General features: G+C 33.1%; 8 protein-coding genes across 10 annotated transcripts in view; 2 read left to right on the top strand and 6 right to left on the bottom strand.

Annotated features, from left to right (window-relative positions):
* The window catches only part of LOC105176014 (LEAF RUST 10 DISEASE-RESISTANCE LOCUS RECEPTOR-LIKE PROTEIN KINASE-like 1.2), a 3232-nt gene extending 1207 nt beyond the window's left edge, over window positions 1-2025 (bottom strand). The window contains exons 1-3 of the mRNA XM_011098683.3: window positions 710-2025; window positions 236-271; window positions 1-134 (exon numbers count right to left, since the gene is read on the bottom strand). The exon at window positions 1-134 is cut by the window's left edge and continues 1207 nt beyond it. Coding sequence (XP_011096985.1) covers window positions 1-134; window positions 236-271; window positions 710-1400 — 861 coding nt within the window. The 5' untranslated portion in view covers window positions 1401-2025. The remainder of the gene's footprint in view (window positions 135-235; window positions 272-709) is intronic.
* A 6389-nt stretch (window positions 2026-8414) lies between these two features.
* Window positions 8415-9248, bottom strand: LOC148784525 (LEAF RUST 10 DISEASE-RESISTANCE LOCUS RECEPTOR-LIKE PROTEIN KINASE-like 1.3). The gene has a single exon (XM_088876864.1). The coding sequence runs from the start codon at window positions 9246-9248 to the stop codon at window positions 8415-8417; it is 834 nt and encodes a 277-aa protein (XP_088732990.1).
* DELTA-ADR (delta-adaptin) lies at window positions 9217-14719 on the bottom strand. 2 transcript variants are annotated; one of them, XM_088877062.1, is made up of 2 exons: window positions 11517-14719; window positions 9217-9352 (listed from the first exon to the last, which is right to left on the bottom strand). In XM_088877062.1, the coding sequence occupies exon 1, from the start codon at window positions 14397-14399 to the stop codon at window positions 11586-11588; it is 2814 nt and encodes a 937-aa protein (XP_088733188.1). In that variant the 5' UTR covers window positions 14400-14719; the 3' UTR covers window positions 9217-9352; window positions 11517-11585. The 2 variants fall into 2 exon arrangements, with proteins under 2 accessions (XP_088733188.1, XP_011096987.1); XM_011098685.3 differs by lacking the exon at window positions 9217-9352 and having other exon boundaries at window positions 11120-13932; window positions 14019-14352.
* A 3195-nt stretch (window positions 14720-17914) lies between these two features.
* Window positions 17915-18860, top strand: LOC148784524 (zinc finger BED domain-containing protein RICESLEEPER 1-like). Its single transcript, XM_088876863.1, has 3 exons — window positions 17915-18274; window positions 18386-18527; window positions 18649-18860. The coding sequence occupies exons 1-3, from the start codon at window positions 17915-17917 to the stop codon at window positions 18858-18860; spliced, it is 714 nt and encodes a 237-aa protein (XP_088732989.1).
* A 6415-nt stretch (window positions 18861-25275) lies between these two features.
* Window positions 25276-36535, bottom strand: AMSH1 (associated molecule with the SH3 domain of STAM 1). 2 transcript variants are annotated; one of them, XM_088877172.1, is made up of 15 exons: window positions 36274-36535; window positions 35660-35758; window positions 33556-33620; window positions 33354-33429; window positions 33038-33229; window positions 32753-32841; window positions 31523-31625; window positions 31396-31442; window positions 30849-31176; window positions 30623-30712; window positions 30433-30495; window positions 30272-30346; window positions 26283-26345; window positions 25956-26008; window positions 25276-25624 (listed from the first exon to the last, which is right to left on the bottom strand). In XM_088877172.1, exons 1-15 carry the CDS (start codon window positions 36394-36396, stop codon window positions 25453-25455), a joined length of 1638 nt encoding a protein of 545 aa, XP_088733298.1. In that variant the 5' UTR covers window positions 36397-36535; the 3' UTR covers window positions 25276-25452. The 2 variants fall into 2 exon arrangements, with proteins under 2 accessions (XP_088733298.1, XP_011096984.1); XM_011098682.3 differs by lacking the exon at window positions 35660-35758 and having other exon boundaries at window positions 36274-36533.
* A 9523-nt stretch (window positions 36536-46058) lies between these two features.
* Window positions 46059-51948, top strand: LOC105176012 (reticulon-like protein B9). Its single transcript, XM_011098681.3, has 5 exons — window positions 46059-46217; window positions 49322-49502; window positions 50083-50224; window positions 50666-50735; window positions 51268-51948. Exons 1-5 carry the CDS (start codon window positions 46121-46123, stop codon window positions 51432-51434), a joined length of 657 nt encoding a protein of 218 aa, XP_011096983.1. The 5' UTR covers window positions 46059-46120; the 3' UTR covers window positions 51435-51948.
* Window positions 51949-52116: 168 nt separating this feature from the next.
* Window positions 52117-57721, bottom strand: LOC105176011 (putative serine/threonine-protein kinase PIX13). Its single transcript, XM_088877019.1, has 6 exons — window positions 57280-57721; window positions 56575-56906; window positions 55782-55917; window positions 55562-55704; window positions 54940-55063; window positions 52117-52764 (listed from the first exon to the last, which is right to left on the bottom strand). The coding sequence occupies exons 1-6, from the start codon at window positions 57365-57367 to the stop codon at window positions 52331-52333; spliced, it is 1257 nt and encodes a 418-aa protein (XP_088733145.1). The 5' UTR covers window positions 57368-57721; the 3' UTR covers window positions 52117-52330.
* A 10101-nt stretch (window positions 57722-67822) lies between these two features.
* LOC105176010 (RNA-binding (RRM/RBD/RNP motifs) family protein) lies at window positions 67823-70662 on the bottom strand. Its single transcript, XM_011098677.3, has 2 exons — window positions 70510-70662; window positions 67823-68838 (listed from the first exon to the last, which is right to left on the bottom strand). The coding sequence occupies exons 1-2, from the start codon at window positions 70524-70526 to the stop codon at window positions 68064-68066; spliced, it is 792 nt and encodes a 263-aa protein (XP_011096979.1). The 5' UTR covers window positions 70527-70662; the 3' UTR covers window positions 67823-68063.
* Window positions 70663-71740: the final 1078 nt, after the last annotated feature.

Raw genomic sequence — 71740 nt, 5'->3', positions numbered from 1 at the left:
ATTTGTCAAAGAAGGATACGAAGATGATCCACGAGATACGAACGATGAATTGCCATAACGTCTTTTGTAGCGACGATGATAGATGAAGAAAATTATGCACATCATCAAGGCACCAACTGCAGCTGCTCCCACACCTGCAAAACATTTTTAACATTCATGTCATCTTTGCTTTGAATTTAATACTTAAGAAGCAAAATTGAAAGAAAATTGACATTGTTCTTTGGGGCCATAGTACCTATGCCAATCTTGAGTCCCAAATTCAATCCACTCCCTGGAAAACAACCATAACAAATAAGAAAGGTTTCAGTAGAACCAAAAATAGTAATACTATCAAGGACTTGTATATCAATTTTAGCTGGAAATGACTATGATAAGATACTATTCATCCTAATACGTTAATTTGCGTTTCCCCCACGTAAAACACTAATAAGCATAAAACTCCCTTGAAAAAAGAAAATTTAGCAGCAGAATCCCGGAACTTTTAGAAAAAAGCCCCCCCGCCTCGAGCTTCAGGGTGGCGTTGCCGTTTTCTTACATTCAAGGGGTTTTTGTTGCATTTAGCCCTCATGACGACTATCAGCATAAAACAGAGATATCACGGAAGAAAGCTCTAATCTCATTGAATTTGCAGCTACTGTTTGTTAAGGAATGAAGTTGACTACTGCAAAAGCAAAGAAAAACACTCAAAATTATGAAGCAGAAAGCCCACCACTCCCATGACAGCTACCACAGTCGCTTCCTTCCCACTGTAGAACAAAACCTTTCTTAAGTACATCAGTATAGTTCATTTTCAACAGTTTGTCGAGACCTTCTCCCTCTACCGGTGCATTAACCGGAGCCTGGCACGACCCGATAGAATAGTTCCAGTGCCCCAAAAGTTCAACATGGAAAACAGCAAAAGAGTAACGGCCAGCACTTGTAGCGCAATCTACAGCGTACGTCTCCCTGTCGTAAGGAGCCGTGCAGTTGTAGAAGAAGAAGAGATCGGTTGTGGCAGGACCGTAGCTAAACGGAGTCTCATCAACACTAAAATTATGATGAGGAACCGGACACTTGGTATCAGCATCAAACACGTTCCAGTTAGCTAACAACAACGTGCCGTTTTCATAAACTATGTCTCTAATCATGAAACTGTCACCATTGATCTTGATCATCGGCTTGTTGTCATGACAAGTGACATTGAATCCGGCCCGGCCACATTGGGTTTCTTGCAGGCCAGGAATCCAGAAGGGGTGTTTGATACTCAATCCATTACAGGTCTGAGGAGGGCAAGGTGAGGATGAAAGGTAGCCCTCTAGCAAACCAGTGGAGAGTAGGATGGTGATTGGAAGATAGAATGATTTGTTGTAGATGAATAGGCTAAGATGATGAAGAACCATTTTTGGTATAAAAAAACTCATGAGAAATGGAGGCAAGAGGAGATCAAAGAATTGGTTTTTGAGGCAATTATAGGAAAGGTTAAATGCAACAGGCTACCATAGAAACACCTTTTACAGAGAAAGGATTAATTGCTTTTTATGCTAGCACTAGTAAGCACAAAAATCCTCTCAACGGAAAAGAAAAAGAAACAAGTGCAATTCCATCCTCAACTTTTAGAAAAAGGGTAAATTATAGTGACATCCTCTGACGTTAGGTCAAATTACACAAATATTTTCTGTATTTTACAAAATTATAATTGCGCACTCTGAAGGGGTACGTGTTAGTGAAATATTTTTAAAAGGGTATTTGTGTAAGATTTGCATTTGAATAAGAAGTATAGTTGTAATTACAATTATAATCTCAGGGGTGTAGCAGTAATTTTGAAAAAAGTAGGAAGTGTAGCTATAATTTTACAAAAAAATAGAAAGTATTGTGTATTTTAAACCTAATTTCAAAAAGTGTCAATGTATACCCTTTAAGAAAATAGCTTCCTGACTCGTAAGACAGAGGTCACTTGGCCCTTTATTTCTAGTTCGGACGGTCGTATTGTTTCCTTATTTTTTTCTTTTTTGTTTTCAGGACATACGACTTTTTGTTTATTAGTATTTTATAAGAGGGTCTCTTGGATTAATCCAAAAAATAAAACCCTTTAAATATAAAATAGAGATGATTTTTCGTATTATTTTCCTTTAATAAAAAAAATATGTACATATTAATATTTTTACAAGGGATAGAATATAAGTAATTCTTGATTTTGGATGCAATCATAGTGATGGAAAAGAGAAAGGATTTGAATATACTTCACATTTTGTTTTCTTTAGAGTAATGATTGGGACTTTGACAATTTTGGGAGTGTACATTCAAACTTGAAAGCAAAGATAAAGAGGGGTTTCTTTCCTTGCCCAACAATAACTTGTATTAGTTGGCATCACTTTTGACTTCTTTCCAAATTCATTCTCGGAGTTGGATTTTTAGAAGCAACAAATACACCAAATTCCAAATCTTGTCCTCATTGCTCATGCCCTAAAACTCTAAATCTATATATAATTTTTTATACGATAAATTACAATGGATTTCTGAAATTTATCATAAATACAAATATTTTTTCATTATTTAAAAAATTATAAATACCTCTTTAAAATTACAAATATCCTAACAAATACCTCCTTGTAATAACTCATTGTAGGAGGGTATTTGTAATTTTTCAAACAACGAATGAGTATTTGTGCGTAAAGCAAACCTCAAGAGAGCCCCTTGTGATTTACCCTTTATATATATATATATATATATATATATATATGAAAGAATGAATGTGCTTAATTTTTCTTTTATTTTTTGATCCGACTAAATTAATCCTATAATATTATTATTTCTAATTCCTAAAGATAAAAATATAAAATAATATACTTTAAATTTTTATTCATTTTATTCCCATATTATATTTATTTTACTAATATTTTAATATTACATTGTATTTGTTGCTACAAAATTAATGGACAAATTTTGAAGAAACATGATTTTAACGTAGAAAAGCTTTATTGAATGCCTCGACATAATTTCAATAATTAAATTTTATTGAACTTTTTACATTTGGATAGATATATTCTTTTCCGCTCAATAGGTTAGTTCCCCATTCAACAGAAGTGATAAATTTATTTATTTTTTATTGTTGTTTTTAAATAATTAAACTCTTTTTATATTATAGTTATTTATTAATTAATATTATAATATTATATTCATAATATAATATACTTATTAAATAAAAAATACCCTTATATATATATATATGATGACAAAAATAGAGTGTGAATATTGAGATTATTGATGGTGGTTAGATTGGAGTGCAAGTCTGAATTGTTGGGTTGGTAGCACCCAAAAGTCTTGTGAATTTTACAAGTGGAGACACCTTTCTGTGATTTGTGCAATAATTAATACGTACTCAAATAGACTTTCACGTTCATTTTTGACTTTTCAAAATCATCCCTATTATTATAATTAATTTCAAATTAGTCCTTTCGATGATTTTTCGACATTAATTTACGGCTAAATTATATGATTTTTTTCCCTAAAACTTTTACCTTAAATTAAATCATTTTGGCGCCTTATATTTTTATTTCAATTATAATTTAATCCACGCACACACAAATCTGCATGTAAAAATAATATTTTTATCAGATGTTGGTAAATATACGTTGTTTCTTTTTTAATTTTAAGTTAATAAATTTTTTAAATTATTAGGGGAAAAGTATTATTTTAGTCCGCTAAGTATGCTTAATTTTAATTTTAGTCCGATAACTATGTCCATTTTTATTTAGGTTCAGTAACTTACGAACTTGCTTACTTTTAGTCCTTTGGCAGATTTTCGAACATTTTACCCCTATGCAACTTTTGAAAGGTAGTTTTAGTCCATATGCACTCATAGGGGTAAAATTGTCCAAAAATCTGACAGAGGACTAAAACTAAGCAATTTCGTGAGTTACTGGACCTAAACAAAAATGGACATAGTTATCGGATTAAAATTAAAATTAGATGTACTTAGCGGACTAAAATAATACTTTTCGCAATTATTAGGCATATATGTTTATGTTGCACTATTCGCAAGTCCTCAAGTTCAAAAAATATATTTTGTGCTTATTTAATTTTAAATTGATTTTAATTTATTTAGTATGTTTACATGCCATTCTATATATAAGAGCTCTTATTCACCAAAAAAGCAATAAGAAATATGTATTTATTTAATTTTTTAGTTAATAAATCATTTCAATTATTAACTATTTTTATATAACATTACGTGGGATTTCTCATTTGCGACAATTCAATTTGTACATCAAATATTTTTTGATAAAAATTAATCTTAAAAAAAATACATTACAACTTATTGCTTTTGAAATGTGATTAAAAATAAATATTTTTTCATTAAGTTTAATTTCGAATAGAATGAGTTATGAAAAAATTATATAAACATATTACAAGACCAAATTATCCTACAAATAATAAAGATATTATAAAAACTAAATATATATTTTGAGAAAATTATTAATCTTTTTTCTTTATAAAAGTATATTTTTGATGAACATAATTTCTTAAATGTAAAAGTATTTTGACAAACATATTAATTTTTTAATGAAATAATTTTTTCATTGCAAAGTATTAAATTCTTTTAATGCAAAACTAATTTGATAAAAATATTAAGTTTTTTTTCTGTACAAATTTATATGCAAGGAAGTAATTGCATTACAAATTAAATTTAAGGGACCATTATATCAAATAAGGTAAAATTTCGGGTAGTTTTGAAAAATCATATAATTCAGCTCAAAATTATTGAAAGGACTAATTTAAAATTAATCAAAAGAATAGACATGATTTTGAAGTTGATTTAAAAAATCAGGGATGAAAATGAAATTTTACCCTTAAAAACACCAATAGATAATTTCTTTTAAAAAAACAAAAATTAGTACAACAGAGTGAGAGGAAATGAGTTGTCTTTTTTGTAAAAAAATAAAAAATAGTAAAAGTAGGGATCCCATATTTTTTTTTAATGTTTAGTATTTTAAAAATAAATTCATGAATTATTTGTATAAAATAAGATTATAGAGCTTATAAATATTAGTAATGATAAATTTATAATCAATTTGAAAGAATTTATTACATAAGTTAACCACCCCATACTTTTTTTAGAGCCTATACGCTCTTTTCCTGAAAAATTAATCAAATACTTTGTAACATCTTACAATATATTTTAAGGTAAATTACAACGATCTTCCCTGAAATATGACATAATTACAAATACTCCTCGTTGTTTGAAAAATTACCAATACTCCCCCTCCTTCCGATTTTAAAGGTTATCTAACAAGTAATCCATTCTGTTAGTGCCCGTTAGGTTTTCTTCTATTTTTTGTGGCGAGTTGACCAGAATACTATTGTGGACAAAAATTATAATTTTTTTTTTTAAATTTTTTATTGACTAAGTGCATAATTTTTTTATAATTTCTCTATTTCTTTCATCCACACCGCCAGATTGTTTTTACAAATATTTATTTAAAAAAAAAAAGAAAAAATTACAGTAAGGGCATAGTTGACAAATTCATACCTCCATCCAAGGATTACATAATTTTATGAAACATCAAGACGATATTATAATTTTTCAAGCAACACGGGATATTCGTAATTATACCAAATATCAGGAACGATCGATGCAATTTACTCTATATTTTATTAAAAAAACTTATGAGCTCACATCTATCTCATCTGTGCCTGAAATATATTGTGACTAAGTCAAAAATAAACAGCCACATGTTGCTCTCTTTGGACAATAAATTATTTGTGTGTAGGTATTTAATCACTTTCGTCCCACGCGGCTTTGTATTTTCAAAGTATTCATTTTATTTTGTTAATAATATGTAAGAATAATTATACTTTTTTTCCCTAAATTTTGTTATAATTACATATAAATCTTTTATTATTGAAAAATTACATTTAGTACCCCTAAGGTTCGCTTCTATAAGTGTAATCAGAAAAAAATTATTTAATTTGCTATAAGTCAGTAATAAGTCAATCGATGGTAAATATCAATTTTCATTTAGTTCTTTTTGTTAATATTAGCAAATTTATCAATTTTGACTAATGGATGGACTTATTTATTAGACGAAAACAAATCTCATGAGTGTTAGATATAATTTCTCAAATCGAAAAGGATTTACATGTAATTATATCAAATTTTTTAAAAAAAAGAGTGTAATAATTCATAATATATATATATATATATAGAGAGAGAGAGAGAGAGAGATTGAGAGAGATTTAAAGTTGAAAGGTCATAATAAGCTTGTCTTTGATTTTTGAGTTGGTCAAATTTTAGGAGGATATTATGAATTGTAATTAGTTGTTGACTGATTCTTTTCACATATTCTTATGATTAATATGTATTAATTTATATTGTAATAACTGCCATGACACGTTATTTTTATGTACATATTTTATACTTTTAAATATATTATAAATAAGAATAAAACATAAATTAATATATTAATTTAAACGAAAAAAAAATAATTTATCAATTGACGTAAAATTTCAAATTTAAATAAGTTAGTTATTGTCAGTTGAAGGGCATTTTTAATTTTATAAAAGATTAGTATAATGATATCATTGATCGTCATTTGTGAGTGTGTGGTGCACATTTCTTTTTTATATTAATATAGATATATTCAGTAGTACCATAATCGATTTAACGAACACATATAAAAATAAATATTATTTTATACAAAATGACAGTACTTTGCATGCGTTCATGAGCTGATCCCATTTGTTATCAAAGCCGTAAATATTTTATTCACATTAATATTTTTATATAATTATTTAGCTTCTTTTTTCTGTGGATTTTCCAATTTTTTTATTTTCAGTATATATTTTAAATTTCGAAATTTCCTATATTTTGATAGCTAATATTACGTTTTCTTGACTTTGGTCTAAATATAGATATTTATTTTGACTAAATTTTGAAATTAACAATTCCATACAAATGAAAATGATAATTTTAAGTTAATACATTTTCAAATATATATATATATATATATATACTATTTATTAAGAGCGAATATTTTAGAATAACCAATTTATTGGTTGGTAATATTCGTCGTTGACAAAAATATCCTTAAATGTTTTATTTTTGTAGAAAATATCCACCTCATTAATCACTTCACATATTAATAATTCTATTAATATATTTTTAAAGTTACGAATTTAAAAGAAAAAATGGAATATGAAAATGTAAAGAATAGGGCTTGATTGAATTACAAAGAGCTCTAATGAGATTTTGCATGATTACGAATACTGCCTTTTTGTTTGAAAAATTATAAATACCTCTTGATATTTGATAAAATTGTGTAATTCTTGGATGAAGGTCTGAATTTTTAGCTTTGCCCTTGTTGTAATTTTCATTCTTTATAAAATAAAAATTGGAAATTGTAACAAGAATTGGATAAGGTGGATGCAAAAGTTTGAAAAATTACTAAAAAAAGTTATCCACTTAGTTTAAAAAAATCAAAAAATTTTCAGAACAAGTAAAATTATAATTTGCAGTCCACAAGGGTATTTTGGTCAATTCATTATAAAAATGGATGAAAATTGAACTAAAACTAATAAATTGGATTAATTGTTGAGTATTAATGATTTTTCAAATAATGTGAAAGTATCTGTAATTATGCCAAATTTCAGAAGAATTAAGTCTGTATGAGAACTTTTTTGGGGTTAAATACAAAAAGCTTTTTATATTATAAATGATTGAGGTTTAAAGATAATAGTAATATTATCTACCACCATATCACAAAATCAATCCAAAACTTTATGTACTGACAATGAATAACCAACATTCACTGCAGTTTTATCTATACTCAAAATATTTGTCATGATTTTTAGTTATGGCTAATATTTCGACCTCTCCTGTAGAACCGACGACTTATCATTATTGTATAATCATAATTAATGAATATTTACTGTAATTTTTTTACTTTTAACTATGATAATTACCTATAACAAAAAGGTCATACTTTAATAATTTATGTTACTTTAGACAAGATATGATCAGACCTAAACAAGGAAAAATTATAGTTTAGACAGGGTACGATCAGATCTAAATAATCACACGGCAAGGACAGGATGACTCTTATGTTGAGGTAGTGGGCTTCTATCTTAAGGAACAGGTTTGATCGAACCAGAACAGGTTTGATCTAAATAATCACTCTTAGTTCTAACCAGAACAGGTTTGATCTAAATAATCACTCTTAGTTCTAACCAGAACAGGTTTGATCTAAATAATCACTCTTATTTCTAACCAGAACAGGTTTGATCTAAATAATCACTCTTATTTCTAACCAGAACAGGTTTGATCGAACCAAACTAATCAATACTTTTTTTAAATTGTACAATTAAATTCGATTTGAATTAAAAATTTTCAGATTTTAAAGGTTCAAAGTCCTTTTCTGTTTTCATTTAAAAAGGTTTCATACATGTATTACTATTTGAGAAGAGAAATTTGCAATAGTATGGAGTAAAGCAGAAGACATACCTGTATCAGGGCATACAAACGGATGAGGCCCATCACGGCAAAGGCAAGTAGGCTGGTCTGAAGAATTAGTTCTCGACCAACACAGTCCGCCGGACATCTCACACGCTGCACAAGCCGCCCCATTCATCTCTAACTCCACGTCAAACCCCTCATTCACCACATCCGCTAACGTCGTCCGTGTTGCGTTTCTTCTGAACTCCTTCAACACGCTTCCAAGCACCGGAATAGTAACGTTCAATTCACAGCCCGGTGTCCCAACCCATGGCTGCGACTCGTCCACCACGTACCCTAATCCATCTGTCCCACTAACGTTACACGTAAAATTGCTCCAGCTCCCCGGTACGTTGAGAGGGGGACGACAAGCGTAGAACAAAGTCAAATGTTTGACGTCTGGAGCGTAACTCATGACGTTCTCATCCAGCCACACCTCTTGATCATATCTATCCGGACAAAAATCATCCAACAAATCGACTTGCACTAATTTCATGAAATTGGTCAGGTTGTTGATTCCGAGGACGAGAAAGGGTCTGCCAGCAATGTCTATGGTAGTATAGTTGTCATGCGGGCACCGGAGCTCCAAGCCGGATAGGCCACATTCTTGAGGGCGATCGCGGCCCCAAAAGGGATAGCCCACGTTATGAATGGTTGGACCGCAGGAGAATCGGCGAGTGCAGTTAAGAAATTGAGCATCTTCACGAGCAAGAAATTTGTGACAAGTGATGAAAATGAGTAAGAGAATGGTGGAGAGGGGTTGGAATTGGAGTTGCATCAGAGAAAAAGGGTTGGGAAGATGGAAAGAGAATGTGTTAATTTGTGTTAAATATTTGATGTGAGGATGATATGGTATAGATGTTGAATTCAGAGGTTGCAGCCCTGTCATAGTTGAATGCAAATAAGTTGACTAGACCAGTTGGTTTGACAAGTATAATGCAATGCTGTCATCAGATTTGAAAGATACATTTATGGTACATACTACAGTTGCTTATCAAAAGTTTCAACAATTTGACCTCCTCTGTAGTATATGAAATGAACAAAAATTTCATATAAAGAAAGAATTAGCAAAAATAAAGTAAATTAGATAAGGGTGTAATTTACTTTATTTTTCAAACTCGGGGATATTTTTCATTTATTGTTTTAATAGGAGTTCATTTCTCATATTATAGGAGAAAAATTGCATTTTCCTCCTTATCGTAGAATATTTTAGTAGTGCTTTTGATAAGTTATTAATTTATTTCCTTGTCTCTCTCCTACATTATGTTTTGTTTTGTCTCGCTCTCCCTCCTTTATTATTCAAAATTGTTTTCAATATAAAATTAATAAGAAAAATTTGAAATTTTATATGAAATAAAATCTAAGACACACATCCAATATATCAACGTTACTGGTTCATAAAAATATATCAAAGTAAGTTGAGTACCCTCATTCTTTCTTCTTTTTGTTTTTATTTTTAAACGAATTTTGTTCAAATGGCTTCTTTGCCCCCCCTCAGAAAACCCCCATTGTTTCTGTCCACACACGCCTGGAGGGCATTTTGGAAATTCGACGCTTTTGATTCTTTAATTAACCTCTTTGATCTTCACCTTTAATCATGAGCATATGCTCCGTATGAGATTTGGTGTTAACATCTGATAATCCCCACTGAATGTCGCGGGCCGTAGGCCTTTTGTGTATGCTTTTTTTTTTTTTTTCACTTGGTCCTATTTGTTGCTTCTTTGAGAGAGAGAAATAGATAATTTGCAAATATCGGTTATACGTTTGTGGATATTTGCCTACAAGAGGCCTGCATGTGATTTTTATTTTTTTTAAATCGAGGGGTGTGTTTGTAAAATAACAAAACCTCAAGGATTTTCATGTAATTATTTCTAGGGATAATTACATCTACTTCCCTAACCAATAGTTTATTTTCACAAACCACTCATGTTTTTTTAAAATTACACATTCACCCATCCTAAACATCATCATTTACACCGACCACCTCTATTTTTTGAAGAATCACACACATACCCCAAAAAATGGCAACATAATTACACAAATTACCTGTGTTTTTTAGCTATTAGGTGTAGCTTCTATAATTATGCAAAAAAAACAAAAAAAAAAAAAAATGTACATATATACCATAAATCAAGGGTGTAGATGTAATTATTCCTTATTTCTAAGGGATTTATTGTAACATTCAGTTGCTCCAAGACAAGTGAGATTGCATTATCTTTAATCACCTTACTTCCACTCTTGGGAAGCTAAGGCTGTGGTGCTTGTGAGACCTATTCGCTGTGGTGCTTGTGAGACCTATTCCATCTCACTCTATCCGACCAATTTTCTTTTTTCCCTCCATCTCACCAAATTTAAGTAGTGTTTGGTCTTTAATAAGATGAGACCAGATGAAACACAAGCAATCATAGCTTAATGAACTATGATCTGCAAACCAGGCTAAGCAATGGAAAACCCTTGTCAGATGAAAACACAAGCAATCAAAACTATGATCTCCAAACCAGGCTAAGCAATGGAAAACTCTTGTCCACTGAATGTAAATTGTTTGGATAGAAAATTTCAACTGGGGAAATCAACACTTTTTTTCTCGAGGATCAAAAGCACCAAATGACAGTCACTACTCTCAGCATAAGGGTACTATACCAAGGCAGATTGTTTCGATGTTCTGTAACCTTATTTCTTCATAGTGTCAATTGCATTTTACCACATGTAAAAGTACTAATAGGTACAAAATTTCCCTAAACACAACGAAAAGGAAAAACAGTCCATCTTCAAACTAAACAAACTCTCTCAATGTATTGATGTGGTTTTTGCCACCCTCCCCTAGAATTTCCACTAGTAATGAGCTCCAGATTTTAAGAAGGGAGACTCATCTTATTAATAGGAAATAGCTATGGATAAATCAAAACACTTAACGTTCGTAACAAAGAGAAAAGTACCTTAAATTCTACTATCGCTATTTCCCATTTGTGATGCAAAGTAAAAGAATTATACCACAAACAAATTCAGGCAAGGGGCAGGCAAATATCAAATTTACAGCAAAACTTACCTTAAAAGAAAGAAGTAAAACAGTGCAGCATTCCTGGAGGCCTTGAGATTTGTTTTCATTGTTACCATGCTATAGAAGAAAATCTGGTATTACTGGTGATTGTACTGGTATATTCATTGCCCCATCTGCTCTTTGTCGTGACTTGTGCTTATGGTGACGGCTATCTCTCTTCTGCTTGCCTTTGTGATCATGTTGTTCTTTCTCCTTTCCAGAAGAAAGATGAGTCTGGTGTTTCCTTCTTCCTGAACCGACATTACTGCGTTCAGATATAGCAGTGTTGACTATATCATTTCCAGATTCAGGTATTCTATCCACCTCCCTTCTCTTACTTGATTTGTTTGATGATTTGCTTCTCGATGATGAAGTTGTGGCTTCATTGCCTAAAAGCACTTCTCGCACCGCACCAGAGATTAAATCAGTCTTGACTTTAGATTTCTCTACCGCCACATTTAACCCTTCTCCATCATCCAGTTTCACCACCACTGGTCTAGGCTTTACTTGGTTTTGCTTTTTCTTAATGATAAGTGATTCCTCTGTTAGCTTCGCAAGGTCTTCAGCCTCATCAATTGTCTTATCTTTAGGCTCATGAGCGGGTGGGAAGTCGTTAAATGTAGTCCCTTTATTCTCTGAAGGAAGGTAGTATAGGCCATGTCGCTTCCGATGCTCCGCAAGCAGAGATGTTGATTCAGTAGATGGTCCAGATTCTTCCTTACATTCAGGAGAGCTAGCAGTATCCTTCTCCATGATTTGAGAATGTACGAGGGAAAATGAAGTTGATAATGGAAACTTAACATCACTGCATATAGCTTCCAAATCACTAAGATTTTCTTTGAGCACCAAACCATCAGGTAGGGGTACCTTCTCTTGGGCACTAAGTGAAACTGGACCAAGCTCCTCTGAGAACACATCAAACATCAGCTTTACCACTTCAGAAGCTTCTAGTTTTCCCTTCATTCCATTTCCTTCCGTATGGCCCAAATGACCATATAATTCTGGTTTCATCAACTCAATAAAACCGAGTACATTACTCGCCCTCTCCTGTATTTCTACTTCATCACTCCCAGCTAAGGGTCCCAAATTGGTTCCAACAAGATTTACTAGGCCCTCGAGAGATTCTTTTGTCAAATGATATTTTCTTGAAGAAGCTGATGACATTTGTCCACCAGCAATAACCATATTTGCATTATCTACTTCGGTATCAGATAATGATTCACATGCCACAGTTTCAGAATTTCCCTCCAAATGGCATTTGGCGACTAACTCAGTCAATGCAGATGGATCTGAGGCATCATCTCCATTTAACTTGCCATATGACCATATACAGAATATCAGTGCTTTAAAGGCAGACTGAATATACACCGATCTTACTGATGGAGTGAGGAGACTAGTTCGTGGTTGCAATAGTGCCTCCACGAGCTCAAAGGGGTTTCTTGAAAGAGCAACATACTCTCCCGAAACCCATGCGGCGGCAGCCAAAACCCCATGTACAAATGGATTACCAAGTAGTGCAGGATCAATCACTAGAGAACGAGCAACATCAACAAGCTCAAGTCTAGCATCCTTAACCCTCATACCAATATCAATAAGCTGGGTCTCAATCTCCTTCCCCTTCTGACAATGTGGAATTCTTGCCATTTCCCCCAAGAATGCCACGTACCAATCAAAATCACAAATTACCTCATAGAAGTTTCTTGAACAAGTAAACAAGATGTAACCCAAAATCTCGTTGCAGAACTCTGGGTCAGACTTCTGTGCATGACTGATCAAAATCCTACAAATTTCCATTACGTTATCCTCAGAGACCATTGACATCACAAGCCTCAAGGCCTCAAGTTTAATATTTACATCAACATCACTCAAAGCCTTAACTACCAACTCCTTATTCTCCAAAACAGCCCACATATGCTTCTGTGCAACCATGGTTAGTGCTTGCAACCCAAGATACTTGAGATTTGGATCATCATCCAACAAAAACTCCCTCACCTTCCCAACTGCAAGCTTCACTGCAGACTCATACTCACTCATACTACTTACGATTGTCATCATGCACTCAAATGCCAATGATTTAGCCCCCGTTCTCCCCATATGCTCACAAATCGGCTCTACCACTCTCTTTCCCAACCTTGGCTCTAATGGGGCCAACTTAGCAAAAATCTTCAAGACCTTGATCAGGATCCAGTTATTCCTACAGTCCACCAAAATCTTATAAAACTCAGGAGCCAAGGGTAAATAAGATCTAGGTTCTTTTACAGCAAGCTCACAAAACAACCCCACAACTGCAGACAAAATTCCCACGTCAGTGGTCTCCAGATTTTCCACAACTCGTTTAAAACAAACGCGAACGGCATCAGGGTACTGCTCAAAAACTCTCAATATCGCCGCGATGGCTTTCTTTCTTACAAAAGGTTTACCACTACTAAGCAAAGTAAACAACTCGGGCGTCAAATCCCGCGACAAATCGGGGTTACAAATGGAAGAAAGGGTAGAGAGAGCGAGACTCACGTCATGAACACTGGAAGAGGAAAGATCCTTGCGCAGCTGGTGAGTGAGGAGTAGGATGACGTCCGTGGTGGAAGGGTTGAAGGAGAGGGAGGCGGCGAGGTAGGCGATGCGTTTGTGCGAGTGGGCGGAAGAGGAGGAAAGCTCCACGCACTGGAAGGCGGCCCAGGACATGTCAACGCCATGGAGGGAGTGGAGATAGGTCAGTTTCTGAAGCGCGATGGCTTTCGTTTGGCGGTCTGTGGATTTAACCTCGCGGCGGATCTCGTCAAGGGATTTGGCGATGAAGGTGGGCTCGGTGCCTGGCGGGCATAGGCGAACGCCTTTGATTATGTCGTCTAGCGAGCGTTGGAACAAGGAATCCATCAGTGAAGGACCCGCCATCAGAAATCCACTCTGTCTAGCCCTAATTCCAAATAATTCCTATCCTTGCATCTGAGATCCTCTGATCGAGCCACAGTGTGCGACTGGATGCAGTATTCGCTGTGTATATACCGCAGCCCCGGTGGTATTACTGCGAGTGGGAGAGAAAAATAGGCCAATTTGCGATGAATGTGAGGGTGGTTTCCGTCTTGTGCTTCTGCACTGCTGGAAAGGCAGGCGAAATAGATAGTTTTTAAACAATCTTCGGAAAATCCGACTCCAAATCGAACCGAAAATTTTCCGGATTAACTGTATCCATTGTCATATCTTCACCCCTAAATTATCAAGTCTAAAATTTTTACCTCCCAAGAACTAAATATTTGAACAAATTTACTCTTATTACTCGTCTTAGGTATATTAATAAAACACTCAAGTTTCATATCATTATATATAGAGTTTTTATAGATTTGAAAAACAACATCTAGTATCAATGATATTATTTTTATCTAATAAATAGATTTTTCGTTCGTAAAAAATGTATTAAATTTGTTGATATCAGCAAAAAAATGAATGAAAATTTATATATATTCATAATTGACTTATTAATGACTTATTATAAAAAAATTACATCATAAACAACTTTAATGATAGTTAAAATAAGAGTTTAACAAAATAGAAAAATGAAAAACTATTATTTAAAGGACCACTCCTAAAGATGTCCTCCTGCAGAGCATCCTATAATAAGTTTTTATGAAGGACCTCTCCTAAAGATGTCTTCCCGCAGGGCATCCTACAACAAGTTCTCCTAAAGGACTCTTTCTAAAACTGTTATCCTGTAGGCATCCTCCCATAGGCTCTCCAGAAGGGACATCTCCCATAAGAACTCCCTTTACTAAGTCTACTTCTATCGACGCCCTTCTTGAAAAAAAAGGTATGATGCATTACATTTGTCAAAATGAGGCATAAAGCTTGTCTAGGAGTAAGTCCTGCCAAAATTCTGCAAGCTTCCATCACTGAAGGGACCTCCCGAGGCTCCCATCCTAAGCCTCATTTACTTTGTACTTCATTACTTTTTATAAACATATATTTTGTAACATATTGTTCAAACATTCATTTATGAAAAGGGTTAAGGGTGCATCTTGTAAGAAAAAATGAAAGGAACCAACCCATCAAGGAAATTCAAAGAAATAAGATTTTCTTTCGTCCAGACCAACAATCAAGTTACATCAAATTTTCTCCCCACAAGCGGGGTCTTCCACTTCTTTCTCTAGAGGAGTATCGACAGCAGGTAGGGGTGGGCAAACGAATCGGGTTAACCGGGTCCCGACCCGACTCGATCGGATTTGGATAAATCAGGGCTGGTTTTTTGGATTTTTATAGCGGGCTTCGGATCGGGTTCGGATTTTAAAACCCATCCCAATTAGCCCGATCGGGTACCTGACTTCAAAAGAGGCAAAATTTAGAGAGGGTTTATGAACCTGTCTTTTCTCCAATTCTCCCTCTCTCTCACTGCCTGCTTTGCTCCATTTCCATTTTTCTCTCTTCTTATCAGTTCTCACCCTTCCCAGCCAATGCAGCCACCACTTGCCGTCGTCGTCGTACGCTCTTCACCCTCTAGAATTTTTGCTGACCCTTCCCAGCCAGTGCAACCACCATTCGCCATCGCCGTCGCACACTCTTCACCCTCTGGAATTTTGCTGTTACTCTACACATCTTTTTTCAAAATTGAATTTTTCATTGGGATTCCTTGAATCTTCATCTACAGGTAAGGTTTCTGTTGTTAGACTTAATAAAAAGACTTAATTTCTGGAAAAAAAAAAACAAGCAGTTAATTGTTGAGGCATGAAAAAGAAAATTATAGATATGGCATGAGTATGATCAATATTCCTTATCATTGTAGATATGCAATCACTTGTATCTCTACGCTATTTAAATGTCTGTCCACAAGTTCAGTTCCCATGAGCCATTTCCAACAACTAGATCCTTTTTCCTAATACGTTGTTTTGACAAATTAAATCTGCTTGCAGCATTTTTGGTCCCCTCAATTGTTTGTTTTAATTAAACTCCTCTGGTTCAATCTGTTTGATCATTCTTTCAACATACTAGATGATTTATTTAGGATTTAATTGGTCTAGTTTCAAACCATTTCGTTCTATCCACAGATCCAGTTAACATTGCAAATTATACAATGAATGCAGAATTTTTGCAATTTGATCTTTGGAAAACCTCCTATCTTTCATAACTTGAATATAGTTCCTAGAGACCAACTTTAGTCCCACTAATTGCTGCTGAACAATATGAGATCAGGTTAGTAATATGAAATAGGTTCCTACTAACTCCCTGATCAAGTCCCAACATTTCAATCAATTATTTCTAGATCCCTGGCAGTTTGTATGGTGAAATTATAATGTTCCAATTTATAATTTTTTAAATTGGAACCAATACATTTCTTGAAGATCCAATAGTAGGGTTGTCTGGTCATAACTTTTGTTGAACTGTTGATTGTTATTATGGTTGCATTATCGAGCTTCTTTTGAATAGTTCCAACATGAGCCTCGTATCAGAAACATCCTAAATGGCTGGGAAGGGAGCACTCCTTGTTATATTGAAATTGACATGTGATTTCTTTCTCATGCCTCAACAACATACATGCATAATTTGATTATGTCTTTTTGAAGTGATTCTTAGACTATCTTGTGTATCTTACATGTGGATGTTTTAATCTTGGAGATGTCAAATTCTCAATCTCAATCTTCACCTACTGTAAACTTATCAGATGCTTCAAGATCAAGGCATAAATATGAACATGGTTCGTAATCAGGTCAGTGGTGATTATGTTGATAATCTTGACTTTGATGTTGATAAGGGTATGGATATGTCAGAGGATGAGGATGATATTCCACTTGATTCTAAAAAAAGAAAAAAGAGGGTAGTGATTTTAGTGATTTCTAGATCACTTTGGTGGGATAATTTTCATGTTGGTGGCTTGTCCAATGTTTGCTATTCAATCAAGAAGGACATAACAAAGACATTTTTCATATGTATGTCTATAAAAGAGCAAAATTGAAGTCATTTATTAAAAATCATGCTCAAAGAGTTTGCATTAGAACAGACACTTGGACATCAATTCAGAAAGTCAATTACATGTGTCTCACTGCTCATTTTATTGATGATGATTGAAATTTACATAAGAGAATTTTGAACTTTTGTCTAATTATCAGACACAAAAGTGAAGAAGTTAGTAGAGGTGTTGAGAAATATTTGCTTGAATAGGGTATTGATAGAATTTTTACGATTACTGTTGATAATGCATCTTCTAATGATGGAGCTATGATTTACTTGAAAAAGAAACTTGAAAACTGAGGTCAAAATATTTTAGGTGGAAAATATGTGTACATGAGGTGTATGGCACATATAATCAACATTGTGGTTCAGGATGTTTTGAAAGGGAAGGATGAGCATGAGGCAATATCTCGTATTAGATGGATAGTTAGGTACGTGAGAAACTCTCCGACTAGGTAAAAAAAATTTCAAGAATGCCTGAATTTATGGAAACAAAAAAGTTATTGTCACTTGATGTACCTACCGGATGGAACTCCACCTACTTGATGTTAGAAGCTGCGATATGTCTTAAAAGGACATTTGATGCTTATGAAGATATAGATCTTGCTTATAAGACTAATCTTTCAAATAAACCATTTGATGGGGTTCCTATTGAATCCGACTGGGATAGGGCAAAGATGCTATTGAAGTTTTTGAAGCATTTTTACAATCTCACATTGTGCATTTTCGGTTCTTCATATGTCACATCTAATATTGTATTTCATGAAATATGTGAAGTTGATTTGCTTCTCCGAAGATGGTTCAAGAGTGATGATGTTGATCTAAGCGATATGGCAAGAAAATTGAAAGAAAAATTTGACAAGTTTGGGGATCAATTGAAAAGATGAATATGATTTTGTATTATGGTGTGATACTTGATCCACGTCACAAATTGGGATTTGTAGAATTTTTTATTTGATAAATTATATGGTGGTATTGGACAAAGTGATGCAATGAAAGAGAGACTGCGGGATGGTCTTCATGAGTTGTTCAATGATTACAAGTTAAGATATGGACACACTCTTCAAGGAACTTTAGAAAGCCCAGGTTCTATTGTCTAGTCGTATTTCTTCATCTTCTTCCTCATCAAAGAAAATATTTATGCATGATAAAGAGAACGAGACTCGCAGGTTTTCTTTACAACAATAGTACATGATGTACATGACAGGGGGAAAAGATCACGTGAAATCAGAGTTAGAGAAGTATCTCAATGAGGATGTCGAAGAGTATAGAAAAAAGTTTGATATATTAAAATGGTGGAAAGTGAACACTCAGAGGTTTCCGATTCTCTCAAAGATGGCTCGAGATATACTGGCAGTTCCTGTCTCGACTGTTGCTTTAGAGGCTGCATTTAGCACTGGGGTGGTTGTGTTTTCTTGATGCATTTAGGAGCTCACTATCTTCTAAAATTGTTAAAACTATTATTTGTGCTCAATATTGGATCCGTAAAGATTCCAAGCCAAAAAACATAGAAGAAGATTTAAGTGAAACTGAAATGTTTGAGCAATTATTTTTTCTTTTGCTTTGTTTTATATTAAATTCTATACATTTTTATTTATATTAATCTCAATTCTTTTTTTTTTTGTTTGTTTTCTTGTAGAGCTAACAAAATTGGAGTTGATCCAACCATAATTGATATTTGACTGGACTACTTTGGAGTTTGGAGTATTTTAGATCTAGTACTTCACATGAATTAATGATTAGAATGTAATGACTTGATGTATTATTTTGTTCATGTTGTTTGCTAATGATGTTTGCAAAAATTGAATGTCTCTTGTAATTCTTTGCCTTTGCAATTTATTTTATGAATAAAATTCATTGCTTCATAATAAAAATAATAAAAAAAATTAAACTTGCATAAATTACCCGAACTCGATTGTCGGGTACCCGACTAACTGGGTACCCGCCCTACTCGGATTCGGGATCGAATAGTGTTATACACTACCTGACGACTCAGGTACCCGACCCGCTGAACCCGAACCCGACACCCACCCCTAACAGCAGGTGGGGGGCAACAGGAGGAGCTGTATCACCGGTTTGGGGAGGTCCTTCCTCCTTCCCTTCAGAAGCACCTTCTCCCTAGAGATTCCCTATTGTTGCATCAACTGTGGTTTCATAGGGGGGACTTCTTACTTTTGCCTCAACCTCCCCCAGTAGATTGTCCAAATCTCTTTCTGTGAGATACCACAAAAGATCACTATAAAGACAAAAGAGATACAAACTAAAGAGGAAGAAGGAAACTAAACTGAGTCTGAGGGGGAGGGCCCCCTCTCCTTGGACAGAGGGTTCCGCAAAGGGATTAGGTTGTTGTATAAGGTGGTGGCAAGATCAAGGAAGGATGACTCCTCTCCTACAGGGGTACCCTTGATCTTGAAACTACTCTTTACAGGCGGAGAAGTCGTACTCGAAGAAGTGCCCCGCTATCTTAGCCACCTCCTGCTGGTAATCTAGAGACTCCTTGAACTCTTTCAAACGACTCTCCAAGTAGGCCTCCAAGAAACTTTTTCCCTCTTTAGAATAGGGGATGTCCATCACCGCCTTCTCCACTGCCTTCTTCAAGGTACCCTTGTGGTCGGGCCGCCTCTTTCTTTAGTTGTCTCACTTCCCTCTCCAATTGTTGACATCGTCCTGTTACCTCCTTCTTAGTCTCCCTCAACTTATCATTTTCATTCCCGAAATGCTCCAACCTATCCTCTAGTTTGCGTTTCTAGGCGTCACTAGAAGGAATAGGGGGGTTCCTTGAAGTCTGGAGGAGAGCTCTTCATAGATTGATGCCGCCTACGAAAAACACAAATCATCATAAAGGAACATACAAGCAAAAGATGAAAGATAAAGGAAATAAGATACCTTGAATATGTAGAGGGCCCCCACTCCCTCTAGCTCTTCCTGGGAGAGAGGTGAGAACAACTGCTTATCCCCTGAGAACAAGGTCCCTCTCCTCAAGTCTACCACCAGATCCGTTTTCTCCTTGTCCTATTCCAGCAGGTGGCGACTATGGAGACAGGCAGAGGGTGCACAAGAAGACCGGGAGGGGGGGGGGATGTTCACTTTTTCATTGGAAGGAGGAACAAGCAGTGGCATTGGAGAGGTGCAAGAAGGAGGTGTCCCCACGAAGCCGGTACAAGGTTTTTTGAGGAGCTTCCTGCCAAGACCAGGAGAGAAAGAGGAAGAGAGGCGTTTACCTTTCGAGTTGCTGGAGGCAAAGATCTCCTTAGAGGACTTGGGAGTAGGAGTCCCTCCAAAGCGATTCCCCATTACATGATCTCTTATCAGCTTGCTGAACATGATGTTCTCTGCATAAAATCACACTATAAGAATCAATATCCCAAGAAGACAGGGAATAGGGAGCAACAACAAGCGAAAACTAGAAAATACTTAAGGAATCCCCTAAAGGAACTGTCATGGGAAATAGCCCGAAATGTAACCTCTCATCTATTAAAGACCGGCAATCATAAAGGGAGGAATTCAGATCTTCTAGCAAGGAGGACAAGACTACCGTCCTTGATCCCGCATGTGCGAGAGGAGGGGCCTCAAATATCCATTGCCTGGAGAAGGACCAAGTATGGAGAGGAAGGACAAAGAAATAACTAACCTTCCAATGTTTGGGAGCATGAGGGAGTGCAAGAAGGATACTCTAGGGCGGGGAACAAAGTAGAAAAACCCCTTCTCAGCCTTCTTAAAGCGATAACACGAGGTAAACACATGAGCGGTAACAAGGTAGCCATGAAAATGGAGAACCATAAAGAATTCGGCCAAAATTTTAAAAGAGTTCGGGACTAGCTGATTCAAGAGAACTTGAAAAATACGAGCAACATTAGAATAAAATAAAGGGACGGGGAAGCGAAGACCTGACCTTAACTGGGTGACGAAAAAGCATAAACAATTAGGAGGAGGGAAAAATGGGCAACTCACAGGAGATAGTGTATACACAATAAACTTAGGTGGGACACGACACCTATAAAGGAGTTGATTTATGGAGGAGGTTCTTAAGATGGAAGGCCCTAGATCCGAAGGCGACTGCGGAACCCTCTCCTCCTCCTCCTCCTCCTCCATGATATTGCACCTTACATCTTCTATTGCATCAATTCTAAATTCCTTAACTATTTTTTTAGGATTAGTTTTGAACTTATAAAAGTATTTTTTAGACAGTCAACTTGATTTCCTGTTCCTCACATTAAATGAAATCTCACATGTGCGCTCAGGTACATAATTTCTAATTTGAAATGTGCCTTCACCTTTCACTCAACAAGCATGTATTCTCCATTGACAGTCTTTATGAAAGCACTTTGCATGCATATATTTTCTGTCATTTTTGCCAAAATTTATGTTTCTTTTTGTTGTAATTGCATGTGACTTGATTGCAGTTTTGAATCCTTCTTTACTGTTGAATATACATTCCTAAATCAAAATGAGGGTCAAATATACAGGATGGGTTTAAATACAGGGAATATTTCTCCATTTTCATCATATGCATGAGACCCCTTATTGGAGTTTAATTTATAATCGCTCCATACCAAATTCTCCTCACTTGACCAGTTATCTAAACTAATATCATCAACCCTTAGCCCTTTCTACATCAAAATCCTCATCCCTAGCCTCATTCGTTTTGCCCTCATCTGTGTCTTTGATCACGTTATCTACTAATTCCTCCCCTTCAAATACCCAATCATCATTTTCAGCTGCCACATCTTCCTCTAAATCCTAATCTTCTTTTACCTTGTGTTCATACTCACTATCACTATTATCACACTCTTCACCTCCTGAAGAAGACTTATAATCAAACCACCCACAACATCATCCCCCTCAAACACTTCACCCCCTGAAGAAGACTTACAGACCACCCACAACTTCATCCCCCTCTAGCGCATCACCCTCCTCACCGACCATTTGCCCATGTATATAGATATGTACTTCCCTCATAGGCTCAAATTTAACAATTATTTCTTGCAAGGCTGAATTTGAAGTGATTTTTTCCAGTAAGTTTTCTTCTTTTATAAAATAAGTCTTTTCCCCTTTATCCCCACATAGTTGCCTAACTCATTCAAAGTACCAAGTCCTACAAATTTGTACTCTACATGTCAAATTTATAGGTTTTTCCCCTCCCAAATATTCTATTTTTGTCACACTCCCCACATAATGAATACTTATTGTGATGAGTCCATTATGTTTGGCTGGAAAAAGAAAAATAAAGAAAAAAAACATTAGAAAAAAAAAACTAAGGCACTATATTTTGGCAATATGCATACCAACACAACTTTTAATACACGAAGGGACCACATGCTTCATATTTTCAACAAAAATTATATTAAAAAGTACAAAATAAATTAAAAAATCATACTTGAACAGTGGAAAGATTTCCACACATAGGACCATAACTTTAATGCTAAAAAACAAACAACATTCAACACTATTTATAATCGGGGAGGGTGAAAATACAGTACAAACAATACTCAATTGACATATAAAGAAACTAACCGTAATTGGGGATCACCATTGAAGGATGGATCTCTTATCACCACCATTTTTGTTGTTGCTTCTCACAAGACCAGAGTGAAATCATTTGAGAGGGGAGAGAAATTAGGGCTAAAATTTTTGGAGAAATAGAGCTCAGTAGTCTTTTCTTGTTATTTTGCCTGAGAAGAGTGACAAGCAATACGCGTGCCTTGTATTTTCCCTCCAGCAAATCGACGTCAATGCCACGTAGTTGGCTTAGTAAATAAAATATCCATGTGGATACAACACGTGGATCTGCTAGCCATGTTTTGAACCATAGGTTTACCATGTTAACATTTTTTGGTGGAAATGTCCCAATTAACCGGAAGATTGGCAATAAAAACACTAATTTGGACCAAATTGGCATATTTTTGCAATTTAGTGGTTAAAATGAGATAACTATGAAAATTAATGGATTAAAATTAATCTAAAAAAAAGTCAATAGATTTAAAAAACAGAATTTCCCATGTAATTGATAAAGCATGTTTCTTCTTTAAAATTAAACTTTGTTCAAACTATATGCCTTACGAGATGTCCTGTTGCTAAACAGAACTAATTATCCTTTCCTCTTATTGAGTTTTACTCAAAAACTCTATCTTTGATATCATGTGGACATATTGGGTCCCCATAAGCAATATACAAAGAATGGATGCAACTGTGTATGAGTTGTTGGGATTTCTTATTTGCTTGACTACATTTGGATTCATCAATTTAAGATCAGGTTGGGATTTTAAATTCCTGCTGATGGGCACGGCCCAACAGAAATTGACCCAAAACGATGCACTAAGCTCAAGTAATGACCCACTAGTTTATGAGAGAGGCAGCCTGTCCAATTCGCTATGCTTGGCCCAAGAAGGGGACCTCCTACGATCCAGCCCGGCCCAAAAGAGAGGCCCATTCTGCTCAACCCAAAAGGCCCCCCCTCTTTGCACCAAAGTCCAGCAGTGGAGCCTATGTCAGCCGGTCCAGTGAAGAAGCCCAATCTGAGGGCCCTCTAAGTCCAGCCGGAAGAGGCAAGGTGCCCTCAGAGGGATGTACTCCGTAGCTTGAGGAGACTCCTCACCAGATAGGAGCCCACCTGAGTAAAGAGCCCCCTTTTTCGGAGTTTGTTGCGGGAACAGATAATAAGGGGCCCTATTCCCCATAATTCCACTTTTTGCGCCAGAGAGAGACTCTTCTCACTAGATTGATCTCCTTAGACTCCTGCCATAGAGAAACTTTTCTCCTATAAATACAGGGAATACCCCCAACAGAAGGTCTCGCTGATGCTGCTGCAACTCACAGTATTTTGGACAAATGCTCATAAAGGCAGACAAACACTGTTTTTTTCATTCTTAGCTCAAAGCCTCAAACTCACGTTTATAGCTTTAACTACTAGTTGTTGCTCCCATTTTTGTATTAATTAGTCCACTTACGATAGCTACATCAGCTAAATAAGTTTGGTTAAATGTAGGCAGGGTTTTCAAATATTTTTGGCAGACTTCACTGTGTTTAAAGCTTGTATGCCTTCTTTCCTGCAAAATATAGAAAACAAAGCTTCCACTCGTGGCTACTTCTATGAAATTCTCTCTCAAATTCTCTAAGGATGCATTTGACTTGATGGATATGAATTCGAGGGAAAAATTTGAAAAAAATTTATTAAATAATTTCATTCAAAAAGAATTTAAACTTCATCAATAGTTCAAGATTAAAATCGAAGAATGTAAAATCCTAATTATCCAAACAAATTTAAAAAATTTAATATTAAAGATTTAAAATCTATAATTTCAAATCGGTGCATCCAAATATACCTTACAATCCATCATTATAATCATTGGAAAAGAGCAATATATTTTGATACTTTATTCATTTTCTAGTGAATTTATGTGAATCTAACTTGTGGGATCACCTATATGATATATGGTATGAAACTAATCATTTTTTATTTATATTATTCAATTGTTTAAATTGTGGTTAGCTGAACCACTAATCTATTAATCTATCCAAGAATATGAACCACGCACCATAGAGAACTGAGGCAATAACACAGGCAATTATTTAGTAAAATAAATTTAACAATGTAATTTTACTTCCACTTAATGAAATACATATATTATTTTCAATTTACAGAGAACTTAATGATAAATTTCAGATTAAATTTCTTCATTTATGAAACACTTTGTATCATCAAGCAAGCTGCAGAAGTTAACCAAGTCGACAGGAACACAAATTTACGAAAATAGGACGTAAACATGATGTATATGTCGCTGCTCTTGGGAAAGAGAAACAGTAACAAACAATTTGGTGGTCCTATGTGCAAGAGTTGCAAAAGCAGTTCAGTCATACAAAATAACAAATTCAGCAATACCAGAAATATACAGTAGAACTATACATTCGCTTCTTTCAGTGTCGAAATCACTAAGAAAACCAAAACCAGGAATTGCTTCAACTATAATCATGAATGAGTAAATATCAAATTAATCACTCCAATATGAAGCAATCAACGTAGATCGATTACATCAAATTTCAAACTAGAATTCATATAAACATCTGTACAATGTCTGTATATAGGACTACCATCGGAAGGGGGATCATGGGAATGAAACCCGCGCCTTGGACACTGCCTGATGACCGTCATCCCACCTGAAGTCAACCGGAAGATACCATGCTTTCTGAGTTCACAAATGAATATCCGGTTAATATTCCAAGTTTTCACCACAATAAACGAAGAAGGCTATATTTATTTGGAATCACAGAAAGGATTTGATAAAATAATTTCAAATTACTCCACACCAAAATAATTTCAAATCCATCAATATCCTAAAAAATATAGTTCAAAATAATAGTTGAAAGTTTTTTGAAATTCTTTTTAATATGGAATTATCAAAACAAACCTGCATGATTTGTTATTAAGGATTTCAAATCCCTATTTCCAAATCCATCCTATTCATACACAATGGAAGAGTCTAGTAATATTCTCAAAAGGGCAAATCAAGAAATAACCTTGAACTGTCTCTTGGAGCCATGACAATGGCAATAGATTCTGGCAACATGATCTGTAGAAGAAATAACCATTCGTTCAGAAAAATAAAAACCAAAATTGCACGATCAAACAACCAACATATCAATCACATGTATGCACAAAAAGATGTGAGTCCTATTGGCCCTCCTGATGATGGGAAGGAATGGCCAAGGGCAACATGTTTAGGAATTTCAGCCTCTTAGGATGGCAAACATGATTCTGCTGAGACTATTATTTTCATTGTGAAGGATCTTAGTTGATAATCAATGTAAAAGGCGATGAATGAGAAGAAGACAAGATGTGGTTACCTGATATGAGTAGTGAGTGTGAACATCAATTGATGACATGAAACAAGATTGTGTAGGATGTGTCTGCAAAACAAGAAGCAGATAATCAGGTATCTACACGAGTTCAAAGATCTGGAAAGTTTAGGCCTAGAGCCACATAAAGCATGAGGGCTACCAGGAGAGCATTTTAGTTCTATAATGATCAGAGCCACAGCAATAGCATAGTATGCATCCTTTATATGCACCAAACAATAATGCCAAGGAAAACTCAGGCTCCAGAACATAGTCCAATTAGAATACTTTTAAGAATTAATCTGCTTTACACTAGCATGTTTTAATTGAACACAAATTATTAATTTTACCAAATATTTAACCTCAGAGGCGTTTGGTTAAGTTAAAAAGATATGTAAGAATCAAGATTTGATTCATTTCATATAACCAGAAACACAAAAAAATATTTAGTATGAAATATATTATTTGAAAGTGACATTCGTGGCAATTTCTTTTAACCTGCTTGCACTCCAACATCTGTTTGTATGTCAACAGTTATATTTTAAACTAAGTATTTTCATAAACAGCTTTCACTTTAGCACATTCTTACAAATATCATTTTCTTTAACTTGTCACTTTATTTTCTTCATATTCAATTTTGTGCTTGCACGTGAATTATTCACGTCATAATAATTTGACATGGAACTAAGTGAAATTAGGATCTTCTAATTTAGTAAGTATATCTTATCTATCTATTCGAATTTCTGTACCGAATTTGTTGTTTGTTCAACCTCCATGATATTATATTAATAAGTAATCGATACACGAAAGCAATGAGTAGCTATGCAAAAAGAACTGTTCAATACCAAAATAAAATCAATTAGTTAGAAATTCACTTGGTTTAGAAATTTTCATAGGCAATTTTGTGATGTACTAAGATTTGTGAATTTTTTATTTCCAAATTTCTGGTGTTAACTCTTTTGTGTATAATTGCTAGTTTTGAAAGCTTGGGGTTTGTTTTGTAAATTATTCCTATTGCTATATTTTACTTTTGTTATTTTACTAACCAATATTTTCTATTCCTAAGGAGCTATAATAGATTGTAATAAAAATAAATCTATACTAAAAATGTCTTTAGCATCAAACAATTTTACTTTTATTGTGAGATCCCTTAAGGGCACCTTTAATTTAGGTTATTAACAAGGATACGAAAGACAATCACCCCTAATTTCGTGTTTACTTCATTTTGGGTCGGCCCAATATTAACATTAAAGGCCCGACATTGTGGTGATTGTGGACTGATTGCAATCAAACCCAGAGGAGTGTTATTATTCTGTGAGAAGGCCCAACACATGCTGATTATATTTCAGTATGTGTGCTATGTCAAGTATGACCCTGACTTGTAATTAATTTCCTCCAACAAACCATTGCTTTTCTTATACTTCCTTAGAAAAAAAAGATGCATATCTCACTTCCATCTAATTCCTTCTATGCTCAGTACTGGAGATTGTTCATTTTTCCTTTCTTCCAACAGGTGAATGCAAATGAAACAATTCACAAATTCTACTCTTTATTTTGAGATCCATTTCACCCTTGAGAAAATGCTTGCTGATCGTTCACGGGATTTTTTTTTTCTGTGTGTGTGTGTGTGTGCTTTGTTTATGATGTGTATTTGCTAATTTTCAGTTGATACTATAGCTTATTATTTAACATTATTCAAGATAGTATTTATTTTACCTTGTGTTACATATAGTATGTCCTGTTCTATTTTTACAAACCAATATATTTGTCTAAATTTTGAACATATTACTTCATTATCCACTTAATGTGCATTATTATTACGTAGTAAACCCTCAACCTATTCACTTATTTAGTATGAAAATACAATTACACAAGTGTAATGTATTCTATCATCATGAACACACTCATTATGTAGTTAATTTAAATCTTAATCACAATTGTATCTTATCACCCCAAGTGATAAAAAAAACTTCTAAAATATTCAGAAATCTCTTGTAGAAACATAGAGTGATGTATCTTTGGCCTTGGTTTTAGTTGGATCATCATTTAGTTTAGCATTAGAGGATTTAGGAATCCAATTGTTTTCTATTACAAGGTCCCTTCTCAAATTTAATATTTTTCCTCCTAACTAATCCTTATTTGTTAGTAAGAGTACTTAAATAAATTCAAAAAAGATGTCTTCTCAATGGAAGAAAGCCGAATAGATGATATAACATAATATAAATACAATTATAGACATAGATACATATGAGCACCTTAATACAAAGAAAAATATCTATTGAAATCCAAATGACAAGTAGAAACATTCATACAAAAAGTATCTCAATTCAGAGATTATAGTAACTAATTCAATTTAATGAATGGATGAAGAGCAAAAGTATCAGATTGAGATAGCAAAATCTTCATGACAGATAAGTGGTTCTTGAAGCAGGATTCATGGGGGCGACAATCTTGGCATGCTATAAACGGTATGTCCATGCATATGGCTTCTACAGAATCCAGTGAACAATTAGCCATACATCTTAGAGAAGAACAAAACTACATTTTCCTGAAAGCATATTATGTATCTAAACATGTGAATTAGATATAGTTCTTATGTCCCAAATCTATTAATCACAAAGGATTTTCCAAAATACTGTCATACTTCTTAATATAGAACTTCATTTACCCCAAAATCATCCTCTCGCTTAAAGTAATGATGGGCTCCATGAACTGTACTAGCATAAATGGTATACCCAAAACCTTTACTTTTTTTCAAAAATACCATCTTTAGTGGATCTCCATATCAAGGTTAAACTAGGAAAGTATACTGAAATTGGTTGGGTTTCTTAACACTATTTAAGATTTGAGATATACACAAAATCTAAAATGAAGGTTGACCTAATAATCATCTGTATAGCCTGATGTGGAAGTTATTACTTTATAGTCCAAATTTATTGCTTCTATTTCTTTCCTAGGACATCCAAAAAATAATGTCTCTTATCATATTATGGCATTATTTTTGGCATGAACCCCTTAAAATAATAATGTAACACTAGTACCAATTCTGTACTACTTTTGAGGGCAGAGATACAAAGATACCCAAAACTTGTAACTTCTTTCAACTGTCATTCAAAGTTTTGAGCCAGTCCAACTAGGAAGAACTAAGCAGTTCTGCATGGCAGACTAACCCTAGGCTGGAATCTGGTGCAAGCTTCATCCGGAGTAGCATTAACTTTTCCAACTCATCTCAAGCTCTGCACCAATTCAAATAGGCCATCTGATATTGGATGTAGTAACTAAGTGTCCATTTGCTTTTGTTTTCATTTCCTGTTTTCAGTATTTTTAGATGTGTCATGTGTGATACTCGAATTGATTTTTACACAAGAAATGAAGATGTATTTGAATTACATATTCTAAACAAATACGTATAGGTGGGCAAAATGGGAGTATATTCTGATTTGTACAATTCATGTCTTTACCTGCCTAAAAAGTCATGCCCACTCATAGAAAATTGTTGATAGGGTGTATTATATTATATAAATTTGAAACTGAATGGTCTTAGTGGATTTAGCAATGACAGTGATTGTACCATATTCTAACTTATAAAATTTAGGAAGTCCTTTTTGTCCCAAATGGGAACATCAGTGATCTGGATACATTCATTACATATATTGGTGGGTAGAATGCCTGGTTCACCTGGTCATTTGTTAAAACATAATTAAAGAACTGAACAAGTTGGTTGTTGGTCATAACCATGTAAGCTTGATAATAAAAAACAATATATTATAGAGAGATTGCAGTCAACAAAAAAATTGTAATTAGAAAACCTTATTGTAAAGATAGTCATAGAATTTAATAGCTCTTGGATCATTTCTCATGTCATATTAAAAAAGACATCACGGTGCAATCAGACCAGGGAGTAACAAGGTGTTAGATTTTAGAATATATTCTAAACTTTAATAATCAGAGCAGAAAGTAGACTGACTTTAGCCCACCCGAACGACAGATATACTTACGTGAATCCATCCCAAGGGAAAAAGACACTGCTTGTCCTGTACTTCAAATATTTCTTCCTCATTTGTTGTTTGGCACTGTTTGATAAAAATGAGTTAGTGCCAAATTCACACATAGTAAACTTGTGGATGTGTGTATTTGCATGTATTGCAATTTGACTTACTGAATCTGATGTTGATTCTTGCTTTGGGATAATGAGAGCCGTGATATAAAATTTTCGGTTTCTCTGCGGCAAATAATAGAAATGATTTTTTTCAAAGAATGAAATACCAAGAATAATTCCACGATATAAAACGATAACATATATAATTCTAAAACATTGAGCTGAAGATTAAAATATTAGTGATACTTACAAGGGAACCCGCCAGGACGCCACACGTTTCTAAGTTCTTATCTGTGTTTGACTTGGCTAGCTTCATAAAACTGTCCATCAGTGTGGTTGACTGTTGCAAGAACAAGTACATTGATCAGTTTCTAACCTCTGGAAGCTTCATTGAAAGAATACATATATTTGAAGATAAAATCAAGTTCAGACAGGAAATATAAATTCAGGTTGAAAATAATACATGAAAACCTTACAATGTGCAGCTGTAAAGGATCTTCAGAGCATACTAAAGTATCACCAGGATCATTTTCCAACCCAAATTCTGTCTGAGTGGCTGGAGTTGATGTTGGGTTCAAATCCTGTACATCTGCTAGAAGGGGAGGAGGAGAAGGTTGTCTAATAATTTCAGTTTGTAAACAGCTTTCGACAGTTTCAAAAGTAATGAGAGAATCGGGTTCTTTAATCAGGTGGTTATCATTTTTTGGCTGAACCACAGATTCCAAACTTGATCTTTCTTGTTCTGAGTTGCCATCATCTCTCATCATAGTTCCATCTTTGATAGACTGCTGAGTGTTACCATCCCTAGAAGGATCAGAACCATACTTTCACAAATCACCAGAAGTTCATCTAGATGATGACAAAAGGCTAAAATATTATCCATGGTAATTATATTTTCGAGGACCAAGTACTGTATTCATAGCAGCACATGCTTTTCATACTCTGAATCCAAAATCAAGTAGCGTCTTGCTAGAAATTCAAATGAGATAATGGTAAAAATTACAGTTCTCATATTAGTTTGACCTTGGTATCTGAAGAGGAGAAAGATCTATATTGCTTGGATACTGAACCTGCAGTTACAAAATAAAATCAAAATAACTCTTTGCTTTAATAAAATGCAATATATAGCTAGAGATTGCCATACTACCACCTTATAATTACTAGGAGGTTGCCATTGGCCTCGAAGCCCGTTCGGGCCCAAAATAGAATGTTTAGAAAGAGTTTCCTCCTTTGGACGAGGTATACTCAATGATCTATGGGAAAAAACACCAAACAAAAGTTGAAAAAAGAGTGAGAAATGCTAACATGACAAATTCAGTTACTTAAAAATGTTAGCCTAAAACCAAAAAGTCACTAGAAACATGACAAGCCATCCCAAGATAGTATTAGGATCTTATGAAAGTTGTATGTCCTTGATCAACCATGCACAAAAGATCACATTTTTGAGCTAATAAAAAAGTTAAAGCTAATATGAATATCTCCTGAAATACTGTGGTAACATAGAACCTACCCATACTACTAATAAGAATACTAAGAGGTTGCAGCTCAAATGGAATTACACTTTCAGCAGAATCCTGAACACCTCAATTTAAATTCAAGTTATATTAATCTTTTCTCAAATGATAATTATCTTAATCAGTTGAAAATTCTAATACTTAATTATCAAATGAAAGAATTAAGAAAAAGTTCATATAGTTCTAATATGTCCAAGGCTGTTTTTGGTGTTGCTTAGGTGAAGGTGTCATTCCCCCAAAAAATGCAACCAAACATTTTAATGTTGTATTCCAGTCAAATACATCTCCATCTTCCCCCAATTTATTCAAAAAGCCAATTATAAATATATTTTCTATATTTATTGATACGCATGTTCAAATTATCATATTAATGGACAGTACATATGTTTAAATCTGCCAATCATTATCTTGATATAAATATATGTTATTCATTCATTATTCTATTATTTATAGAAAAATGTGTAATAATACTAAAGCTTGATGTAATGTCACTAACTAGATGAAAGCTGAAATGAATAGATATCTACAGTATTGAATGTATCTTCACAGACGAGAAACCTAACACATTTTTCTCCAAAGATGCATTCATCAACAGTTTCCAGTATAAAACCAAACATAGTTCGCATTTCTCAATACATTTCCCCCAAATATTTTGCCAAAAACGATTCAGGATAACAAAAACATTGCAAATCCATCTATATTATAATGTCTTTATAGATGCAATCAATCTTGTTACTTACCATGACTACTACAATTTGGACAACTATGAGTTCAAGTCTGATTAGAGTGGTCAACAAGTGTAATACTTTCTAAAACATGCATTCCTTGTGCGCAACAAGTGTAGAGTGGTCAGAAGAGTATCTTACATTCTGCGGAAATGATCTTCAACAGGTCTGGTAAGGGTGAGAGCCTTGGGAACTTGGTATCCACATGTTCTTGTAACAGGCTCTAGTCTCTGTCAGATGCAGAACAATGCAAAAGAACATTTTCTTATAACTTTTAGCAGCGGAACTTTTTTTAGTTGCAGAACATTGGTTCTCAAGGCCATTTAAACGCAGTGCTAATCATAGAGAAAAGTTTCAGCACCTAAGCCAATTTAAAACTAACGAATAAACCCAATTAGATAGTGCCAGCCAGTAGACTAATTGTACCTTGCTTGTACTAAAACCATTCCAGTTTTGTTTCGTGGCAGGCCATTCAACTGAAGATTCAAGAACGTCATTTTGCAAGGACTTCTGTTGCTTATTTAGCTTATAAAAAATTTGTTTACTGTGCAACTCCTGAAGTTTTGCTTGAACAGCCGGTTTCAGTTCCTCAAGCTCAGCCAGTGCAGTTATTAGTTTCTGCAGTGGCAGATCAAAGAAAAAGGCAGACTTATTATAAAGCAACAACAATGACAGCAATAACACCAACAGCAGAAGTACAATAACAATAATAAGGAGATGAGCAATAGTTCTTAGTTGTTACCCTTTTGAGATAAAGTTTATTCCCTTGTGGAGATGTTCTATAGTCTCGATGGCAAGGTATTGTCTCAGTAACCAAACTAAAACAAAAGACAACATGCAGCTTTCAAAAACCTACTTTTCACATTTCATGCTACCTGACATATTTACAGTGAGAAATTTTCACGAAAGTAAACAAAAAATCCCAACAAGACATTGTTTCTCACCTTGAAAATCTAAGAAGCATCACATACAAGTCAACGATATTCTTTTCTTCACGAAAGATGTCAGCCTACATGGTAAAAATAAAATTAAGTCCTGAAATGATTAGAAACAATTGAAAACACTGATTAAGAAGATATATGATATAGATGTTGCTGTAGGAGCAAAAATAAAATGATGAGCAACAACGGATTGAATCAATCATGTGACTTATAGGAGAAACATGAGATGTATAACTAGTGCATGCCTAGCATCTAGAAACCATTAACATCAGATTAATTGAGGGCCAAAACAGTGCTACAGCGCTCAAAATAGATAATCAAAGATACTGTAGTAAAAATCTTAACATCAAACTACCAAACTCAAAAAGTAGTCTGAGAATAGGTCAGATTCATCATAGAAGAACATAGAAACCTTTCTACAAGAACCAAACTAGCAGGTTTGCCTTTTGAACTAAAATATTGTACCTAAATTCTCTAGACATAGTGAAGTATGTGCCATTAAACGACCAACAGTGTGAAAGAAGCAAAAACCAAGTTTTGAAGCTGAGCAACAGCACCTCAACAACAATTAATATGAAAGAATCTCATTGCTACACATGCACATCAAGAAAAAAGCAATTTTTTGTACTTTAAAGATATCAGAGTAGGAAATATTCATAGTTAGGAGAAATCCTTTGACCACCGAATGGCACCAATGCACATGTTTTGCATTATATCACTGATTAGATAACTGATTCATTTTAAAGCAAGTTACTATCCTGGATAAGCTCTAGACAATTGATCAACTTAGGGAAACTATTTCCAGGAGTTAAAGTGGAATACCAACCTTAGAAATTCCAAAATCAACCTCCGAGACACCAAACTACAAAAGTAAGTCTAAGCAAGAAAGTGCAGGTGTTTGCAATTTACCGACATCTAGTATCTGGAATTAATGATGTATGTCGCCCAGAACAATCAACTACCATTGTTAAACATCATAGTGCTATCTCAATATCAGTAAAACAACAACACAATAAATGTCATCAATCAGTGAAACATCGGATACCAAATCAGAAGTTGTATATCCTATAAATTCTCCAATGACTCTTTGTCTTAACAAGATACTTCAGAGTTTCTAACCTGCTGCTCAGATTTAGCTTAAAGATTTACTGACCTATGGTGTTTTAGTAGCTCAGTAATTCATTCAGGCCCACAAGAAAGCTGAAAGAATAAGTCCCCCAACATTCATACTGCTGTCTCTGCAGTCTCTGCTAAACCAAAATGATCAAGCCCAATCTATGTTTTTTTTTCATGTTATTTCAGGTGTTTTAAGGGTAAATCTTTTGAGAAAATGTCTTTTTGGTAGGGACTGGGGGATTTGGGGTGGGATGATACTTGATAGTGTTTCTGAAAGTGTTGTCGGAAATAAATGACTACTGGTATCACATCAAACTCTTTTAGGAGTGGGACATGAGAAATTGATTGGAAAATGTAAAAAAAGTATAGATCTATGTATATAAATATATATCTTATATCAATGTAAATGACTGGAAGACGTAAAACATATATAATTTTAATTCATGTAAAGAGTTAAAATATTCATAAAGATATTTATAAAGATAATATAATAATTTCAATATGTGTGTATAGTAATGATTCGATATGTTGAAGATTTATCAAAGGGATTTTTGGGATGACGAGAACTCCATTCCCTGAAAATGTTGAAGCAAACACATTTTTGTTCCGGGGAGACCTGGAGAGTGGAGACAAAAACATTTGTTTGGAAATAGAACCAAACAAGCTGTAGCTTTCAAACATGTATGAATGCTCATAAACTGGTCACTGTCTCACTTGTAACTCCTAGTTAGAGACACGATATTGTCACTATATTGCCTTCTTTATAGGAACTCTGATTCCCCAGTCCCCAAAGTTACCTATACCAATGCTTCATTTGTCCTTAATGAATACTTTACTTACTTCTTGAAACATCCAGAAAACTATGTTCAAAGTTCCCTTAAATTAAAAGTAAAATGTGACATGTACAAAATCCCAAGCACTTATTCGAGGTAAAAATATATTAAAAAGTTTCATCTTTCAACTCTCATCTAAACCTTCATATCAATTCAACCTCACATTCAATTTCGGGCACAGCATCATGCAAGGATTTTCTTTGATATAACCAGTCATTGCCCAAAACCAACTTGGATAATCTGCAAGAATCCACCGCCTGAAAAGGCATCTCAATTTTATTGGTCATTCCATTTACCAAGCATTATGCAATACCGAAAAGCATGGATGCCAATGCACAACCATATAGAAGCTGCAAGAAATCATCACAAACTCGGTCAACAGTCTGTTTTATTCTTTATGATATGTACCCTTGCATAGATTCCAGGGATTTTCCAGCACACCTGGATCCAGGGTCATCGGACTCGCTAAGCAAACATTAAAACTCACCTACTGAGGCTCAACTAAGAGCTCCTAATATGGCCCAATTCATGAAAACAACAAGACCTACTACGAATCCCATTCACACAAACGCCTTTAAGTTAACAAACAATTCTTCAACAATAAAAGTCCTTAACATTATCACCAGTTCACTTTGTATATAAAATCATTACAGAAAAGTCTCGTTATCACCGAAAAATAGAAATCATAAGAGACACCACACCCCGGAAGTTCCAAAATTTATGAATTCAACTTTATAATTACTGCAAACAAAAAATCCCAAAATGGGTTTACCTGCTTGAGAATATTATCAGCGATGCGATAGTAAAACAATAGGGAAATTCTGTTATCGACGTCGATCTTCTTGGTAGTAGCGGAGATGTTAATTATTCCTCCCGCAGAAGATCGAGCCGTCATCTTGGTGAGAGGGCTGATTTCTCCTCTCTCTGTCTGAGTTGCTTGGTACGGTGACTTTTTGCTTTTGTAAGACTCAGAGAAGCGAGGAAGTGATCTTTACCCGAGAAAAGAGCACTTTAGGTGCGAATAGGGGTTCACAATCAGAATTGAATTTTGATTCGGTATTTGATTTTTCCCAAAATTTTATAATCGGCTCAATTTAATTTTTAGTTTCCATTTATTACGGAATATCAAAGATATTTGCAGTGTTTGGATTCATGTTTTTGTATTTTTCGAGACATGATAAAACACACTCAATATTTATTTTTGTATTTACACTTTATCTGTGTGTTTTTTTACTTTTCAACTTTCTATATATATATAATAATATAAAATAGACATTATTTGACAATAAACAGTAATTTTTGTCTTCCAAAAATACAACAATAAATATAAAATATTTATATATATACATATTTATATACAAAAATATATGATTTGACAATAAACAGTGATTTTTGTTTCCAAATCCCAATATCAAACCTACACCATTTATTTTAAAATATTTTAAATTACCCCAAAATATAAATCTAAACATATCATCTATTTTCAACACACACTTACTATTTTTCTCTTTCTATCTTCAAACACAAAACAAAACACTTCAAACACAAATCCAAACACAAGGAGTATTTTTATAATTAACTTTAAATGTTTTTATTTATTTTTATCTATTATTTTATTGTTTTGCTTATCAAAAAATAGAAAAATAAATTATATTGTAAGCATTATTTTTAATATTTAATTTTTTAATTTTAAACTAAAGAATTAGTTTCCCAAAATACAAAAAAGAAATTCAAACAAAATTGAACCGTTTAATTTAGTTAGGCTTTCAATATAACATTTTGGCAACCAAATCTTAAATTTTATCAAAAAATTTTAATTTGATTCGGTTCTAATGTAGAACAAGTAATCAAAATTAAAGTAAACTAATTAATTATGGTCGAAATAAAGATTTTTAGAAAAAACTTTTTGAATAATGAGAAGACACCGAAAAACGAGTTTAGTCCATGTATTTATAGACTTACAATGAAAGAGACATTATTTATGAGTCATAGCAAATATTTTTTAAAAAACTGCATATACCTCCTGTGTTATACTAAAATTACATAAAACTCACCTATGTTAAATCAATAGCTATAAAAGACTCCGTAAAAGTTGAAATCCTGCAAAAGACCCCTCCGTCCAAATCTGATGGGAGGTGTTTACACACACGAGCGAAATGAGAAGATGGGTGTTATTTTACCCTTTTTCAGCTTTGATCATCATTTGTTTGTCCAAAATGCCTTGCTCCCTCATTACATATATGTCTTGACATCCTTCCACAATCACTCTACACTAGCGGTGGCAGATGAGACGAGCCGACTCTCGAGTTTCGCGAGCCAGGTTGATTTGAGCTCGACTCAAGTCGAGCCAGCTCGAGCTTCTGATCAATTTTGATTATTATAATCAAAATTGACCATATATTATAATTATTAATCAATATCATACATTTTATTTTGGATAATAATAAATTATTGGTATTTGTATTTATACATTTAATCTTTATATAAAAATAAATTTAATCAACAATTTAGTAAATTATAATATTTTTTGTAATTAAAATTATTATTTAATATGACATATATAAACTTTATGTTATATTTTAATATATATTTGTATTACATTATATTTTTTTTTTTTGAATTGACAAGTAATACACTTATTATTTTTTATCTATTTCTTAGTTTTATATTTATATCAGGATACATACTATACATTATGTAATCTATTTTATTATTTATAAATTTATGTCAAAATTTAGTGATTCCTATTAATTAATCTAAAAATAATGATAATGATAATAATAGTGAGATCAAAAAATTTAATCAATAATTACGATATCTTAAAATTTGGGCACCTAATTCACACCAAATTTAAATATATATATCTATATATATAAGATCGTGTCCATTAAATCATATCGGACAGTTTAATTTAAAATCACATGGCCTGATTCTATGTACACCGACTTGAATGATTATTCTTATGTCCCGAGTACGATATCTTGACATCCGTATATCCAATAAGTCTAAAACTTTTATCAAGTGTATTTTTCTATAAGTTTGATCATATATGACGATCTTATCTGAATTTTGATGGTCCAATTAACTCAGTAGTTCAACAATGTAATACTAACATTTATAAATATATAAATTTACTGCAAATTGTGAACATATATTAATCTCAACTATATAATATTTTTATGTATTTCAATTGCATTTTTTCAGATAATTGATATTTTTCTATAACTTTAAACTGTTCAGTATGACTTTTTTTGTACATTTTACTAATTATATTACTACTAAACTAATCAGTAGTTTATATTTATCAATTAATTAGAATTTCATACTATATTTTGATATATTTATAATATAGTATACATTATACAATCTATTTTATTACTTATAAATTTATATAAAAAATTGGTGATTCCCATTATTTAATATAATAATAATAATAACAAATAAAAAATCAGCTTGAGCTCGAGCTCGAGCTCGACTTGTTGCCACCCCTACTCTACACCAAAATAGGGTTGGGGTTGTTGCAAGATTATTTTTTTCTTCCGGGTAACAAAAACATTCAAATTAATTATTTAAGATTCTTTTTTTTAATTCTTAAATATACATTTATGGTATTTGCTATTATTTTTGTAGTATGTCTTCTAGTTTTCGAACATCCGCCTTAAAAAGATGAAAAAATTGATTTACAATATAGAAGTCCAAAGTGTTACTGAAAGCAATTAGAGTTGTAGGTCCAAGTAAAGAAAGTGAGAGAAAATTGTTTTGAAATAGTAAAACAAATTAATCTAACTTTTTTTGTTGGTTGGACCCTATTAATATTTTCGGAAAAAAAAAATTCACAGTCTACATCAATGCAATTCGCTAATTCGAAGAAGAGATTCAATACTGACAGGTGAAAATGGAGGACAATTTTGCAGAAGTATTTCTTATATGCATGGATTTGACATATAATATCAAGAGACTTGAAGCAAATGAAAGAATGATGAAGGTGCTTTTTAGTTCTTGTTGTTTTGGTTGTTACAATATTATTGAAGTGGTTATCTGTTGTATGTACTAATGTGTAGCAATTTAATGGATGCAATTTGTGTTCTATTTTGTAGTTGATGCCGTGTAATAATATATTTCAAAAAATAGAGAAGTAGAAAAACAACAAAAAGGAATCATTTAATTCATCCAAAATGTCAAATATGACAACCCAAGTTTGTTGACAATTTTCTCACACAAAAGACATAAATACTCCATCATACTACTAAATAAAGACATAAATACTCTATCATATTCAAACATGACAACTCCAATTTATTGACAACCCAGTTAATTCAGCTTACAAAACCTTTTGCCAAAAGAAAGGGATACAACCCTAAATATCAATCCCTCTTCCCTGATGCATCTTGTGTTTTGATGAATTTGACACTGTGCCCAGTTTATATGAAGCAGAAATGCTCTTCAACTGGGAACTCAAAGTTGGCCAGATGGATGAGCAACATTGTCTTTGGAAACTATTGTTTATGCTTGAATCTTCAGCCATTTTCTGCAGTTTTGTTGTTTTAAAAACTGGGACTGGTTGTTTTCTCCTTCTTGGAGCCTGAAGCACTGGCCTCTCTGAAGGCTGTAAAGATTAATGCATCTGTAGAGGGGCCTGCAAGTAGGAGTTTTGCATGAGGGAAAATTTACATACTGTGAAAAAAATCGTTGAATAAGAAATATTTTTCAATACTTGTGATTGTTATTGGACGGTGGTTGTGTGGCTGCAGGCCTTTGTGTAGGTTGTAGGGGCATCTGAATCCATAAAGTTTTGATTAATTAGCATGCCCACAAACCAATTACACATTCACTTACCTGAAATGGTGAAGTGAACTGTGCAGACCTTGGTGGCACAAAACCTGGCCTTGATGTTGTGAGTTGAGTAAAGGAAGGCCTTCTTAACTTGTGAAAAATTCAAGACATCTGCATTAACAAGAGTGAGTAGTATGACTATAGTTTTTAATACATGATAAATGTAATTCAACTACCTCATTTGTTCTTGATTGGGAACCTTGACTTGATGTCATGAATTGAGAGGCTTGTGGGATCTGCAATAAAATAAGATAAGTCAGTAGTCTAATTACATTTTTTAATACATAATAAATGTAATTAAGCTACCTCATTTCTTCTTGATTGGGAACCTTGACTTGATGTCATGAATTGAAAGGCTTGTGGCATCTGCAATAAAATAAGATAAGTTAGTAGTTTGGTTATAGCTTTTAATACATGATAAATGTAATTAATGTACCTCATTTGTCATTGATTGAGAACCTTCAGTTGATGTCATGAACTGAGAGGCTTTTTGAGAGACTTGTGGTATCTATAGGAAATAATTTCAATATATATATTGTGCAAATTGGAAGTATTTTTTAAATGAATACATACATCAGAAAGGGGAAATATATGCTCATTTTGTAACAGTCCAGTCTGACTATTGAAGCAGGGATCTGCACAAGAGAATTACTAGTTAAATTCAAGTTCAATTTATGTAAATTCAGATTTAAAACTCTGAAAGAATACCTCTTTCAGGTTAATTGTAGCACTTGGTGGGATTTCTGCTGCTGTGATGTCCAGCTCCATTTGTTGGGACATTTGGATGCTGAAAAAAGATATAAAATAGTATTTAGTGCATAAATATCAATAGTTATTAACTTAAATAAAACATGCCAATACCTGTGTTTCTCTTGAATTTGGATGAGGGGTGTTTCTGCAGCTTCTTTTGTTGTGCCCTATTTTTTTAGACAAATGCCACATGTGTGTGTCAAACTCTTCCTTGACACTCTTTCAGTTTCCCTGATATCATTCAGATCCCTCCTTCTGACCTCTTTTGGACTTCCAACTAGCTATGTGTAACATATTTTTTTATCTTTTCTTTAAAATGAAAGCGACCAACTATTATTAATTGAAAATTGATTAAAATAATGCCTATTGAATATCAATATCTAATAAAGACAATTACAACAATCATAATCTGATCAACATTGATAAATTAAATATAAACGACACTTATTATTACAGTAGACAACTACATATTATGTAGTAGAATAACATCTCACATATACGATGAAGTTCGAACTCATAAACTCTAAAAATCATGGGACTTTATCTTCGCCAATTGAGTAAGGCTTCATTGGCCACACGCTTTCTATCTAAAGAAGTCAAATTTTTCGTACCGTTATTTGTCAACCACATGATCTTATTTGATTAAAATCAACTAATGCATTGAGGTGGATGAGGGACATTCGTGCTCCTGATAGAAAAATCATAAATGCTTCTCGTGTATAAGGAAGCAAAAATGCGCTGATACCCAAAATCGAAACTAAAAATGCAAAAATACAGTTTCTGCCAATCAAGTTTTGGAATTACACTTATACTCCTTTTCAAAAATTCACTATTTACACCTAATCCCATTTTGTTAGGATTTAGACACTACAAGAAAACAGGGTATCAGAGACCAAAATTTAGAGATGGAACAAAATCCGTCTTTATCAGATACGGATTTAGAGACGGAATCCTTTTTATGATAAATTATTAATAATTTCTATTTTAGAGACGGATTTATAATTTCGCTAAATTCCATCTCTATTTCCGTCTCTGATACTGTTAAATGATTGCTTAAAAATCGAGATGGCTGAGATTTGGTTATTCCCGTCTCTGTTTCCGTAGCTAATTTTTTATTTAATTTAGCCACGGAAATTTCCGTCTCTGATGGTGTAAATAGAAATTTTTTTATTTATTAAAATATTAAAACACAAAAATAAGAATTTTTTTTATTTATGTAATAAAATTAAGTTGTAATTATATAACATGATAAAATATATATTTGTATAATTATAATGTATTTTTAATTTTAATTAATTACAATAAAACTAAAAGTAAACTTTTTATTATTATTATTTTTTATATATATTTTTATTCTTGAATTTTTTATATATTTTATTTTATATATATGTTTGTTGACTTGGGAGTAGATATTGATATTATTTGGTAGTATTTGAATGATGACATCAATTATATTAGTATTGTTGTATTATGAGTTTCTTTTTTGTTCATATTTGTTGTTCTTGTTTGAGAAATTTAGATTTTGGTATTGATGGAATGTATATTTGATGGTATAATGACCAGGATATTAATTTGGGTATAGAAATTAAAAATCTGCCCAAAAAAAACCAAAAAAAATTAGAGACGGAAAATTTTGAGGCTGAATCAGAGACGGATTAGACGAAAATTTTGAAAATTTAGAGGCCGAATCAGAGAGGGATTAGAGACGGAAATTTGTAAGGTTTTAGAGACGGAATATTTTCTTCATTTCAGAGACGGAAATTATTTTACCTTTATCGACGGAAACAGAGACGGATTACAGTAAAATTTTCTTCTTTTTTGTTGACAGAATTAGCGATGGAATTTTCGGTCTCAGATTTAGCGACGGAGTATTTCCGTCGCTAAATTATTAGCGACGCGACCTTCAGCGGTGGACTTCAGCGACGGATTTTTCCGTCTCTAATGTGTTTTAGAGACGGAAATCCTACTTTCAGAGACGGAAATTTCCGTCTCTGATACCCTGTTTTCTTGTAGTGAGACGAAAAATATTGGCGTTAAAAAAAATTGCATAAATTTTCAATTTTACTCCTTATTTAACGTTTTTATGTAATAATTTTATATTTATGAAGAAAAAACTGTAATGGTATTGACCTCATTCTATATATATATATATATATATATATATTACATTTATTCCTTTATAAATACAAAAATACATGAAATTACTAAATGAGGGGCACATATAAATTTATATATATACATGTTGTTGTTTACGTCAGCGTTTTCTATCCAAACCCTAATGAAAGGAGGTTATATGTAAATCGCGAATTTTCGGAAGGGAGAAAGTGTGATTTTAGAACTTCTTTGGAGGAAAGTGTAATTTAGCATTTTCAGAGGGGTATAAGTGTAATATACCTTATATATATACAAAAATCAAAATTTCATAAATAAATCAATTATTTAAAAATAAAAATATATAATAGAAGCAAATTTTACAAATAGTTATATACAAGTAAATATATATGTATATATATATTAAGAAAAAATAAATAGTTATGTATATGGAAATAGTGATACACTTTTGTGTAATCTAAGATCAATTCATGTAGAACAATTTAAATCTGAATTGTTGATTTAATTCAATAGGTTAATTTAGTCCTTTGATTTATACAACCTAAAATATAGGCCGTCAAATTGCATAAACCATAAACTAATATCTTTGGTTTACGAATAAGAATATGTTTAATAATTGAAAATTTTGAAAACAAATGAAAAATTTTGTTCTTCTGATACTAATGGTAAGACTTGTTCTTCAATTTTTATAGTACATGTAAATTTAAAATCAATGAACGATTTTTTGTAGATTTCTTTAGTACTGATTTTAGGAGGTTTTCAAGATCTTTATCTTTCCAAAGTGTTTTTCATGCTACCCCTGATGAGAAGGGTCCAGAATTCATACTTATGATAAATTTATTTATTATTTTTAGACATTCATATTTTGCTTTGTCGGATCAAACAACAATTTATTGCGGCACAATCAATCAAGTAAGCTGACCTATTACGTATTGAAGTCCAATTCACAAACTATCAATTTCTTTATATGAATATATCCGAGAGTTGCATGGCTCTGAGCCCAGGGAATGTAAGAAAGGAGTTTATCATTCACAAACTACGAAGACATCCCGATACCCCTATGAGCAAATCTGCATCGAGATAATCATTCAAGATAAGATCTAAGAAAACCTACGAAGAGGAAAAGCATAGGGGGATGTAAGAAAGGAGTTTAGCGAGATGCTAAGAAAGCAGGCCGGTAATGTAAGAACAGATTGTAGAAGGAAATACGGTAATCGAAAAGAAGAAGAAGAAACAGAGAGGGGAGTGGCAGTGTTATCAGAAACCATTCTTCCTTGAGCGTAAAAAATAATTACCACATCGAAACTATATCACAAAATAACCAATACTAACAAACACTATAATAAATCTAATTTTTCGCTATAGTTAATTATTATGATAAAAGAAAAAAATTATGACGAAAAAAATTAGTCGTAGCTCTGCAACAACCATCAATTCTCGTTTTTGTAAGTGAGACTAAAATATTAGGTATAGCTAAAACCATGGCAAATATTTGGCCATGGCTAAAAGCTATGACAAATATTGATTAATTATGTTAAAATTTTATATTTTCTCATAGATTTGTTCGACATTGGTTAATATATAATATTGATTTACCCCGATTTTTAATTTGTACTTGTTCATAGTGTAGGAATCCTTTTTTTTTTTTTTTTTTTTTTTTGTATTGAGATATACACAACAAAAAGATGGAGTATTCCCTATACTATAGATTACTACGGCTTAAAAATCATGACAAATTTGTACTATATACCATGCTCAAATAAAATCGATACGAAAACTTAAGTTTTAACCACGGTTAATCAAAATTCACTATGATTTTACCTATTCTAAAATATTTGTCATAGTTTTAGTTATAACTTCTATCGTTGTTTGCAGAGACAACGATTGCCCAACGTGGTTAGTTAGTATTCACTATGATTTTTTACTTTTAATCATGCTAATTAACTATAATAAAAAGTCATATTTCTTCTAGTGACATAAACATTGAGTTATCATGTTGTAAAGCTTACATCCAATAGAAACTAGCTTAAATATATTTTTGGTCCTATAATTTTGGCGCTTTGGCATTTTTATCCTTGATCTCTATAGGATTACAAAATAGTCTATAGCTTTTTGACATTTGCAATTTTGGTCCTTTCGGTACCGAATTTTGCAAAAGTTGCAAAAATAAATCATGCGGTATATGGCCTTTTGACATTTTTGGTCCTTTATCTTTCCTGGGATTGCAAAAGGGTCCTATAACTTTTTGACATTTTTCAATATTGGTCCTTTCGGTGCCGGATCTTTCAAAAGTTGCCGGAATGAATCATCTAGTCCTTGCGATTCTTCTAGGAATTGCAAAAGAGTCCTGTAACTTTTTGACATTTAAACAATTTTGGTCCTTTAGGTGCAGAATTTTGCAAAAGTTGCCAGAATAAATCACGTAATTTTCTTTAAAATATCCGTCCATGTTGGCAAAAGTGAACCAATCACAACAAAAATCCCAATTTAAATTAACCACGTGAGGTGCATATGATTTATTCCGACTATTTTTACAAAATTCGGAACATAAGAACCAAAATCGTGAAAAACGTCAAAAATCACATAACTCTTTCACAATCTTAAAAAGATAAAAAAAAATAAAAATACTAAAATATCAAAATTACGGGATAAAAAATATATATATTTATGGCATTAAAAATATGTCATCAAAATATAGAATAATAAAGAAGCAAAGGAATAAAGTGATGATGGATGTTAAGTTGTTGTAGTGGATACTAACATGCCCAATCAAGTCATACCTTTCTTACTCCAACTTGCAACCTTAATTTCTTCGCAACCAAGATTTGAACATGTGCTCTGCCTTCTAACATATGTATATATATGCCCATCACAGTGCTATTTCTGTCTGTTTAAGAGAAGCTTCAAGAACTAATTTGTTAACTATGGATACTTCATCGGATTCTTACAGCGGTTCTTTGCCACCAACGAGGCTGTTTGGCAGACAAAGGCCAATACATGCAGTTCTGGGAGGAGGAAAAGGTAATAACACTTGCACTATTTTTTTTTTTTTTTTTGAGTGAATTGATGTATAAGTTACTTTTACGTCAGTTATATTATTGAGAGTAAATTACAACTATCTCTCCTAAAATTTGGTATAATTATAAATATTTTTACATTATTTTGAGAAATTATAAATACCCTCCCTTAATTTTAACGTCCGTCTACCAACGAGCCCATTCTGTTAGCTTCTTTTAGGCTTTCATCCAGTTTTTGTATTGAACGGACCAAAATGGGATTTTGCATTCTAAATTGAAAATTTTATATGTTTTTTAGAATTTTTTTTAAAATACTTTACCTACCCTATTTTTTAAATATTTTTTTATTTTAAAAAAAATCAGCAAGTGCAGAATATTAATATCCACTTTACCGTTTAGGGGCTACACGATGATTTTCTATTTGAGATGGGTATTTATAATTTTTTAAAATAATGAGGGATAGTCGTAATTATGCTAAACATCACGGAGGTAGTGGTAATTTACCCTATTATTTGATGTAAGGAGTGTTTGCATGAGCTTGTTCAAAGCATTTTTTAGCTTTTTATTGAAAAGAAAAGGTTGAAAATAATATTTTTTTATTTATTTATAACTTATATTTTTTAATTATTTAAATTAAATTAATTTAAAGTAAACGTTATAAATAATATTTTTTTGCAATTTATTGATAAAATTGTAATATTAAATCTAGTTTTCCTATCTAACTTTGGTTTTTCACTTTTAGTCAATTTTGTTTTTAAATGCTCTGACTTTTATTGCAACAATAATTTATTACAATAGTTTTTAAATGCTCTGACTTTTGTTTAAAAAACTATATCTAATATTCCTGAGGTTAGCTTTAGACTAATAAATAAATTCTTTCGTTAGTCAAAATTAATTAAATTTATTGATATTAACAAAAATAAAATTGAATAAAAATAAATATTTACCCTTGATGAACTTATTACTAACTTATTGCAAGTCAAATAAATACTTTTTTACTAAACTATCCTTATAACAGGGAAGGCATGCCTGTTCACATGCGTTAATGTGAGATGTATAAAGGTAGTTTGATCATAAAAATAATTATTTGACATGCAATAAATCAGTAATAAGTCAATTGGAGGGTAAACATGGATCTTTATTCGATTTTTTTGTTATTATCATCAAATTCAATGAATTTTAACTAATGAAATGATATATTTATTATATATAAAAAGAAACTTTAAAAATTTACGTGTAACCGTATCAAACCTCAATAAGGACAATGTGATTGTCCCAAAATAATAAAATCAATAATTATGACATTCTATTTTAGGTGTGATTAGTCTGTTTTAACACAAGAGCACAACCCCAGCACATATATAGTTTCAGAGTTATTATAAGTCCTATTTTCCCCTATTTGTTTCTTGAATAAGATATTATTTTTTAAGGATAATTATATTTATACTCCTAATCTATGGTCTATTTATACAATTACTCTCTATCTTTGCATAATTACATAAACTATCCCTAACAGCAAAAATAAGGGTAGTTTGTCTAATGATGCTAAAATTTTTAGGGGGTGAGTGTAATTTCTCAATAAAGTAAGGAGTGATTAATTGTGTAAGTAATATTAACATTTTGATGGGTGTATGTATAATTATACAAAAAAATAAGGATAATTTAATAAATAGACCATAAATCAAGAGGTGCAAATATAATTACTCCTACTTTCTAATATAAAAACAAAATTTCCAACAATTTTCTCATCACTTCAGATAATTAGTAAAAATACCCACTACTTTTCAATCAATACTTTTTTTTTTCTTGATGTAAATTAATGCACATAAATCTTTACTCAATTTTTAATTCTAGTTTCAAATTTTCTTTGACTCACTGCAAAAAAAATTAATCATTCATATCGGCTTAAAGCTGGTAACTTATTAGAAGAAAATCTTGGTAACTTATTATAAGAAAATCATCTTTACAATTTTTGTTCTCTTTATAAAATTTGATTAATTATAGATAAATTTAATTCTATTTTATTTAAAGCCGATTTGCTTCATCAATTTATTGAATAAGTGATATAAATTATGTAAATTTCTTTTAATATAACCATATTATATATATAAATATGCATACATCGAGTCTACATAAATTGCTAGCTAATATAGATAAATTATATACATAAATATTATTAAATGAGCGATTCTTATATATGGTAACTATACCATAGCTTCGGTAAAATATGAATTATCTTAAATACCCTTAACTATACTTATTTTTCCGAAAATAATCATTATTAATTTAATTAATTAATTTTTATGAATAATTTTTTATTCATGTACATTTAAAGTTAATTCATTATTGATTTTGATAATTAATTACTCATTTTGTTCTTCCTTTTCTTTTCATTCAACTAAATAAATCCCACAAAAATTTAAATAATGCAAACTCGTCTAGTATCTTTGATCGCTTGTGTATAAATAAGTGTGCATATAACGTACGAATCTTCTACCGTACTTTTATGTCGCTCATTGATGTAACGTCAATAAATAATTGACAAGCGTGATATGAACGTATAATAGAAGATCTTTTTTAACGAAAAGACTTTAAAAGTTTAGTCATGTAACTTATAGTGTGAGTAGCATTTTTGGTCCTGTACGGATTGATTTTCACAATTTAGTCCTGTAACTCTATAATTTTGGCAATTTTAGTCGTTTTCCAGCGAATTTGACTGAAAATTACATGTGACTTGCACATGAACAAATTAAATTGCAATTTAAGTCCTGTATCTTATGGGGCGTTGGCATTTTTAGTCCTGAAACTTTAAGAAATTGTCAATTTTGATCCTATACAAATCGCAATTTAATTGGGGTCATGTACAAGTCACATGCAATTTTCCACCTGAATTGCACGAAACGAATGAAAATTGCCAAATTTTTTAAAATTCAAAACTAAATCATAAAAATCTATTCATGCAGGACTACAAATACCATTTTTCATAAATTACAGGATTAAAATTATAATTTTTTTGATTTTAAGGTGTATATGTGTGTTTAAACATCCTTCCCCGGTGTGTTTTTTGACTTAAAACTTTTTTCTTATGATGATGAGTTGAGTGAACAGTGGGTGAGGTGCTGTTGTGGAGGGACGCAAGAGTTTCGGGTGGAATATTAATAGGGACGGCAGCAATTTGGTTCCTTTTGGAAGTGGCGGAGTACAGTTTGGTGACTCTGCTCTGTCATCTCTTCATCACCGCAATGCTCATCCTCTTCATTTGGTCCTCTGCAGCTCAATTTTTCAAATGGTACGTTCAATAGCTTCAGCTATTCAAATCTGTGAATATATATATATATATATATACATATATATATTAATAAGGGGTGAATAATAATTTATCCTCCTGTGACATTGAAAATGAGCACATTACCCCCTATGAAAAAAAATATAGCAATTTACCCCCTATATTTTTTAAAATGAAGCAATTTACCTCTTTATATAGGGAGGTAAATTGCTTCATTTTAAGAATCATAGGGGGTAAATTATTGTATTTTAAAAATATAGGGAGGTAAATCGCTATTTATTTACCCATATGAGTGCATATGGACTAAAATTGCTTTTCAAAAGTTGCATAGGGGTAAAATTGTCCGAAAATCAGCCAGAGGACTAAAAGTAAGCAATTTCGTAAGTTGCTGGACCTAAACAAAAATAGACATAGTTATCAGACTAAAATTAAAATTAGGCATACTTAGCGGACTAAAATAATATTTATCCCTTTTGAGGGGTAATGTAAACCACCTAACATATAGTTTGTAATCAATATGAAATGCTTGTCGATATCATATTAAAAGTAAAACGTAACGTGAATAATTATTTCTTTATTTCAGGAATACTCCCAATATTCCCAAAATAATATTAGAGGATTCGACTTCGAGAGATGTTGCTTCAATTTTCCACAGAAACTTCAACCACTTATTGTCAAAGTTCTTGTACGTGGCAAGTGGTTATGATCCAAGACTCTTCTTACTGGTAACACAATGTCCAGTTGATTAATAATTTTATAGGGGCCAGGAAATTGTATGTTTTTTTCTTATAATTTAGGCCTTATATACTTTTAATTTTCTTATTTACATAATTCTCGAAAATAGTCGGAAAATTTTAAAAGATTCTTCGTCTCAACCCTCTTGCCAATTTTTATTAAAAAAATAATGAAAAAATTATATGAAACTCACGCAGTCGTTATTTTTTTAAAATGGAGGAAAATAGCCACGTGATTTATATATGTTTTTTTCCCTTTAATTTCCTAGCATCAATTGACAGGAGGATGGAAAATGAGATTTGTTTTGAGTTAGCGACTGTTTTAGAGAATTTCGTAAATAATTAGATTGAAACTGTATCGGGTCTAAGTTATAAGACGAAAACTAAAATATTTTTTGAACTAATTTTTTTTTTTTTTTTTTGCTTTTCCAGACAATTATTGGTCTTTGGATCACTTCAATTATTGGAAGCTACATCAATAGCTTGAATCTTCTGTTTTTTGGTAAGTAAAATTGATACTTGTTTCTAGGGTTAGATGTAATTTATTTTCAATAATATGTGAAATAAGTAAAAAATCTCTCTAAAAAAATATTTAGTAAATTATCCTTTTATATTTTAGAAAATAAAGTAAATTATCTCCCATCAATAGTTTAAATACAGAATAATTTGCTTCATTTTTTAAACCACAAAGAGTCATCGTGATGCATAATCACATGTTACCTCCAATAATTTGCTTCATTTCGTTACTATTTATTACTATGATCAATAATAAAAAAAATTATAGATAATATTTATTCATTATAGTTGCATGGTGGATATTAACCATTGTTATTGTAAGTGATAACCATATAAAATATTGATTAATCGTGACAAATATTTGTGTTTTCGTTTTAGTTTTTGAAATAATAATCATAGTGAGGTATTTTTTGTTTATTTTTTAATTAAATATGAGAAAAAAAGGATAATACTGAATTTTTCATTATATTCTTACAGACAGATACACTGAGTTAAGATGTTTGTTTGTTTTAATTTAGGTCTTGTCTGCTTGGAAACTCTTCCATTCCTATACGAGAAATACGAGGACGAAGTTGACAGTCTTGCTTATACAGTAAACAGGCAGATGAAGAAAATGTATAAGAAGTTTGAGACTGAAGTTGTAGCCAAAATTCCAAAGGGACCAGTGAAAGACAAAAACCATTGAACACTTTGATCATGTGAAATTCCATATTACTTTGGGGCTTGATTCAATTTATCCCTGTGATATTATAAATGAGCAAATTATCCCTCTATAATAAAAAAATAGCAATTTGTCCTCCTATACTTTTTAAAATAAAGCAATTTACCTCCCTATCTAAAAAGGTAAATTGCTTCATTTTGAAAACACAATAGGGTAAATTGGTAATTTTTTGTTTCACAGGGGGATAATTTGCTCATTTGCAGTATCATAAAGGGATAATTTGCTCATTTGCAGTATCATAAGGGGGTTGCTTGCATTTTTTTCCTATTTCTTTGTACAGAAAGTGTTGGGTGTCATGATGATTGTGTGTTCAAGGAATTGAGTAAATTATGTTTCATTATATAAGTATCGTTTATTTTTTGTAAAATTATAAGTACATGCATCCCCGTTGAACGGGTGTTAGTTTGTAATGTACCTCAAAGGATGTTTTTGAGAGCTAATTGCTCGAAATTTGCAACATGCAGTTGGATGAACATAATCACTCAGTATATGGAAACTAGTGTTTTGAGAGCTAATTGCTCGAAATTTGCAACATGCAGTTGGATGAACATAATCACTCAGTATAACAATGAATACGAACATAAATGTCAACTATTACTTGCATGCAGGATTGGAAATACAAAGATTTGGCTGTGAAAACAAATCATTAAAACATAAAAAAATTGGTTTTCCTGCTACACTCACAGACAATTGAATTCGTCGTCACAATCGTTTTACAGATTATAATACATTCATCAATGTCAAATGTAGAGGGGTAGTAACAACCTCACAAAATTCCTTCAGGAAAGAATTGAACATCAGTTAAAACAATAGTTAATGGCAAGTTTAACTTGAGAATTGCTCACCGTATATAACATGGGTCATCTTCCAGCTCCTGTGAGAGTACCTTGATTACTTGGGTGACGGGGGGAGCGATAAGGTCTCGGTGATTGCCCATTGTGTTGGGACGAAGAATGTGTGGATCTATTCTTGGATTCTCTTGGTTTTTCCATAGCAGCAATCTGTTCCAACACATCCACGACTTCTTTCATTGAAGGCCGTTTTCTTGGTTCCCCTTCCAAGCATCTCAGAGTGAGCTGAGAAGCTTGTAGTGCTGCCTTGGATGAATACTGTCCCTCTATTCGTGCATCCATGTAGGATTTGAGTTTGCGTCGTTGGGGGAGAAGGGGTTTCAACCAATCAACCAAATTATGCTGCCCGCTCGGTCTTCTTGTATCAAGTGCTCTCAACCCTGTCAACATCTCAAGCAACACTACGCCGAAGCCATACACATCACTCTTCACATATAGATGCCCTGTTGTTAAAGATGCAACATGATTAACGGACAAGGAAGATTAAATGCACTCAAGGCATTAGAGTAACTTGCTTGTGGATTGTAGATTTCAGTGTTTTATGTGTATCGTCTTGGGTGACTAAGTCGTTTTGTACTTCTCTTCTTCATTGGAGGGGAAATGGCAGTGGATATGTGGGTGGGTGGGAAAGGTTCAGCGTGAGAGCTCTGCAGCACTAAGGAACAAATGTCAACAAACACTGAGACCATGTTCACTTTGGGAGTGTTTGCGAGCGCTTTAGAAAAATGCTTTTCAGCTTCTGGCTCCCAATAAGCACTTTGAAGTGTTTGGCATGCCAACTTCTGCTTCTGAAATGGCTAAGAAAAGTGTTTTTAGGCCAAAAGCTAGAAACACCTTGGGAGGTGCTTCCAGCTGCTTTGCCTTTTTTGTAAATAAATTCAATTTTATTTTTACTACTTTACCCTTATTATAATAATTTTAATTCAACTTTATCGTTTTTATTTTATTTTTAAAATTGTATATATAGAGTTGATATTGAAGTTTTCAAATAATTTAACAATAATCAAATTTACACTTTTACATATTTAATATTTTAAAAAAATTTATATTTTATTTGCTATATCATCTAATTATATTACTTCATTCACATATTATTATTTGATCAAACACATTTTTTGTAATATTTTTTAAAAAACAAATATGTAATATAATAATCAAAATAGAATTCATTATTTTTTGTGAAAAAATAATTATTATTGACAAACAACAAGTGAAAAAGATATAATCTTTTTAACACATAGGGACAAAATAGTCCTTAAACAATAAGTTTATTTTAGAAGCGATTTTTCTCTAAACACTATCCAATTTAACTTTCATCTGATTTTCATTTTTTTACAAACACTACCCACTTTTAATTTTGCTACAACTTGTAATTTTTTTTACAAAAATCACTTCTCTAAAAACAAAGTTTTTGCAAACACTCCCTTTGTACGAAAGACTGTTAATAAAGTCGTTCGTCAATTATGTTTGGTAAGATGGTGGCAAGATTTACAAATCCTAGAATAATTTCATGTTATATTCCATATACTTGACATTTGAAAATGATCAAATATGCTCTTCAAGATAATCTTACAAAGGATTCAAATAAACAATTTGACAATCATATTTTTGTATAAATTTAGCAATTTAAGAACAATATAATCATTTCAACAAAATGTTAAAAAAGCCAACAATTTCAATTATTGTATTTCAACTCGTAGGTTGGATTCTTTATCCCAGATTTTTATAAGTTTGTACCAGATCATTCCCATACCACAGGCTTTCACAATGCGAGAAAAAATTTGATAAATCTAAATAATCATATATCCAATGTATATTATAAAAAGTAAAGATGAACAGGATAATCAGGGCTATGATATAAAATATTCCAAAATCAGCCTGAATATGGATGATTACTATCAAATTTGTTCTTACGCCTGTGTTTAGTTAGAGATTAGCATGAGTATTATTTTTGTAAAGTAACAGCAAAAATAGGAGAAATATTATTTGATATCTGGTCCTGAATATCTTCAGATTCGCAAAGAGCATAAATGCAGTATATATAATTGCACATATTCAAGTATAGATGTCGATAGTGGACTCTAGAAAAGAGCTGTGAAACCCCCAGGCATATTAGTTGAAATAGCTGGATAGAAACTCTTACTATTCCGATTCTGGAAACGAATAACTATACCCTCTTCAGTTCAAATGCCTCTGTAAGTCCCTTTTTACTCTTTTCTTTCTTCTGAAAAACCACACTCAACCCTATGCTGCTATGCATGAGACTCCAATAATACACAAGCATTAATTTCTATATCTGTAGCATTTGCAGCACCAAATTAACAACACGTCTTAAATGTGTCAAAAACTTGGCCATAATAAATAAAACCTTAATGCCCCTTTCCTGGATTCCCATTTCAACAAATATAATGAATCCAAAACTCCAAAGCCAGCAAAGTTGACAAATATTTGGATTCAGTTCAGGGAAATACTGAATATATAAGACACCATCATGTAATCATTAAATTAAGTTCAGTTTCAACTAGAAAATTCGACTCAATACCATCAGATGGTAACCAGAAGCTCAGGGATTGAGACATCCGATATTATCTATAAAATCGAGTGCATTAGGCACTCACCTGTTGCGACGTATTCAGGTGCTGCATAGCCATATGTTCCCATAACTCGGGTTGTTACATGAGAATCCCCTCCAGAGGGCCCCAGTTTTGCTAAGCCAAAGTCAGATATTTTTGCATTGTAACTCTACAGAATCCAAGAAAAATTGGCATAAGTGCAATAAAAAGCTTACTTGAAATACCAAAAAATTCTCTGACTATCCTTTCAGATGGGAATAGCGAAAGATGTATCTTTTCCTATTCCCTGCTTAGTGTTAGATTTTAGATAAGATACGCAAATCTTATAACCACAGGCTTTCATTTCCACCATACTCAGCCCCAAGGGTAGTCCTTTGCATCACTAGGAAATAAGTTACATTTTGGCGACTCTGCGCCTAATATTGCAACTGCTGCAGTAGCCTGCACTTTATGTAAGATTAATCATATCATGTACTTTTCTAATGTTTGATACATTGAGTTCTTTCTTCCCTTTCTTTTATTTGTAAAGAGGAAAAAAATTTCGAAGGCAACAATCCATGCTAACCAACTGACTTCACCACAATCCCAATTTATCTCCTGTAGTCAAGCAACCGAAACAGAGAAAGAAAAACTCAGCCAACAGGAGCGTTATATTAAAGAATCTTACCCCATCAAGAAGAATATTGGAGGCTTTAAAGTCCCTGTAAATGACTTGCTTGTCTGAAGTGTGCAAGAAGGCCAGCCCCCTCGCTGCTCCTATAGCTATTTTGAGTCGCAAGTCCCAAGATAATGGCTCAATAGCAGCATTTCCTGCATGGTGGATCAGGTCTAAGCAAGTTTGTTTTTTGGTCTTCCATTCTCCTAGTTTTTGTGAAACAAGATCTTACTTCTGAAAAGATGGTTTTCCAGGCTTCCCTTCTGCATAAACTCGTAGACAAGTAAGAGCTCTTTATCCTCCCAACAGTATCCCAAAAGCTTTACCAAGTTAGGATGGCAAAGTCTTCCCAAGAAGTTCACTTCTGACTGCACTTTCAAGTCAAGGGAAGCCCAGGATCACATAAAGCATCTAAATTCAGATGATCTAACAGAAAGATTATGAGAAGACTTGCATATATATGTAGAGACGTATACAATGATAGTCGATAAACACATACAGAGAACCAATATACATACATTTTAAGAAAACAAAAAAGTGAGTAAATTCTGCCAAAAACTTTACCATCAGGTTTCTTTTCCTTTTTTATTTTTTTAGTGAACTAATATGGCTAATAAAAATTGTCAGTCAATGAAAACTATCCAATCATCCAGCTCAAAGACATATCTGCATTTCAATAACCAACAGTTATTTGAGGTGCTATGCACACAGGTAAAAGTTGTTCCATTTGTACAAGAGTTGCATAAGCACGGTGTTCTTCTTCATGTTCTTCTTCAGTTGCATATTGATTCTCTTCCCACAATGTTTCCGACACAACACCCCCATATGAAAAAAACTTAATTTATTCCTCTAAGACACGTGGATGCCAAAGACAATTTCCTAGATCACCATTACATAAGTTCCTTACAAGAGGATTGGGTTTACCTCCCTATTTTTATCCTCCATAAAGTCGAAGATGAGGCAAAATTAGATTAAAGTTAGCCATGAATATAAGCAAATTATTAAATTCAACCAGTTCATATTACCTGCCATTCTTCAAAGCCCTGCATGCTTTCGGGGTTCAATTTCTTGATTGCAACCATCATCCCAGTGCCAATTTTAGACGGCATGAGCGTCTTCTCGTCTACCCATCCCTTATACACAGTCCCAAAACCTCCCACCCCCAACACCATGTCAGACTTGAAATTCCTTGTGGCATTCCTCAAATCGGCAAAACTATAAGTTTTCAAATTCGGAATGGGCAATATTTCACCGGCCAAACAAGCATCATCACTTAAAGCAGCCGAAAACCGGCTGAGGCCTGCGCTGCTGCTCGTGGCCGATAAACCTCCACCACTGCTGTAATCACGTGATGTCCCTAGATTACATATAACATAAAAAAAGAGTTGAAAACTCAGCATACCATTTCCAAATAAGTAAATGACTAGAGTTTCACCCAACAAATTACAACCACCAATTCACAAAACCGATAAGGGCAATTCTTAATTTCTGCAAAGAAAAAACTACACAAACAAAGAGAGCGGATAGGCAAGAGAAAACAACATAGCTCAAGTATTTTATTTTCTTGATGACTAACATACCTCAAATTAAAGCATCAAGACAAAGTAACCAAACTCCTCTTCTTACTCTTTTTTATAATTCACGAGGCAAAACTCAAGAAACCAATGAAAATCTCAGCAGCCCAGAAAAAGTAATGAGCATTTAAGATGAAAATGAGGTCAGAAAGTTACCTGGAGTGGATTGTTTGGTAGGGGTACTAAGATTAGTGGAGCTAGGTTTCGGGTCAGCAGCAGGTTCAGATCCAAAGCAATTCCCCATCACCAAAACCTTCTTCAGATAGTATCTAATCCCCTTTGAAGATCAAAAGACTAGCATCCTAATTTGGTTTCATAACAATTCTCAAAGAAGGCCCAGAAAATCAAAAAGACCAGCATATCTCGGTTCCAATAATGCTCAAAGAAAGTGGTGAAATGAAAGATAAAGATTTGTTAATTCTTTAATATATATGTATGAGGAGAGAAGTTGGTGGGAAAGAGTGCGAAGCTGTCTTTCTTCTTGGACTTTTAATGTACTAATAATTGCCTGGAAATGTGTATGCTGTTTCTGTGATTTGTGGTGTGTGTTCTATTTGATTAGTGCTTCGTAGCAATGTTTTTTGGCTCTTTTTTCTACTATGCCATTGACATTTTGTGTTAACGGTTTCACTCTCAGAGAATATGAAGGTGGCCCCCCTACTCTCCTCAGGTGGAGACTGGAGACACTTTGTAAATTCTCTCATTGATTGTTTCTGATTTTCAAGTTTGATTATTGCTTAGTGCATGTGATGATGATGATGTTGATGAATTTGTTCTTGAATACACTCAACTTTTTCTTGATTTGTATAAAATAATTATTTCATCCAAAAACTCTAAATGCTTTCAGATTTTATCATTTGTGACAGTAATTCAGTTAGTTCAATCCAATAGTCAGATATTTCAAAACAAAATTACGGCGATGACTACGTACTTATATTTAGAATCACTTTTCTCCCGTTACGAGTTTGGAGATGTTTGGCACTCTAAAATTTGTATAGTTATTCTGAAATTGTTCAGACGGAATAATCCATATTCTATAAAAATATTAGAATTTGAAGGTTTTCAGGCAAACATAATTTTACGATGTCAATTATTTTAAAATCAATTAAACAAAGATCGCTTATTTTACAATTAATTTTTTAAATAATAAAAAGTAGCTATAATTATATTAAAACATTAACGGAAGCTCAGCGTAATTTCCACTTAAATAAACCTACAAATCCCAAATATTTACTAGAAAAATGAAGTGGGAAGACCCCTCAATCCTCATCCCACGCCGCCGTACCAGTGAGAATAAAATATTAATGATGAGGTAGTTTGGTATATGCAAAGTCAGCTTGAAGTTAGTGTCACTTCAAACAAGCGAAGCAGATTTACGGAATGATGATCTGTTCATATTTAACAACTAAAATGTGCATATATGTATAATGAAAAAGTCTTAGTTAGATCATATCTAAGTCATACATAATAAATTAGATAACAAGTCTCATATATTTGACATGGGTACTACAAAAATATTATTTTATTGTAATGATTTTTTTTATTAATTTATAATGGTTTATACCGCGCGTTACAAATTATTTGTGACGGTATGAATGAAAGTTGTTACAATTTGTAACGATTTTTGTAACGGTCGTGATGGGCTGCTACAAATATCGTCTAATACAATAAAATAAATTTGTAACTGCTTTTGAATGGTTTAATTTAATTGTTATTGTAACGGTCTTTGTAACAAATTTAGGTACGGTTGTGTTTGGTATTTGGATCATTTTTGTCGTTGTATTTGGAATTGCTTTTTAAACGGCACTTGTAACGGGTTTTACGGCTACATTCAAAATTGGTAACTGTTTTGGCTAGTCTTTGTAACAGCCAAACGATTTTATCTGATGTATGTGTATTACAAAAGCCGTTACAAAATGCAGTTACAAAAATTATTATTTAATTAATATACTTCAATATTTATTTATTTAATGTTTATTTTATTTAATTTTATTTATTTAATATATTCAAATATTTATTTTTATAAAATTAAATAAATAATTTTTTTATTAAATTATGCAATATTATATAAAAAACACATAATATAACAAAAAAAAAGTAATAAATTAATAATAAAAATACAAATATTATTCCAAATTGTATTGTTTACAAAACTAAAAAAAATTCTAATCTAAATCATTATTCCCTGCAGCCGCATGTTTGTCGTCATCGTCGGATGCAGGGAACAGTTTGAATCAATGCTTTTGATGTACCGCTCGATCATCCGCACCCGATCATAGATGGCATCACAGTCCAACCAGTACGACATCTTAAAATCGACAAATAAAAAAATATAAATTTGAATTAAAATTAAATAATATTATACTTACCCTCAGCTTCTGGAACCAGAATAACTAGTGCTCCTGTGACATCTGCGAAATGGTGACAGAGCACCAATAGTCATTATCTACAATTTCAAAATAATTTAACATTAAATACACATAATGTTAATTATTGATAAAATGATATTTTTTTTAAATTTCATAAAGTTTCTATTTTTCAAAATTACATTAAGGTCCTCTAATTTCTTAAAAAATTCATTTAAGTGCATAATTTTTCTAAAAATTGCATTGCAGTCCATAATTTTCTAATAATTTTATTAAAATTCCTATTTTCCTAAATAATTTTAAGGTCCTCTAATTTTTTAAAAATTTTATTTAGGTGCATAATTTCCCTAAAAATCGCATTGTAGTCCATAATTTTCTAATAATTTTATTAAAATTTCTATTTTCCTAAATTACATTAAGGTCCTCTAATTTTTTAAAAATTTTATTTAGGTGCATAATTTCCTAAAAATTACATTGTAATCCATAATTTTCTAATAATTTTATTAAAATTCTTATTTTCCCAAATTACATTAAGGTCCTCTAATTTTCTAAAAATTTTATTTAGGTGCATAATTTTCCTAAAAATTGCATTTGTAGTCCATAATTTTCTAATAATTTTAGGAAATTCCTATTTTCCTAAATTAAATTAAGATCCTCTAATTTTCTAAAAATTTCACTTAGGTGCATAATTTTCCTAAAAATTGCATTGTAGTCCATAATTTTCTAATAATTTTAGTAAACCTATTATTATGCTATATTTTTATTTTTTTAATTCATAAAATACATGCATATTTAATATAAATTTCAGAAAATTGCTGAAATTTACAGAAAATTGTAGAAATTTGCAAAAATTTCAGAAAATTACAGAAAATAAAAAAGTCAGAAATTATGGAAATTTTCAGAAGTTTTTTAAATTTACAGAAAATAAAAAAAATCAAAAACTATGAAAAAAATTTGAATTTTCTTTATAATTACAAAAAATCAAGAAATTTCAGAAATTATGAAAAATTTCTGAATTCTTTTTAGAATTACATAAATTTCCAAAAAAAAATCAGAAATTTCCAAGCATCATCATCATAATTTTCAAGCATCAGTTTCAGAAATTTTCAAGTATCATCATCATAATTTTCAAACCTCAACATAATTTAAAATAAAAAAAAATAAACATAATCAATACCTTTCAGAAAATTAACAACATAATTTTAAAACAACAGAAAATACAATTTAACAAAATACACAATTAAACATAATCCATATATATAAATTTCAAAAAATTTAAAAAGCAAAAGAATAATATAAAAAATAAAAAATAAAAGGGTACTTCCTAAATGTGGCGGAGGCGGAGAGAGGAGGAAGCAGAGTGAGGTGGAGAGAGCGACAGAGAGAGAGGGAAGGAGAGAGAAAAGTAGAGTGAGAAGGAGTGGCTGGTGGTGGTCGGGACTGGTGGTGGTGCGGTGGGGGTAGGGCAGATATGGGGGGGGGGGGGCCTGAACGAGAGGAGAGAGAAAGAGAGAGAAAGGAGAGAAGAGAGCGTGACAGGGAGGAGAAGGGAAAAATCAGCCAAGTATGACTTATATATATAATTTTTGAAACGGCCAATACAAAGAGAGTTACAATATTTGAAAAGCCATTACAAAAGTATGAAACTGTGAAGGTTGAAAGATGATCTAGAGGACTTTAACGAAGTCGAAAGAGCAATTAATGCAACATACCATGAATGATCCTGAACGGTGGTATTTATATGTTCCCATGCCCGTATAGGGTAGGCCCACGTGGCAACATCTAGTGGAATGCCTACTAAAAGATCCAACAGTTGATATTCCAGCTCTTAACTCTGAGTCAGATTGGGTGGGTAAATCCAGCGACCCGACCCGACCCGATGGAAAGTGCGTGGATCTTAGGCCATTTTTGTTATTTTGCTTCATTTGGAAGACATTCTAGTCATTCTATTTTAAGGAAGGGTTATTACCCCTATCATTACTACCCCACTTCTTCTAGTGTCATTAATTACACTATAGGAAGTTGAATTGTCACCTATCAGATCATCCCCCCCCCCCCAGCCATAGATCCCTACTGACGTGTCGCTATCCCCTTGCTCATGAAAAGGCGCATTTTTTTTCTTTTTTCCCTATATATAGGCCCTCATTTAACCCTCCTGACCCCCTTTCCTAACTTCGGAGATCGCATAATCTTCTCGTCCTCTCCTTTCTTCCTAGTTATGTCCTTTCTCATGGCTTCTAGCTCTAGTTCTAGGTCTAGCTCGAGTTCATCTTCTAGGTCGTGTGCAACCTCCGCAGGGAAATGATGGGTACTTCCCATGGTCCTATTTTCCCTTAAGTTGTTTTGCGATCTCCTTCTCTCCTCATTGTCGGGTCCCGACCACTGAGCACTCAGTTGAGTTGGTCGATTCTGATGACGTTCCTCTTCAAGTTAAATATTAAAACATGATATTTATAGATCATTGGGCTAGGATAGTTAGTAACGTCAAAATGCCTATTCATCAAATAAAAGAGAAGTATTACATTCCTCATGACTATGAGGTCCTACTTCCTCGATCCTTTGATAGGATGCATTGTCCTCTAGAGGGCTTTTGCTCCCTCTCAATTTTGCATCTCGAGGCCGGCCTCCGTTTTCCTAGCCCGAGCTGTAGAAAACATCCTCCGTAGGCTAAATCTTTGCCCTACGCAATTGTCTCCCAATTTTGTGAGTCATATTCTCCTCTTCATTATAATAATGCGTCATCTCGACCTTCCATCCAGTTTTGAAAATTTTTTGTCCATTTATTCTTTCACCACCTTTAAAAGGTCGGAAGATAAAGGTTGGTTTTACTTAACTACCCTTAAGGATTTTCGATATCTATGCGATTTTAAGTCCAATGTAAGTCCTTGGAGAGAAAGTCATATCTTCACTCAACCTCCTCCTGTAAAAAATTGGTCTTTTCGTTGCGATTGGCGTATCTCCAAGACCAATCCAAAAACTTATGAGGAGGGACTAGAAGGCGATTTCATTAATTTCCTGACTTTGTTTTGGTATAAGCCCAAACCTCTCCTTATGGAAAGTGTCTCTAGATTACTATCCAAAAGAGAACTCTCTTCATTATTCTCTTACAAAAACCCATATCTCATATTCCTGAGATCCTTTTAAATCTCGGATGAATAAGTGTATTAAAAGGTTGAGTTTGTGTCACCTCGACTTGTTAAAGTTCCACATTATGGTTCTCGAACTTGTTAATGTTCCACAATTCCACTTTTTCTATCCAATAGGATCTTATTTTCTATAAAAGTGGGCATTCCTCCAAACAAATGTTTTTTGTTCCGACATCAAATAGATTCATTGAACTTATATTCAATTTGTCTCATGCACACTGTCTGTGAAAACATCTATATCCTCAAATTTATAAATAATGGAGACTTTGAGTACCACATTTCACATGATACTCTACTCACAGATATATGGCTTCTCCTGGACACGGAGAAGAGAAGGAAGACGAGTGAAACTCTCCATCTGTTAAACCTGTCCTGTAGAGTTCATTACTGCTCAACTACGTACATTCTCTTTTAAATAATTAAGGAATTCACAGTTCAACTATTCTCATCCTCGGCCAGACCAATGTCTTAACACTTCATCCAGCTTTCATTCTCTACTTCATGTCGAAATTCTTTGAACCTTCAAAGGTATTAGACTCGGGTTTCATCAAATACGTATACCCATACTTAAATTGAGGGTTTAATATAATTTAGGGTATTCAATTCGGTTAACTGAATGGAATCGAATTTTTGATTTTTTAGTTAACCGAAAATTTGGTTCACTGATTTTAAAAATCGAAAGTTGAACCGAATAGTATCGTTTTGGTTCTGTTTTTTCAATTAAAAACCGATAAAGAAGTGTTTTTTTTTTAAATATATATATAAATAATTTTAATATTTTTTCAATTTTATCCAAAAATACATGTACAAAATATCGAAATCTAAAAAATAAAATATATCATGAAAAGAATATTTACGAATACAATTCAAAATTCCAAATCAAAAGAAAAGAACACAATAACAATCTATTTATTTAATTTAAATTCAAATTTAATAGTACAATTACAAGAAAACACAAAGTCAAACCTCACAATTAATTGGAAGAAAATGAAAGAGAGGAAAGCAGTCAGCACAAGCACGCAACCAAACAAAAAAAATCAAAACAATTTTATCAGACATTTAATCGAACACCTTCAAATAAAACTTGTAAGTCAAAATTTTTGAGTGGAGAAGGAGAACGGGAGTAGTGCTGTTACAGGCTTACAGCGTTTTCTTCTCATCCATTCTTTTCTCTTTTACTCCTTAGTTTATATTATAATATTAATATATAAATATAATATAATATATAACAGTATAATAATATATTTTAATAATAATATAATTAATAAAATAATATATATATATATATATATATAAATCGGTTATTGATTCGTTCCTACCACCGTACAATGACAAAATAAATCGAACTGAAAAATCGATTTAAAAAAAAAATTCGAATCGGATTATTCGGTTCGGTTTTCGTTTCAATAGAATTTTCGGTTCAGCCACTTTAACCAAACTGTAAATACCCCTAATACAATTTATCCCCTCCCTCTGTGATATTGTAAAATGAGAAATTTAATCCCTTAATTAGAAGGGAAGTAATTTACTACCTTATCTTCTTTAAAACCCTCACAAAATTTCGTGTAGTTCATGTGCTAATTTTTTATTTTTTTTAAAATTTTTAGATATAAAATTATATTTATAGTCTTATTTAAGAACCGTTGAATCTTACTTGAATTAAAAGTTTAAATTTAGCTAGTATATCAATGGCCTACATTTTACTTAATTCAAATAATGGTATATAATTAAAACTATATATATGTATGTAATATATATATATATATATTTGGGGTTCATTATACTTAAACCCCCTCTAAAAATATCAAATTACACTTTTTTTCAAAAAAAGTTTTAAAGTTACACTTACATCTCCTCTGAAAATTCTTTCTTTACACCTGACATCCTTCCATTAGGGTTTGGAGAAAAATGCTAACACTAACAAAACAAATTATATAAATTTTTAATTTTGACCTTCACTTGATGTTTTCATGTATATTTTTATACTTATAAAGAAATAAATATGACATATATATATTTGAAGTGAGGTTATAAGTACAAAAGTATTACACTAGAATGTTAAATGAGAAGTAAAATTTAAAATTTATGTAAATTTTTTATTAACATCAGCATTTCTCGTCGAAATCCTAACGAAAGGGATCAAATGTAAATAATGAACTCTGGGAGGTGGTGTAAGGGTAATTTTGAATTTTATTGAAAGAAAATGTAATTTCGCATTTTTAGAATGAACTTAAGTATAACCACCCTATTTATATATATATATATATATATATATATATCATATAAAAAAACAACCCTATATATATATATATGTAAATTTAATAAAAAAAGTATGGTATATAATATATTTTAAATTATATATATGCACACTTAGAGAGAGATGAAAAAGAAGAAGAAGAAGACGTGAGGGGATCTGGAGGCAGAGGAGCCGCAACGGCAACGGGAGGGGAAGGGGAGAGGCAGCAAAGGAGAGTAGATTGGGTGTAAAAATTTCGATATTATCACCATTTTAATGATATCTTCTACACAACTGAGGGTGGGCTAAAGCTACTGTCCTAGCTCCCAATTTTTCTCCTAATTCGTTAAATTGGTGTTGGGAAGTGAGATGGTGAAAATAAGGGGAAAGGTGAAGTGGTGGATGAGCCGGCGATGGGGCTGGGGAATGGGGTGGTGGGAGCACGACAAGTACAGACCAGGTCTCATGAGATGTTTTCCGCAATGCGGGAAGAGGGCCATCGTGTAGCTAGCAGTTTATTGTAACGACTACTTCTGATAATAACAACACAACAAGATAACTCTCGCCTACACTAGTACAGCGCGCCGTCAGGAATAGCAACATAGGTTGCGACAAAAGCAACAACAACAAGCAAGGTGCAGTAATAAAACAGTAAATTGAATGTAAGATTCAGAATGTGGATTTCATTAAATAGCAAATTGCATATACATTGTATAAAAGATGCTAGTGCAAGGAGATTACCTTGAGGGGGACACTAACATGCAACACTACATCAAACTTCAAGAACTCATTCCCCCCTATAATAGTTTTAAAAGATTTTTTCTATTGACAGCAGTAGATACAAAAAAAGTTGAATATCGCACCTCAGGAGGCATAACATCCCCCTAAGCAAACAAAAGTATTTACAAACGTACTACATGTGGTCGATCGGGTTGAGCGGCTGCATAGCCGACTATGTGTCAAGGGTGCCGAGTGCGCTGGCGGCCCTTGACATTCCTAAGATGGCGACGTCCTTGGCGCATGGGAAGCATGGTGAGCTTTAGCAAGAGGTGAAAATGCCTTAAAGTCCGTCACCCGCTCACAAGTGTCGTCCTCGTTGTTGCATCGCTTCAATTTCACCAAGTACTCCGTATGATTGCACTTTGTTGTACTCGTAACTTGGTGATTCAAGATCGGTTCAGCCACCTTCTCCTTCATCTTCGTCAATTCAAGTTGCAGGCGGCTGGGCTGATTGCGGGCGTCGTTTTGTCTGCTGAATATTTCTTTAACTAGCTCACAATGAAGACGTTGTGAATTTTCCACCAAGAAGGCAACTCTACCTTGTAGACCACCATTCCAATACACTTGATAATATGTAAAGGACCAACATACTTTAGCATCAACCGAGGATCGCTCCCCCTTGATGTCTTCGATAATCCCGGGCTTGGGACCTTCACCATCACAAGGTCTCCCGCTTTGAACTCGATGAAGCAACGATTTTTATCTATATACTTTTTCATCCGCTTCTAAGCTGTCTTCAAACAATTTCTGGCGATGTCAATGTTCTGCTTCCATTTCTGAAAGAAACTTTGAGCGAGAGAGGATCTTAAACCTTGTGGGGAGTCAAGGGTGTGAAGGAGGAGTGGTTGTTGCCCAGTGACAATTTCAAAAGCACTTTGTTGGTGGAAGAGTTCTTTTGGGCATTGAAACACAATTTAGCAACATCCAAGAATTTCACCCAATCCTTCTAAGTACTGTGCACAAAGTATCGAAGGTATTCCTTCAATATGGAATTGAAGCGTTCAGTCTTACCATCAGATTATTTTTTTTATTAGTATACACCTATACATCACGAAAATATTATATATATTATGTATAATTTTATATATAAAGTAATAATTTTTTAAACAAATATTTATATATTATTATCTTATTATTATATATATTTATATAAAAATTATTCTTAAATATCATAAATAATTGCAGGAGTAACATGTGCATTGAACCCTTCTTTTTGAAGGAGTAAATTACTTCATTTAAAAAAATAATAATAATAAGAAATATTTTGTTTTTGTTGTTTTTTTTCATATTGTTGTGTTCTGCGCATTCCCCATATCAATGCTTGTATCTTTTTTCCCTTAAACTAATTATTGATAAAAGTAAAGTTGGATTAATTCTGTCTAACAAGGTATAATTCTACTTCTCGAAAAACAGAGTGTCTCGGACAGTGAAAAGCTAAGAGACTCTTGCTAAGAGAGTAGTTGGAGCATAACCTTAAATAATAATCCTCAAAGACGCAAGGTCAAGAATCTAGAGACTAAGTTAGAATAAACCACTTGCACAAACCACCTCCAAGGAAGTCAGTCTTGAGGCTACGTAGAATCCATATCCTCCAAATAAATGTAGCCTAACATTCTCTTGGTCTCCATCTTCAATCCACTACTTCAAACCCTGAATATCTAATTACTAATAATATTGCTGTACATGGCATGGATTACGACTCAAAGTCTTAAAATGCTTTATTCTGGTTATATCTAATTGTAATGCTTGCGTGATAGTAGCATGAAACAGCAGCAGATTAAAACTCTGTATTTGACGCAAGTCGATCGGATGAATAAAGCTGCCAGGATTGAGATGCTAAAATGCAAAGAGGAGATTATTCCAACCCTCGCTCGGAAGTGAAGATGTTGCAGTAGTCTTCTCTGCTGTTTATGCTCATATTTCAACAACAGCCTTTGCATTCATTCCATCGTGATTCCTGCAGCCTCTCGTCAGCCGTATAGAAGTACCAGATTTGGCTGTTGTAAGGAAAGAAAAAAGGACAATTGAAACCTGCAAAAACGCTTCTCTCTTGCTCTCCCACAAGGTTTGTGTGTGTGGGGGGTGTGTGTCTCACCATTCACATCAACATTTACCATCCACGCATTCAAACTACCCATGAACCTCATGCGATTCATCTTCACACCAATGAATAGAACTGGAAAGGGGAAAATGAGATACCTTGACAACATCTCAATACATAAAACCCTCAGTAACCAGCTCCACTTAGAAGCAACAAATTGCAAGTTCATAATTTTCATACACTCAATCCTCTACTGTTAGAACAGAGAACACAAATCCCAAATATAGATTTCTATTCAAGAAAAAAGGGGTTGAGCGAACATCACACAGAATACTAACAAAACTTCCCAGGCTCGTACCAACCATGACCTATTACCGTGATCTGGATGCAGCTTGTCTGGCTTCATCAGGTGTTGAGGGGAAGAGCTCCACATACCTTGATCCAATCAGCATCTTGTCCTTGGACATGGCTTTCCTAGCCTCTTCAGCTGAAGGAAACTCTACATACGCCTCTCCAGTAGCTTTCCCATCAGAACGGAAAGCAATCTGGATCTTGTCCTCCAACACATGAAAGTCTCCAAAAAATTTTACAATCTCAGATTTTCTGACAGAGTATGGGAGACCACGCATCTTCAAGATCTCTGTATACTCCATTTTATCTTTATCTGGAGACCTCTTACGTCGAGCTGGAGGTGAGGATCCACGATAATCGATGCTACCATAAGCTCCTTCACTCACCTCAGAAGCTATAGCATTATAATACTCCTGCTTTTTGCACCTAAATACTTCCACATATCTCCTTCCCATGTTCTGCCGATCTCTCTGAAGAGCAAGTTCAGCCTGCATATGCCCCGCAAAAACTACAAATGCTTCACCAGAGAATCTCCCATCCTTGTTCACCAAGAAGACATCCACAATGTCCAGCCCCGCAAAGAACTTGAATATGTCAACATCTGTGCAGTTGAAAGGAAGACCCCTTAAACGAACCACAGGAAAGGCAGAAGGCTGATACCTCCTGCCATAGCCATACTGTTGATAACTGCTCGAACTGCTGCTCACTGCGAAGTAGGGATTTGATTCCATCAATCTTGGTCTCTTTGAGCCGATCTCGTACCCGTCCGAAACCCCCCCGCTCCCAAACAATGACCTTCAATTATTCACACCCAAGGAAGGAAAAATCCCCCACTCAACCTTGTTAATAAAGCCAATCCCAACCCATTTTTTGCTCCTATAATCTAATTTTTCTAATTGTATCTGAAGCATTTTTAATATATTTCATGAACCCAATTGAAGATATACATACGTAACACAACCATTAGCAAAAAACAACCGAAAGAAACAAAAAAGGAAAGAAAGAGAAACTACATGCAGCAGGTAGAAACACAATATATTAGATACAAATCGAAGTAACATAGTTAAGGTAGTTAGTTGATTCACTTAAAAGATCAAGTTGGGACAGGATTATATGTTCAATTTCTAACAGCAATGGGGTTCAATGAGATCCATTTCGAATTCTGGAACTGCTAAATGAACAAGGTCTATAAGATATTCAATTAAGTGATGAAATAAAAACGAACAAGTATATACAATGTCTCTCTTCTTGCACACAGCCCTTTAAGTTCAATTCTTTATGCTTCTTAGGTGGATATAGTATCTTTTAAGTTATACGAAGAAAATTTTCCACCAAGCAAATATAAAGAGGAGTTGAAATAGCCAAACTAAATGTTTTTCAAAGCATTTAACCACTTGTCCAAATTTTCATTATTTTCCTTTCTATTTTTTTTTTTTTTCAATTCTTTTCAGTGGCAGGATGAATGAACCATAAGATACTGAATGCGGAGATGCAGAAATAGTTTAACTTGTTAATCATATGGATTTCAAATCATAAAGATTGACACCACATCCAGTAGCTTTCAGACAAAATCACTCTCTCCAAAAAATAGCTAACTAACTAGTCTCACTCAATGATAAAGTGAAGTTAAACGAGAAAGATGGAAAAATATGAACAGTTTGCTAATTAAACAACAAATTTATCCAACTGCTTCCAATAATCATAACCAGTTCATGGACAAACTAACAAATAACAAAAACACTCATATGAACTAATTCTAATCACCATGGATATTGTCAGAAGCTTGCTGACAAGCACATGAGCACTTGGTAGACAAACTTGCAGGAACGGATTTCCACTTTGAATTGGGTACTTTATAATTCACATTTCTTCAGCGCGCTCAAAAGGACTTATGGACATAATCCCAGATTTTGGAAGAACAGGTCAAGGGCACAAATTGTTCACCCTTTTTGGGGGATCAACAAAGAAATTAAACACGTTACAGCCGTTATGTAAATCTAGGCCAATGTAAACCTATAAATCCTGACCTTTTAACACAAAAAGGTACTAAAAGTTCATTATTGTCGGATATAAAAACAGTGTTCAGAAATCAAAACCTCTTTTTGTTAAAACAAATCAAAATTCATTATAGTCGGACACAAAAACAGTGTTCAGAAAATCAAAACCTCTTTTTGTTAACAAATAAAACAAAATCCACGCATCTAATATCCAAAACCATCCTGCACAACCACCCTTAAGTTTCACTCTCTAAAAAACTCCAATAATTGTAGCAAAAACACACAAATCAATCCAACCATCAAATAAAATGCAAATAATCACGACCAAAGGCTACGCCTCCCATTAAAAACTCAAGTTTTATCAAACAACCAAATCCGATTATGAAGAAACCAAGATCACACACCAAAACAAATTGACCAGAAACATGCATATATCGAGGGGGAGAAAAAAAGGGTTTGTTCAACTTACCCTCTGTGCCCGTACATGGCTGCGGCCTGACAATCGTCTCCAATACGCCGTATTTCAAAATCGAAAACCCACTGCGACGAAAGGGCCTCTCTCCGAGAAGGAAAATGAAGAAATGGGAACCCTAGTTAGAAATAGAAATATTACAAACAGAGATAGAGTTTTAATAGTATTATTAAAAATCGATCTCACGAGAACGACATCGTTTGATCCTAGACATTCCTTCTCTTTTCTTTCTTTTTCTTTTTCTTTTTCTGTTTTTTAATTTTAATGAGTTATAATTGTCCATGCTTCTTCATCCAAACGGTGTCGTTTGGTATTTTCTGTTAATAACAATGTAATACCTAACATAGTTATAAATAATTTAAATGGCACTTAACTTTTTAAGTTTCAGCACTACTGTCACTTTTTTACCCAAGTAATATTTTTAGTTTTTTTTTTCATGTAATAATAATCTTACAGTGTCCTCTTTTAAAATTTGATATAGCTACATGTAAATTTATTGTAGTTTAAAAATTTATATTTAGTATCCTTCAAATTTGTTTTCTCCGTTTGCTAAAATTTATTGAATTTGATGATATTAACTAAAAGGATTATTACAGTGCCCTCTCTTAAAATTTGTAGTTACACGTAAACCTCCTGTGGTTTGAAAAAATTATATTCAGTGCCCTTGAGGTTTACACCCGTCTAACAAATATATTCCTCCATTAATCAAAATCTACTAAAAAATTATTGATATTAACAAAATAAATAAACAAAAAATTAATATTTGCCCTCAATTAACTTATTACTAACTTATTCCTAGTCAAACAATTTTTTTTCTCACCAAACTACTCTTATAACGCTAAAAATAGACATCATCACATACATTAATGTGTGAAGATGTATAAGGATAATTTGATTATAAAAAAATTTGTTTGACCTACAATAAATCATCAGGGATAAAGTAATACCAATAATTTGGTGATTAGTTTATAATAGAGAAAAGAAAAAGTTCTCTCTCAAGGGGAGTTTTCATTTTCTCTGTTTCAGAGTTCCACACATGTTTACCTCTTATCTTTAGTCCTTCAATATCTCCAGTCGGGCTTCTGTGAGACCTGTGTTGCTCCTTCCCAGAGATTACGGCAGCCCTAAAGTCTATCTTGGTGACTTGCAAGGCTATTCTTTGGTGCTAGTGCATCAGTAGTATTGTGTTTGTATTGTTCTTCGTGTATCGGTTTGTTGAGTCTACTAC

The sequence above is a fragment of the Sesamum indicum genome, linkage group LG13, assembly GCF_026168435.1.
Source record: "Sesamum indicum cultivar Baizhima isolate 11 linkage group LG13, ASM2616843v1, whole genome shotgun sequence".
Lineage (NCBI taxonomy): Eukaryota > Viridiplantae > Streptophyta > Magnoliopsida > Lamiales > Pedaliaceae > Sesamum > Sesamum indicum.
Note: the sequence above shows the minus strand (reverse complement) of the source record. Positions and strands in the feature narration are given on the sequence as shown.

Excerpts from the sequence above, each read along its gene's own strand:
- LOC105176012 (XM_011098681.3), top strand. The coding sequence starts at position 46,121 with ATGGATACTTCATCGGATTCTTACAGCGGTTCTTTGCCACCAACGAGG. Across the intron at positions 46,218-49,321 it reads AGTTCTGGGAGGAGGAAAAG|TGGGTGAGGTGCTGTTGTGG; the intron begins GTAATAACACTT and ends TTGAGTGAACAG. Across the intron at positions 50,225-50,665 it reads ATCCAAGACTCTTCTTACTG|ACAATTATTGGTCTTTGGAT; the intron begins GTAACACAATGT and ends TTGCTTTTCCAG.
- LOC148784525 (XM_088876864.1), bottom strand. The coding sequence starts at position 9,248 with ATGCAACTCCAATTCCAACCCCTCTCCACCATTCTCTTACTCATTTTC.
- DELTA-ADR (XM_088877062.1), bottom strand. The coding sequence starts at position 14,399 with ATGGCGGGTCCTTCACTGATGGATTCCTTGTTCCAACGCTCGCTAGAC.
- LOC148784524 (XM_088876863.1), top strand. The coding sequence starts at position 17,915 with ATGCCTGAATTTATGGAAACAAAAAAGTTATTGTCACTTGATGTACCT. Across the intron at positions 18,275-18,385 it reads ATGTTGATCTAAGCGATATG|AATTTTTTATTTGATAAATT; the intron begins GCAAGAAAATTG and ends TGGGATTTGTAG. Across the intron at positions 18,528-18,648 it reads AGGAACTTTAGAAAGCCCAG|GGGGAAAAGATCACGTGAAA; the intron begins GTTCTATTGTCT and ends TGTACATGACAG.
- AMSH1 (XM_088877172.1), bottom strand. The coding sequence starts at position 36,396 with ATGACGGCTCGATCTTCTGCGGGAGGAATAATTAACATCTCCGCTACT. Across the intron at positions 31,626-32,752 it reads GAAGATCATTTCCGCAGAAT|ATCATTGAGTATACCTCGTC; the intron begins GTAAGATACTCT and ends TTTTTCCCATAG. Across the intron at positions 25,625-25,955 it reads GCTCCAAGAGACAGTTCAAG|AAAGCATGGTATCTTCCGGT; the intron begins GTTATTTCTTGA and ends TTGTGAACTCAG.
- LOC105176011 (XM_088877019.1), bottom strand. The coding sequence starts at position 57,367 with ATGGGGAATTGCTTTGGATCTGAACCTGCTGCTGACCCGAAACCTAGC. Across the intron at positions 55,705-55,781 it reads GGAAAACCATCTTTTCAGAA|GAAATGCTGCTATTGAGCCA; the intron begins GTAAGATCTTGT and ends TCCACCATGCAG. Across the intron at positions 55,064-55,561 it reads CCAATATTCTTCTTGATGGG|AGTTACAATGCAAAAATATC; the intron begins GTAAGATTCTTT and ends TGGATTCTGTAG.